The 72,089-nt window shown below is 36.5% G+C and overlaps 1 protein-coding gene across 1 annotated transcript; it reads right to left on the bottom strand.

Moving 5' to 3' along the window:
• Positions 1 to 33,628: 33,628 nt before the first annotated feature.
• Positions 33,629 to 66,996, bottom strand: zbbx (zinc finger, B-box domain containing). Its single transcript, XM_087795537.1, has 11 exons — positions 66,682 to 66,996; positions 64,927 to 65,073; positions 64,307 to 64,420; positions 58,360 to 58,450; positions 57,842 to 57,893; positions 57,485 to 57,570; positions 47,288 to 47,513; positions 44,551 to 44,710; positions 40,923 to 41,008; positions 34,123 to 34,233; positions 33,629 to 33,959 (listed from the first exon to the last, which is right to left on the bottom strand). Exons 2-10 carry the CDS (start codon positions 64,989 to 64,991, stop codon positions 34,124 to 34,126), a joined length of 990 nt encoding a protein of 329 aa, XP_087651663.1. The 5' UTR covers positions 64,992 to 65,073; positions 66,682 to 66,996; the 3' UTR covers positions 33,629 to 33,959; position 34,123.
• Positions 66,997 to 72,089: the final 5,093 nt, after the last annotated feature.

The raw sequence follows: 72,089 nt of genomic DNA, 5'->3' as shown, positions 1-72,089 counted from the left end.
ATCACCATTATATATTTTTTTTATAAAACTTACTAAAAACTATATATTGTGTTATTCATTTGCATAACCGTTTTTTTTTTTTACAGATTTAATTATGAAAAAACATAATTTAAATCAATTAAAATGCATCTGCAATTACGTACAAACACATACTAGCTTTAAGATACTGCATAAGAGCAGTAAATAGCTTTTACAGTTTTTATTTAATTGTTTAAGTTTAACTTTCTTCCGTAGTCAAAGGATCAGAAACAGGGAATACTTAAAAAAATACAAAAGTATTTAGTTGGAAAAAAATCAACATATATATATATATTTTTTTTTTTTAAATAAAAGTAACTAAAATATATATTGTGTTGGTGCATATCAATATATATATACATACATACTTTTTGTTTAATTATTTGCATAACTGTTCTTTCTTTAAAGTTTTTTTTAAATTAAGAAAAATGTTTATATGTACAACAATTAAAATGCATCTGCGATTACAGTACAAACATATACAGTAAGCTTTAAGATACTGCATAAGAGCAGTAAATAGCTTTTACAGTTTTTATTTAAATGTTTAAGTTTAATTTTCTTCCGTAGTCAAAGGATCAGAAACAGGGAATACTTGAAAAAAATACAAAAGTATTTAGTTGGAAAAAAATCAACATATATATATATATATATATATATATATATATATATTTTTTTTTTTTTTAAATACAAGTAACTAAAATATATATTGTGTTGGTGCATATCAATATATATATACATACATACTTTTTGTTTAATTATTTGCATAACTGTTCTTTCTTTAAAGTTTTTTTTAAATTAAGAAAAATGTTTATATGTACAACAATTAAAATGCATCTGCGATTACAGTACAAACATATACAGTAAGCTTTAAGATACTGCATAAGAGCAGTAAATAGCTTTAACAGTTTTTATTTTAATTTGTTTAGGTTGAACTTTCTTCCGTAGTCAAAGGTTTGGAAACAGGGAATACTTAAATAATACAACATTGTTTAGTTGGAAAAAAATCAACATATATTCTTTTTTTAAATAAAAGTAACTAAAAAATATATTGTGTTGCTGCATATCAATATGTAAAAAGATACTTTTTGTTTACTTATTTGCATACATTTTCTTTTTTTTAAAGTTTTTTGAAGTTAAGAAAAACGTTTATATGTACATCAATTAAAATGTATTTGCGATTACAGTAGTCGAAGGATCGGAAAGTACTTGTCATGCTACTCCACAAACGTCATTTTAAAAGCCGGTGTACGTCGGACGCAAATACTGCAGGACGTCCTTGATGGTAATTGGAGTAAATGAGAAATCAGACGTTACGAAAAGGCGAACTAGTGTGTTTGAAAAAATCTGGTGATGAGGCGATAGTGAAGATACAAACTCGTGAACTCGTGAACTCATGTCACTCAAACAGAGACTCACTTCGACCGACTTGAGCAACAACTGTAATCATCGTCTTCTGAGAAACATCTTCAGTAAGGATGAGACATTGATGACGAAGTAAGAACTAAGTACTAAGAGAGTAAGAACTGCTGTGTTTTTAAAAGTCAGATGTACAAGTTAAACTTGCATCCTTCGTTCCGTTACCATGGCGGCTATTCTTGTTCCACATTGCTTGCACTCTCTTCTGCGCCCCCTCACTTGTTGTCTCCACCTCTGCTCCCAGTCTTCTATAAGTTAAAACCAGTAGGTAATCTTGTGATAATGATCCTGTTAAAGGAACTATCTGCAGGATTTTAAACAGTGTTTCTGGCTCCCCCTAGTGTAACTGCAATGTCATCAATTTAAATGTTCATTGTTGACAGTTTTCTGCCTTAAATCTGTTTAGAAAACAACATAATTTGTCGTCTCTTACTCTTTTCTTGCTCTCTGTTTTTCTTCCGTTCTTTTAGCGACTTCCACATTTATTTTCTCCAGCTCATTCGCTTCTTCTTCTGTTATCTTAGGGTCAACGTGACCCAAAGGCCTGAAAACAAATGAGTTTGTTTCTTCTAGGTCAATGACTTTCCTGGCGGTCCATAAATACAAGCGCAGTGCTGGAAGTCGTCCACCTTGGCCCAGAAGCAACACAAGGGATACCACAAACACGTTTGTTTTCGGGCCTTTGGGTCACCTTGACCCTGAGATAAGACAAGCTTTAACCTCTCTTTAAATCTGGTGAAGGATGCGATAGTTAGCTTGATGCCAATTTATAAATGCTGAAGCGGTTTTGCAAGATTTCTATGAGTTAAAACCAGTAAGTAATCTTAGTTAAATGCCTTAAATCTGGGTTTTAAATAGTGTATGTGGCTCCCCCTAGTGTAACTGTAATGTCCTTAATCTTTGAAAATCGCCAATTTTCTTCGTGGATCAGTTTAGAAATCGAAATAGAGGCTCTATCTTAGTTCGGGGTCATGTGACTTCACGTCCAGAAAAAGGTAAGTAGAAAAAGAGCATTGTTTTAGTCGTTGCTGGTTAAAATTTAACCAATAAGTACAGAATATATGAAAAAAACAATCATGTCAAAATGTTACATATTGTGGCTTTAACGCGTTTTACATTGTAATGTTAAAATGTAGGAATTTGAAGTAGAAAGTATCTTGTTTTCATCACATTTAAAGATGAATATCTCGATAAAAACTTGAATAATAGATACCAAAATACAAAAAAAAAGATAATAATAAACTCATTAAAGAGATTTCCCAATGACTTTCCTCTTCGAAGCATCTCTAGCTCGACGATAACGGAAGACAAAACATCGCACTAATAGTTATTCTCTCCCGTTTGTACGAACGAGCAAAATAACTCTACAATCTCCTTGAATCGATAAATAATTGTCTGCTTCTCTAATTTAATTACCGTCATCCTTGAATAACCAGCGAGCTGGAGCCGAGCCCAACTCCTGGAACACCTCCAAGATCTCAACGAAGACGCCCGGGAAAAAAAAATGATCGTGAGCACAATAATCGGATGATGACGGAACGGCTTCAGTCCGATTTGTTGTTTTTTGTTTCGACCGCATTTCAAGGCGAGCCTCGAGAAAAAAAAAAAAGAGTCTGAATATTAACTTTAGAGTTGTTTTTTTTGTGTTTTTTTACCCTGACTGGTGGAGACGCAGACTGTAGGTGGTGGAGAGACCAGGAAGTCTGATGGGGCCGGAACAAGAGACGCTAACAAGGAGCTCTAACAGGTGTTTCTCATTAAAATTGGAAGAAGGGCATCTGATGCAGAGCGAGATGATGAGCAGATATTTCCCTCTGTTATTCATTAGTGTCGTACAGGCTGCTGATATTAATGAATTTCTGTCCACGAGATTTCCCATCGCCGTGAACTGATGCACAATGAGCAGCGCGGTCAGACACACACACACGCGCGCACACACACGCACACACACACACACACACTCGCCGCTCCTCCCAGTCTTTTCATTTTAATGAAGCACGAGCACCTTTTCAACGTCTATTCGACTTTTTTTTCCTCTTTTCCCTGAGAGTCGTCTGAGCTGCCAAACAAAAAATAATAACAATAATGAAGGTAATAATCTGCTTTGTGGCTTAGAAGTTCTTTTTCCATCACATGGAGTTTTACGAAGTATACACATTAAAGGTTGATTTTTTTTTTAATTTGAATAAATACTTTTTCATTTTATACTTACTAGAGCAGCAAAAAATCCGGGAAAAAAAAGCAGGTTAAAAATGTATTCATGGGCCATTAATTTTGTGTCGAGATATCGGACCCTTGATTTTGTGTCGAGATGTCGGACCCTTGTTTTTGTGTCGAGATGTCGGACCCTGGTGTTTGTCTCGAGATATCGGACCCTGGTTTTTGTGTCGAGATATCGGACCCTGGTTTTTGTGTCGAGATATCGGACCCTGGTTTTTGTGTCGAGATATCGGTTTCTGTTTTTTGTATTGAGATATCGGATTTTGGTTTTTGTGTCGAAATATCGGACTCTGGTTTTTGTGTCGAGATATCGGACCCTGGTTTTTGTCTCGAGATATCGGGCCCTGGTTTTTGTGTCGAGATATCGGACCCTGGTTTTTGTGTCGAGATATCGGACCCTGATTTTTTGTCGAGATATTTGACCCTGTTTTTTTTGTCGAGATATCGGACCCTTGATTTTGTGTCGAGATATCGGACCCTTGATTTTGTGTCGAGATATCGGACCCTTGATTTTGTGTCGAGATATCGGACCCTTGATTTTGTGTCGAGATATCGGACCCTTGATTTTGTGTCGAGATATCGGACCCTTGATTTTGTGTCTAGATATCGGACCCTGGTTTTTGTGTCGAGATATCGGACCCTGGTTTTTGTGTCGAGATATCGGACCCTGGTTTTTGTGTCGAGATATCGGACCCTGATTTTGTGTCGAGATATCGGACTTCTTGTTTTTGTATTGAGATATTGGACTTCTTGTTTTTGTATTGGGATATTGGACTCCTTGTTTTTGTATTGGGATATTGGACTCTTTGTTTTTGTATTGAGATCTTGGACTTCATGTTTTTCTATTGAGATCATGGACTTCATGTTTTTCTATTGAGATCATGGACTTCATGTTTTTCTATTGAGATATTGGACTCTGAATGCATCTGTACTTTGTTTTATTAAATTGTATATTAACGTCAAAATCTTATAATGATGAGGAATTAGAATGTTTTATTCCTAAATGTATTTATTTAAATAAAGGTTTTTTTTAAATTATGTTTATTCACAAACCAACAGTATGAAATAAAATGGTATAATTCAATTCAATACAAATTTATTTCACATCGTTGAAAATTGCTGGTGCAAATATCTATGAACGATGTCGCAGTGGTTCGCAAAAGGCCGGAATGAAAATTGTTTCTGCTGACCAAGCAGAAAAAAAACTTGCGATAATCAAAGATTGGAAACAAAATGAGATTTAATTATTTTTGATCATTGAGGCTGAAAAGTAAAAGTAATTTCTTAAATGTCTGACTGTGCAGATTTTAGAAGGAAAGGAGAGCGACTTGCTGTGGCGGCCTCTGATGGAAAATTATAAAGCCCATTAGAATTTCACCTCAGGGAGTTTAAAATGGTTAAATTTAGATTAACTATGTTTTTGTTTGTAAATTCAAAGTTTTTAAATGCATTATCTAAAAGTTTGACTGGGACCCATTCTTTGGAACAACAAATTATACCACAATAATTGTTGTTTTTTAATTTAGGTTTTTTTTTGGTTGGTCACTTCCTGGTTCTTCCTAATTTTTCTCCCCTTACTCTTGATTGATGCCACACGACTGGATCTGAACAAGTATTCGTACGACCCGCATCAAGACCCGTGTGCTGGACCAAGAGTTTTCATGTAGGAACCTTGGTTGAGATTCTTCCTCTTGCGGTCTACGCTATGAATTTTGCCTTTTTCCACCCCATTCAAGTTGTTTTTACAACTGTTTTGAACTCAACATTTTCTGCTCCATTTTCTGATTCTTGGTCCAATTTATTTTATTTTTTAGACACTTAATGTGAGATTTTGGACTCTATTTCTGTTATGGGATAGTGGACTCTTGTTTTGTATTAAGATCTTGTTTTGTATTGAGATCTTGGACCCTTGTTTTGTATTGAGATCTTGTTTTTTATCGAGATATTGGACCCTTGTTTTGTATTGAGATCTTGTTTTGTATTGAAATCTTGGACCCTTGTTTTGTATTAAGATATTGGACCCTTGTTTTGTATTGAGATCTTGTTTTGTATTGAAATATTGGACCCTTGTTTTGTATTAAGATATTGGACCCTTGTTTTGTATCGAGATCTTGTTTTGTATTGAGATCTTGGACCCTTGTTTTGTATTGAGATCTTGGACCCTTGTTTTGTATTGAGATCTTGGACCCTTGTTTTGAAGTGAGATCTTGTTTTGTATTGAGATCTTGGACTCTTGTTTTTGTATTGAGATCTTGTTTTGTATTGGACTCTTGTTTTGTATTGTGATATTGGACCCTTGTTTTGTATTGAGATATTGGACCCTTGTTTTGTATTGAGATCTTGTTTTGTATTGGACTTTTGTTTTGTATTGAGATATTGGACTCTTGTTTTGTATTGAGATCTTGTTTTGTATTGAGATCTTGTTTTTTATTGAGATATTGGACTCTTGTTGCTAATGTACTTTGCATTAAAACCCCTATGCTCTGCCTGAGAATCTTACTTGCACTCAAGTTTCGTTCCGTTCAGATGGTAACAGTCATGACTTTGAAAAAAATATTTTAAAAACTGCTTAACCTTGAAAAAGAAAATAAATAAACCAAAAATTGAGAGAAATATTTTTTTTAGGTGATTCAGACTTTATTTGCCTTCTCGGAAATGTGTAATTGGAAAAGAAAGAAGAATTCATAATTCTTAGGGAGGATGAATTTCTTGAAGATACATTTTTAAGTAAAGTTTTTTCTTTTAATATTTGAGGAAACTTCCCCAGGATATTTTCTTTAAGTAAAGTTGTTTCAACATTTTTGATAAAGAGTTTAACTTTAATTTAAAAAAAGGAAACGTATAAATCATCATATGATGATATATGATACAAATATATGTATATATATATGTATATATATGTATATAAATATATATTTGATTCTTCATGTCGAGGGAGGGATATAAGAGACACCTTTTAAATTAAATATTGTTGAGAAAATATTTAAAAGACGTACGTAAAACACACAAATCATTGATGACAATGAAAGTGCTTCAAAGTAAAATTTGCTTTGAGAAGATATATATACCTACTCTTTTTAATAATTAAACCTAAAACATTTCATTAAGGTGATTGTCGGGGTGTAGAGTCTGGATTTAAAACGTCAATATTATGACCACAAATGCATCAGAATAGTAACCAGTTGAAAAACACTCATTATTTGTAGTTAAAGACAATAAATGACACTTGAGTCGGAGGTTCTCGCAGCACGAACTGGTCTAGAGTCGAACACAGACGACAGCAGTTATTGTCGTCTGGTTCAAGGTCAGACATACTTTTAAATTTTACATCTGGTTTGCAGCGACGCTAATGAACCCGCCGGGACGACTCCTCACCTCCAGGGCGGCGCCGATTAACCCCCGTGACTCCGACACCGCCTTTCCTTCCCCCCCCTCGCCTCCTCACTTCCTTCACCTGCCTCTCTCCTCCCTCCCTCTCTCTCTCCCCCACTTTGTCACACACCGATGACTTTGCTACATTAACCATTAAAGTGGTGGAGGAGGTGGGGGAGGAGGGGGGAGGAGCTGAGGGAGGAGAACTCTCATTAAACACTTTGAGCCTCGACAGAATCAATTACAGTGATGTATCGATTTCTCAGCAGGTCCCTGTTGCTCGGCCGAGGGCCGCGAGATCCCGTCGCCCCGGATGAAGGAGCGAAAGGTTGAGAGCGAAAAGGAGGAAGTTTGACTTGAAAATATGTAAACGGAAGATAAACAAGCGGCAGAAACATTGCAGGAGAAACTTTAAAATGTGAGGTTCTTCAGATGTCGGTGTAAATAATAAACTTTTTTCTTTTTCTTCTTTTTTGATCCTGTGTGTCCTCTGATGTGAGGAAGCATTAGATAGTTTTCTTCATCTCAACCTGACCAAGGTGATCCATAGAACTGCTGGAAAAAGCAGACAAAAAGAAGAAAATATATGTTTTTTTGCTATTTTAAAATCATCTATTTTTTTTAAATAAAGGAGAAAACAATTATATTATAATCTATTAATATACCCATGGATCAGTTTATACATACTATAAAACATTTGCAATATTAATCAAAATATATATTCTATTGGCTTAAGACAAGATTATTTTATTACTTTCTGAGTAAACAAAATAATGTAATTTATAACTAAAATTAAAAAAGGAAAATGCACTGTTTACTCACCATAAGTACCATGATTTTTTCATAAATAACTAATTGAAAACAAATAAAATGGGCTGTTAACTCCCCTCAACTTACAGGATTTTTATAAAAGCATTTATATGAATTTAATATGTAAAAATTTGAATGAAATTATAAATAAAATAAATGCATAAATAATAAGTATATAATAAGTAATAAATAACTCAAATTGAAAAAAGACAATGGACTGTTTACTCATCGTAACTTACATAACGTGATTTTTGTTTGGTATAGAAGCAAATATATGAATGAAATGTGAGTAATATATGAATAAAAATATGGATAAATAATAAATAAAACATAACTTAAACACAACATACAAAAATAAATAAAATTCACTATTTACTCACTGTAACCTAAATAATATTTTTTATAAAAGCAAAAATATGATTACAAAAAAAAAATGATAATGGATAATAAAATAGATAATTAAATAACTCAAATTGAAAAAAAGATAATGCACCGTTTACTCACCGTGACAAACATAATTTGTTTATACAAGCAAATATGAAATAAATATGAATAAAAAAAATGTGAATTAAATAATGAATAAATAAAACATATCATAAACAAAACATGGATAAATAAATAAAATGCACCATAACTTACATTAAAAAAAGATATGTAATACATGCAAAAAGGTGAATTAAATAATACTAATAATGTAAAAAATTAGGAAGTATGTAATTTCTTTTAATCAAATATACATACTTTTGTGAACACTATTTTTTACAAAAAAATATGTTCAAAAGCTACATTTATAATATAACAAAATAGTAAACAAGATATAAAAGAAAATTAAATGTGGAAAAAAATAGTGCAGTGTTTGTGTTAACGGTTTGATTCAGACTCACACCACAGGTTGTTTGACAAGAGAAAAATAAATATATACGGTGGCATCATCACAGCTTCTGAAGATCCACTCGCAGCTACTTCACCTGAACATGTTAGCGGTTACCATGACAACCACTCACACACATCCTCAGTTCCGTGCTCCTAAAGAAACCCATGGCAACATCGGATACTAGGAGCTTGTTTGCTTGATATATTTTTACTTTATCTTCAACTAGTTTCATGTTCAGCCTTCAACTCTTGAACAACTTCCTCAACAGAAGATACTCACATTGGTATTGATAGTACTTTGATTAATACATATTAATATTCATTTTAAAACCATCAATGACCAATACATGTATAAAATATTCGTGTCTCTCTTGGTCTTGCAGTTCCTCACGTCACAGCATGACGTGATTAAATGTAATGAATCTATGCTTGTTTTTTTTTTTCCATTCAACTGGACCTTCAGAGGTGAAAAGTATGTTTTAATATTCCTCACTGAAATGTCAACTCCTCACATTCAATTTCCAATAAAACTGTATTCCCTCTTGGACGCACCATCAACAGACTTAAAAAACAAGACAATGAAAAGTAATAATAGTTAAGTGTAGGAGGTTAATGTAGCGAGAGTGGAAATAAGCCGACGTATCACTACTATATCGAGCTATATTACGATACTGTAGTAACAAGGATATATTTGTAGTATTATAGTATTAGAGTACTTGACTCTGGTGTTGCAGAATTTACAGACCACATGACTCTTGACGAAGTCGTAACTGCTTTCATTTGTTTTAAAACCAAAATATGTCCAAACATCAGCTTTAAAAAATGCTTGAGTCGACTGTATCCTCTCGTCCTCAGTCACCGCAGAGATTTTGTTGTTTATTTAGCTGTGGAAGATGTGAATACTTCTGCCATCTAGCGACTGATTTAATTGAAATAGAGTCAAGGCTTGCAAAAGCTTCAAACAGGATTTGTTTGAATATATTTAAATAGTGAGTATTCAAACAAGACTACCTTAAATATCCATATCATGGCTCAGGAAAACACTTTTCAAGAACTGCTTTTTTCTCAGGCAGTTTTCTAGCAGGTGGAGATCATTAATCTGGGCCGATGAAGATGTAGTTTGAGTAGTTGACTGTGACAATAACCAAGAAGATGCTTTATTTTTTTTTAGAGTCAATCAACACTTTACTCCGAGTCTGACACGTTTGGTTTGAAGATACAGAAGATGATTTTTTTTAATTAAACACTGCTTTTGAAAAGGTTACTTGATCATTTTGTGACATAAATATCTAAAATCTTATGTTTTCACATTTTTTACCCGCCTTCGGGTAACCTTGACCTTGAAAGAACACAAGGGATACCACAAACACATTTGTTTGAGTATTATGGTCACCTTGACCCTGACATAACAAAAGGTATACCAAAAACTTGTGTTTTCGAGCCTTCGGGTCACCTTGACCCAGAGACAACAAGTTATACCACAAATAAATTCGTTTTTGGTCACTTTGACCCTGAGATTACGCAAAGTAGTGTTATTATTCAAAATTATGCTTATCAGCATAAGTATGTAATACATTTATAAATGGCACATATTAAATTTGAAAACATTTTTTGACGGACAAAGATATTTTAAATATTATTTGTCAAAAATTGTAGTTTTAGGCAAAGGACGATAGAGTTTTATTTTAATTGTGGTTCTTGTCATTTTATCTTCCATGTCATGTCTTCATGGTTGAAACTCTTCATCGCTAGGCAGAGCAGGATCTTTGAGGTATTCACAATAATTACATTTTCAATAAAGACAAAACAAAGCGAATCTCAATCGTGTCCTCCTGATGATCCTGACATTGAAAGTTATATCTTTCACTCCTTTCTTTCTCGCCCGACAACTTTACGTAACAAATGTTTAAAGTCAGCTAAAGATCTTGAGCTTCATCATTTGTACTGAATAAATGTATCAACACGACTTCACCTTCAAACAAGCTCACGTTCATCTTCATTTTCTCTCCAAACTCGTTGATAAAAACATCATCGAGGAACTCAACTACCCATAACCCTCCTCTGATGTTTTTCGAGATACCCTCACTCTTGAAGCGTAAAAATGACAAATCAAATCCCTCCCGGAATCACCGCCGAGCTGGAGGCGACATGCACGCATGCAGACAATCATCTGCTCTTAAAGCCACTGCAAGGCTTTTTTAAAAACAAAAAAACAAAAAACATTCATCTCTGGATCGGGGGTGTGAAAATTGAGTCGGGCATTGAGACCGGGCCTGATTTCCCAAGTCTGCTTCACCTGATGCTGATAAAGGATGTTTATCGTGAACCCAGGCCGAGGACGACAGCGTCCTGACGGATGAGGAGCAGCTGTGGGGAGTCATGTGGGGAGTCCTGTGGGGAGTCCTGTGGGGAGTCATGCAGGAGCAGGAGACTCGCTCGGACCCCACTGTGGGAACAAACGCACTGCGGAGATGACAAACTGGTTCCAGTGCCTGGTGTTTATCTTCCACAAACTCTTGCGCTGCTATTGGCACGCTTTCCTTATTCACTCGCTTACAAACCCAATTCATCATCTCCAGGTGTGTCTGTGTGTCGGTGTGAGTGTGTGTGTGTGTGTGTGTCGGTGTGTGTGTGTGTGTGTGTGTAGTCTCCGCACACTTGACCTGATCCAGTGCCACCTTAACCTTATTAAGCAACAAACTGATGACAACGGGAAATAAAAGTGTGTCCAACCCCCTGTCGGCAACCTTGGCGTTTCTGCCAAAACGTCTGTCAACGTCCCTGATCTCACTTTACCCCTCCACACACACACACACACATATATATATATATTAATCAACGCACAACCGGAGGACGAGTGCAGCAACAATCCAAGCGAACTCACGCAGAGTTTGAGCGTCTTTGCCATTTGTCTTCCCGTCACCTTCCCCTTCTGTCGCGATCCCTTCGCGTCGCGTCCTCCTGTAAACACTGATCCAACCCATTAATGTTGCCTCACAGCAGCTGAGAGTGCAGGGAACTGAAGAGTGTGTCACACTGGGGTAATGAAAACACACCTGACTTGGTGACACTGCAGCTAAAAGATTATTACAATTCCATCATCAGTCTTTTAGAAGATTTCCTTTTCTACACAGTTTTCCAACGTTTTTTTTATGTTGGAGTTAAAAAGATTTGACCAAATTATAAAAATAAAGAGGTACCTACAAAATCGAGTAAAACAACATCCTGTTAGTAATATTAAAACCCATGGCGTAGAGTCCAAATCTAAACATAAATCAAATTATCGATGTCAAAATAAATCTTATAGAGAATTGCAACAAGAGAAAAAGCAAATTGAGTCGTGTTATCTTTAATGGTATACAGGTCCTTTTTATTAAACCAACGTTTCATGGGAGTAAGCAAGTAAGTAATGGTTATTTGTAAAGCACCTTTCTAGACCAGGGTCACAAAGCGCTTTAACAATAAAAAATACAGTTAAAATATATACTTTAAAAGTTCAAGACACATAAGACAAACACAGGAGTCCAAGAAAATCAGGGAAAGTCCTCCAGAAAAAAAATGTCTTGAGATGTTTCTTAAATGAGTCAGTAGATCATCAAACAAAGAGGGAGACGATCATTCCAAAGCTTAGGAGCAACAGCCTGGAAGGATTTCTCTCTGGTCCTGAACCGTGTTCAGGAAGCATCAGTAGATTCTGATCCACAGACCTCAGAGCCCGAGCTGGGGTGTAATGCTGGATCAGATCTATTATGTAAGGAGGAGCCTGACCATGATTAGATCTGAAAGTAAGAAACAGATTTTTTTAAATCTGATCCTGAAAGCGGGTCAGGAATTCTTGTGGCAGAGTTTTGTATTAACTGCAGGCGAGACAGATCCTTCTTGTTTAGACATGAAAATAAACTGTTACAATATTCTAAACCACAAAGTTTGGACATAATTTTCCTAAGTTTAGAGGGGGTTTTTTTAATGTAAGCCATTTTTAAGATATCAACATTATTCAATACAAAACTTTTTTTTTTTTTATCTTCGACACACTACAATTGAACTTTAAATATGTGAACTTTGAACTATAGTAGTTAGCACAGAAAGTTAACTTTCTTGACACTGCTAACTGGGTGGTTGGTTTTAACCTGAAATAACTGTTATTGACTCGCTAAACTACAAGATCACCTACTTATTATTATACTACAGGGTGTTTGGCTTAATGGGTTACGAACTGTTTGCGATGTCTCTTAAAGAAACAGTGTCTCCGTAATAGCCAGCACATGATTTTTACATGGTGGTAGGCACTTTGGGAAAGTTATGATTCATTATTTAGAAAATAAACAAGGAAAAGAAGATTTTGATCATGAATCAAATGAATCCTTCCTTTATCATACATTGTGTGCGTTTATGTGTGTGTGTGTGTGTGTGTGTGTGTGTGTGTGTGTGTGTGTGTGTGTGTGTGTGTGTGTGTGTGTGTGTGTGTGTGTGTGTGTGTGTGTGTGTGTGTGTGTGTGTGTGTGTGTGTGTGTGTGTGTGTGTGTGTGTGTTACTTCATGATATTATGGTGCAAAGCTCGTAAAACCTGTTGACTCCAGGGATCGAGTTCCAAAGGCAGAAGTGCAGGCAGAGAAAGTGCATCATTCCCAGAGCACCACACCTTTCACCTGGTTACATCCCTGGAAGTAAAACTCTTGTGCAGCCTCGTGCATCGCTGCAGAAGCAAACCCTCCCTCGAAGCACACGCTTGTATGATGCAAGAAAATGTGCTGAAGGGCTGAAGGGGTCGAGATCCTGCACTCAAACTTAACCGAAGGTGACCGACAACTTTCAAATGGTTACTTTTCTAGCCTGACTTTCTTTATCAGAGCGTGGCAAACACTCTTGTGACAGTTTGTATTGCGATATCGAAGGCTGTCAATCAATCAAATCATCAAAAACGGTTTAAGGAATTGAGGTCGGTTCAACATCGACTATATTTGCAACATTAAATATTACATAAGTAGCTATAAGATATTTAACAGAATTTTCAAATCCATTATCATGGAAAACTGAACCAAGTCTTTCTTTTTTAATAATAATAATAATAATGTTGATAACAATGAAGATCTGAAACAGAGAAATATTCTACTGAATAATTGAACTTTTCTTTTCAACCACAAAGACATTAGACATTCATTTATTTTTTTGGGTGGTAGAGTTAGGCATTGTTCACTGGAGTTAGTGGCGGACCTTTGTTGGCTTTAATCTTCAATTGAATTGTTTGAATCTTTAAAAAAAAAAAAAAAATAGATGAAACATAAACAGAATAGTTTGAGGAATTTATGCTACAAAATTATCAAGCAACTTCTTCAAAAACAGTGCTTAAGAGTCTATTTGTGTTGACAAAATGTAAAAGAATTACATTAATATAATATATATATATATATATATATATATAAACAGAACCACAGATACACATTTGATCCAAAAAAACAGTTAAAAAAAGGAATAAACTGAATGTTTTCACTTAGTGCCAAAATAAAAATGCTAAGTGAGAAAAAATTGATTTGTTTTTTTTAACTCAAATAAATTAAATATGGCATCTTTTTTGTTTGTTTTATGGAAGAGTTTGACACATTTCCATAGATTTAGTTCACTTTATTTTAAGCTTCAGTTTGAATCTTAAATAGAAGAAGCGAGTCACGTAAGCAAGTTATAGGATGCTAGCTGTGGCGAATAGCTATTAAGTGACAAAGTAAATGCTAATAACGTAATAACGCATGAGCATGCTAGCCATGTGAGCCACCAGGCAGACTAACCATAGTATCAAGTCCAATAAAAGTGTGTAACTATCAACATTTTTTTTGACTTACAAGAAATTTCCACAGCAATAGCAAACAATTCTGCTCCAACCAACACGAGCTCAACGAAAATATACAAGATCATAGCCGACAATAAATCCACAATTCAATTTGTTGGCAACTCACTTTGTAATTTATTCCTGGTGACAGCGTTGAAACCCTATTTGAGGAAATTAATTTCAGTTTTGGGGCTTGTGTGACAAGTGACTCCGGTAATTGAGATTTATTTTAGCCATTAAAAACAAGCTTCTAAATTTAGTCAACCACTCCGTCGCGCTCTCCGGAGGGGAAAACAACTCGTTTTCATTTGATCCTCAGAAAAAGGTCAACTCGACGACGCGCGTGTCTAAATGTAAAGAATAGTTAAGGAAGCCCTTAAGTGAGTGTTTAATCCAGTTATTACACGTCTAAACCTGGTATTCACAGCCCTCTGCTCAGCACATGGCCTCCAGCACAGATTATGTGAGCACACAAATCATCCACAACTTGTCGACACACACACACACGGTTTTTTTTGTTTTTTTGGGGGGGAATTACACACAAACACACACGCATTAAGAAGCACATTAAGACCCAACACCCGACATGCTGTCAAAGCTAAAGTCGTTCTGCTGGCTAACGATCCGTTACACACTTCCACAGACCCGGGAAGGATTGACGGAGCACGGGAAAGAAAAAAGAGGGATTACCCCCCATTGTGACCACTGGATCGAGAGCGGAGGGAAGTGGGTGACAAAGTAATGGATTACATGCCGATCAGTCAGAAAAAGAAAAACCCCCTAAAAAGCTGATTTAGAATAAATGATGTGCAGGAAATTAGAATTTGTATTTATTTCCCCACTAAATAGCAGCAGCAAGTACAAGTCGTCTCTCTCGGTGACAACTTATTAATGCTAAGAAGTCGATGTAATCCGAGCCAGTCTTGCTTCAGTTAATTAGGAAAGAACGAGAGTCCAAAGAACGTTTTGGCTCGGTCCAGGCTCTCGTTTCCAAGTGGCGCTCCGTCTGTTAACACCGCTCTTCTCCCGCGAGAACCACCTCATCCGTGTCAACATCCACACTTTGTTTGGATTCTCAGATTCATCTCCTTTGTTTGCCATCGTGCTGGCCACGGACCAGGGGATTGAACAGCACTCCTGGATTAAGAAGAGTCTGATTCGTCAAAATACAGTCTGAAGTCGAGCCAGTCGATGAAGGAATGAAGGCACACACAGTACTTTGTTTGAGATGTTTTTTGAATCGTAATTCAGCAAGAGATCGACTTAATTACTATAATGCAAAAAAAAAAAAACTACTATAATTTGCCTTGAGATTATTTTAAAGTAACAGTTAAACTAAAACATTGATTTATGCACGAATAATCCCTGAAAACAGGTAAGAATAAAGTACTTTATTCAACAAGTAATTGTTCCTTCTTTCACTAGTGAACACGACCCAGAGATAACTTGAATCCCAATATTTCCAAATTCTACGGTTTGAAAACCACAAGTTGTGTTATAAACAGTTAAAAATGTAAAGAAGTAAAACAAGCCTGATTATATTCGTAAAGACATCAAGAAACCTTTACTTATTTATTAACATGTTAGCCCATGTTAACTAATCACCACACACACACACACACACGAACGCAAGAACACACGCGCACAATAATCCGAGTAACAAATTATATTTAAAAAAAATAATAATAAAATGTGTCGAGATGTATTTCAAAAATAACCCCCTTTAATTAGAGTGAAAATAAATGATATACATTGTTTTAATGTCACTATAGTTATGAATACTTTTAAAATCAGTTTTAACAAGAAAAATATGGTAGTACCAAGAGTAGAAATAGCACATCATGTAAAATTATGTATTTTCGGGTTAAAAATGACAAAACTGAAACTAAACTATACATTGCCATTTGTTTGTTTGTTTGTTTAAAAAAAAAAAAAAGTATAATCATAATTAATATATTTAACATACAATAAAAAAAAATCTTGCCTCTAAAATAGTTTTACACAACACTAAAAAATCTAAAAAGTACTGACTTTTAATAAGACACTTGTTTCTTTTTTAAGATTAATCACAGACAGGAGCCAAGGTCTCAAGCAGGCAAGCACCTTCACACTAACTGTAGTACATTTTAAACTGGATACTCTACGTGCTATCTATGGTTTTGCTAGCTTAGAACGTGCAGTCATCAGTTTCATTATACAGTGTTGCCAGTGTTGTTGAAGCTTCATGACTCGTTGTGCTTACTTTCAGAGTACACTAGATGGCACTCTTTTTTTCTACAATACTTTTATATTATTTAAATGAAACTTGATTTCATTTTTAAACTGTGGGCGCCACCTACTGAGCTCTAATAATTATGACACTGCTTCACGAAGCTTCACCAGCACACTCAGGTTTCAAAACTATGGACGGAGAGTGTCTACATTTTCAGAGGCCACTAGATGGCAGTGTATCATGAAACCTCACTTAAACACAAACTTTTTTTTGCTAGCATTTCAGTGTGTATCGTGAAACATTAGCATCACATATCCAACGTGAATGAGTTCCGGCGACGTGTTCACAGGAGTTATTTTAAAACAATGTGATATTCATTAGGGATCCAGGAAAAAAAAGAAATCGAGACTGAGATCCCGACGACTGACTGGCGTCTCATTGTTCTGCGGGCGCGAGCCACATCAAATTGAATCAGATGGAACATCCATCCCCGCCTGTTCATTGTAAATTACATCGAGGCACCCATTGTGAAGCCGGAGTGTGTGTTTGTGCGTCCGTACTGTATGTGAGCGGGCGCGACCCAAACGTGTGCGTCGGCTGCTGTCGAACCAGTTTCATCTCCAGAGTTAAGTCTTTCACTCTTTTCAATCTTCCATTGTCTCTTCACCCCATCTTCTTTTTTTCTCTCACCCGTCTTCTCTCGCCCCCCTTCCTCATCCGGCGCCGGGCTCAACACCTGAACTGTCAAAGTAAGCAAACGCCGCGGCAGGAATTATAGATGCACTAAAGTCAGGATAACGCATGCACTCGCACGTACACAGAGTTTACTTCAATTTCACAGCAGATTGGACAGCCTGTCTCATATTGGTGACTGACAAATGGCAGGTTTACAGGGTAGAAACATGAGAAATCTGATCACTTCCCTGAGGTTATGTTCGGAGACGGAAAAAGGTACCGGCTCTGCATTTTCTCACTCAAAGGGACGAGACGTTAAAAGTTTGAAGGCTTTTAAATTATACGCCGTAAAGCATGTCGACCACCTTTAATTCTTCTTTAGTGCGAGGAAATTCTGCCGTTTCACACAAGATATTTCCACACCGGGGGTTCGACTTGTGAGAAACGGCGTCAGAAATAAATCACAGAAAAAATACTTTATTACTGTGTGGTTCTCTGCTGCAACATTTACGGACCTGAGCAAACTATTGGGTCGATAATTTACACAATAATGTCAAAATATTAACATGGGAAAATATTTAAAGCTGGTCTTGTTTGTCTTATATGATGTAAATATATGTTGAAACTTGCTTGTTCGACAATTGTGTAACACATTTTCACTCAAAGCAGAAACCTCAAGAGAACGAAACTATTTGTGTTTAGTTTATTTCGGCAGAAACCTCAAGAGAACGAACCAACTGTTTTTTGAAAGTTTATTTTGAATTATTTTGAAGCGTCAATAGGATAGATAACAAATAGAGGATTGTGTTTGTTGATTATTATTAATTCATGTGACTGTTGCACAATAACTCAAAAACATACAAATATTGTGAGATATATTGAAACTTTCACATGATAAAATAATTTTAAAACACTATTTGAATTAGAATTATATTTCTCTCCAGAATAATTTTTTTTTAAATAAAAATATTAACAATTAACATACAATAAGTGATTTTAACCAATAAGATTTTATTTAAAAAAGGGCAGCTTGGCAGGGGTCTGCGTGCAATCAAGTGTAATTATAAAATATATTATTAAATAAAGCAAATTACTATTATATTGTCTATACATTGTCAAAAAAATATGATTTGAAAGTCTGAAAATATATTCTTTCAAATGAACTTAAGGGACAAGAATATTATCGTTTTTCTTTTTCTTTCCAAGAATCTTTGAATATTGTTATGTTTATTTGTGTAATTATTATGATTATTTACCTCAACTTCTAAGACTAGCACAAAAAAACAAGGTCAATATTTCTTTTGTATCTTAAAAACAGTGAAAAACATACACGAATATTTTAGTTTTGTTTAGTTTGGCAATCATAACATTTCTGATTGTTGGAAGAAGTAAGTCCATCAAAACAGAATATTGTGTATTATATCGTTAATACGGTTGCGAAGGATGAGCCAAGAATGTTTCATCAAAGGACGTGCAGAGGTTTTATAGGGCATAGATCGTGGAACATTGAGTTCTGATTATGCAACGAACACGAAAGCCCTTCAGTCCGATGGTTGCAGCAACAAAATCAGATCACACGAATGTACCTGCTGTGCTGCAGTTTAATTGAGGCGCGATAATCCCTGAGTCTTTCTATGTGCGAGAGACTGAAGCCTGCATGGGAAGATTAGTGCAACATTTCTTGGTGAAAGGATGAGATGACACAATCCCGGTACCAGGACCAAACCCTGGCTGTGAAGAGAACATCGGTCCAAACTGTGTCGCTTTGTGTGTGTCGACTGCAATATAATCTCTTCTCACGAAGGTGAGGACGCGTGGCTTTGGGACGACACAGCGAGTTGTTTTGTGTGAGGATAAACATGAGTGGTCGGCCTGACTGCTGCTGCTGCTGCTGCTGCTGTCCGAGTGTCGGGTTCACCTTTATTTTCTTGACTTCTGTACAATTGTAAAGGTGCATTCATGGCTCGGTTGTCAAGGAAACCCTGTAACTGCGATTATGTTTTACTGTAAATCTACATAAAGATTTGGAGCTTTTAATATATTCTAGCTCTGGTTTTCATGCTGAGCTATTGTTGCTGTGCATTGTGGGAAAACGCAACTCTCCTGACTCAATCACATGTTTCAAATATTGAAGTCTTTCTCTCCAAGATGCAGTAAGTCTCTCATCATGACCATGTTTTGAACTTATTGCTTTATAAAGTTTTCCCCCGTATGAAATCTGGGCAAACAAAAGGTTACGAGAGTCCATTATAATGCAATACTGGCTTGACTCCTCCTCCAGCCGGTTGTTATCCTGCCCCACTTTGTTTATACAATGATTCCTTTGAGGTGGAGACTTCCTAGATTTAAGAGAAGCCCTAATGTTTGTCTAATCACGGCAGAGTGGGCGAGGTTATGGTAAACAAGATCAAATCTCCAGAAAAAAGTGATTTTCCAACATTTTCTAACGTAAATATTTCAATAAAAAGAGAGTTGTGTATAAACAGACACATACTGATGCGTACAACACAGATCCAAGATCAATTTAAGACAAACTTAAATCAACACATAAGTCACCCTTGAAGGATCGCCAGTAAAAAGTATTTTTCACCAAACACCGATTTAGGGCGACTGTGACGTCACTCATCCGTTACTGAAGCGCAGTCGCGACCATCTTGTAAATGCAGTTTGCTGGTTTAGCCAGACTACGGGTCCATAGAAAAAGTTTACATGGGCTGAATTATGGCTAGGCTAATACACGCTAAATTGTCAATCAGGTCAAACTCATAATAAGGGCGGTTGTTATGCAAATCCAGGAAAAATGATGAACGAGATATAATCAAAAGGAAAATAATTCATCCTTTTCAGATTTTGGAATTAGTGTAAGACCCAAGACATTATTTGAACAAGCTTTTAATATGTTTTTAATCTTGTAAATGTTTAGGTGTTTTTGGTCTACGTCTGTATGGACTTCTTATTTTTCTGCAGCCACCCTCAAGTGGACACTCAATGAACTGCGGCCTTTTGCACTTTGCATTGGTTCGCAAAGAATCACTAGATTAGTGATAAGTAAGTAAGTAAGTAAGTAATATTTATTTATATAGCGCTTTTCGAGACCAAGGTCACAAAGCAAAGATAACTTTTTTAGTTTTCTGGATGACTTTATGAACACTGGTCTACATCATTGAGTAATTGATGGTATTACATAGAAAATGTTTATTCTATTTTAGTTTGTCAAGACAGAATATGTGTTGCCTTGCTCTGGAACTCTTCTGATAACCATTAATAGAATGAATTATTATATTATATATTATATATATTAATATTATATTATTATATTATTATAATTACTGAAGCTCTCAGTTGCAACACATATTATTCTGAGCAGGAATAGTAAAGTTATTTTATGCATTTTACCCCCAAAAAAAGCAACAAGCTTGTGTGTAATTTGCGACTGTAGCAGATTCACAGCGGGATGAGCTCCCTGGTACCTTTGAAGCGAGTCCCATATTTCATAATTATTAGTGGCAACTTGAGTTTGCTTCTCTGTGTGATATCTAGTGTTTTTTGGGGTTTTTTTAGTCTATTTTAAGTGGGATTTCGACTAAATTGGATCACAATGAATGTTTCACACCAGACTGATATTGTTCTGGTCTCACTTTAATGTGGAAAATTAGAGATGATAGTGAGGTTATCTGAATAGGATTCTACTAAAGATCAAAGTTTGTTTGGACTACCTTCACTTCTCTACCATCTTTATAGTGTATTTTAAAAAACGCTGACAGTGAAAAAAAAATGAAATATCGACTTCTGTAGTCGTGAACGCAGACAAAGGCTAAATATAATTCGGATGACTTCCATCCAGGACCGAGTCGGGGAGAGGCGAGGAGTCCCATAACGATCCCGGGGTTTTAGTACTTCTCCTAAAAAATCTATCCCAATAAAATTTGTATAAAGGCTGAGAACTTTGGGCAGGAATTATTTACACGGCAGGCACTGAGAAGTGAGAATGCAGAGCGACAATTGATGTGAATATGAAATGTGACGCTACATAATTCAAAGTTGGATCCACGTGGGTAGTGTTTTATGAGGCGGGGTGTGTGGGGGGGGGTGCGGTGTATAGTCTACAAAAGGTTTAGGGCAGGAAGGTGGAAGAAATGGTTAATGGGGTTTGAAACTCCAGTCTCAGTCCATTGAGAAGAGGGCTGCCCCCCCGCCCCCCCAGAAAATATGGGCGATGGTGGAAGAGACAACCGTTTTGTCACGCGTCCACTGTGGGATATAAACATCTGTGAACACATGAGATTGTAAAATAACACGGCGCTTCGGGGCGCAGGATGTTTATTTGTCGGAAAGAAGGAACGTCGCTTAAGGAGAACGACACAAAAGGCTGGATAAATAAAGACGGCATAAAGCAGTCCCTCCAGGATTTAGTCCTTTTTGATGGTTTCACTCTGACTTGTAATTCAGCAGCAGCTCAGTTTTCTGTCTAAAAATACAATTAGTTTTTAGATAACAAATTAAACTGTGTATTACTATAAGTAAAGAGCATTGATACTGTTGACGGGCTTTGGTTTGTTGCATTATAACCCATTAAAATGTCATTTAACTTTCGTACATAAAAAGTCTGGTTAGATATTCTAAAATATCCCCCAAAAAAATTCGACATCGCTATCATCACCAACAGGTCTTTGATCCACTTCAACACTTCCCTACATCGCTCATCCCTCCAATACCGAAATATACCACGAAAAAATGTAATAAAATGTCTAACTTCTCGAGTCATGTCTGGCTTTTGACGTCAGTTGAGCATTTCTTTAGTATATTTTGACTTCCGTTGTGTGACTTAAAGCATATTCTCTGTTTCCCATATTTAATTTTAATTTCCTACAAAAGTGAATAAACTGTATAAACACAGTTTGATATGTACCTCACAAGTTCCCAGAAAAAGTAGAGTGCAAAATGACATTAAATTCAACATCATGGAGAAATCCGATCTCACCCCTCGTTACATGATAACAAGTCACACCCGCCACTGTTCACAGACTCGCGGTGTGAATCCTCAATCATCACCTGGTGAGCGCTAGAATACCATGTGCTCGCATTTCTTTAACGAATCCTGACACCCTGTCCTCAAACGACCAGGACCGACTCCCAGTCCACCTTCACTTTTTTTTTTTTTCTTTTTTTTTTTTGGTTCACCTTCAAAGCCCGCTCATAAACTTGCTCTCTCAAATCTCCCGTAGCCTTTTCAAAACTCACACAACCCTCCGAAATACTGCTCCGCCTCCGCTTCCCTCCCTTCCACTTCGCTCTCTCGGCGACCCAGATTTAATTAATCTCAAAACTGACTTCCCCGTGTTGCCTCTAACAGAGAGTTACCAAATAACTTGTGACTTCAGAACCCGTTTTAGTTACAAGAAATGGTCGTGATGATACTAGGAACGGATATTTTTGGTTTTGCGGATTTCAATCTGGATCCAGGAAGGTTTAAAAGGATTTGTCACTGACTGATCGACAAGACCACCTCGGTGGACACCAAAAACACTAGCAATACTGGAAAGTGTTGACAAGACCGAAAAAAAAGAATAAAAAATGAATTCTAACTTGTGTAACTTAATACTTGATTCCTCTTTACAGTAGAATATCACAAACAAGCAGAGATGTTCACCATTAGAGCTGAATCGGGAATAAAATGTGGATTGATGTTTATCATTGAGCATCGAAAATAATTGGTTAAATAACAGTTTTAAATGATAGTTTACCCAGAATTAAAACGTCATTCATTTTCTACTCACCCTCATGTCGAGTAAGGGTTGAGATTATTTTCAGAGTAGTCGTAAGTACATTTTAATGCAGGGATTGGAGCTCAAAATCCCAATCCAAAAAGCACTTAAAAACATCCAAATACCACCATACTGCTCGTCTGTAATGTTCCTCTTGATGTTACACCTCGACTTAAGGAATTGTTCAGGAAAGTCTACATTTTAAGCTTGTTTTTAGCAGAAGTTTGAACAATAACATGCTACACAAACGGGTAAACATTGAGAGCGCTTACATTAGACAGGAAGCACTTATTATAGGAAGCAATATTTACCAGGAGTACTTCTTGTTGTCCTGTATTCTGTCCGTGAAAGTCATCCAAGTGGTTCAAAAGCGAGTCAACTGGACTGTGTAGTGCGTCCGAGAAGTTTCTTCAGTACCCAGGAACTGGATTCCTGTTTGTAGCATGTTAGCCTTTAAGCTACAAAACATCTTAAAATATAGACTTGTTTAAGTTTTTCTGGAACAATTATTAAATGTCGAGGCTTCAATACAAGATGGACGTTACAAACGAGCAGTATGGAGGTATTTGGATGTTTTTAAGTTTTTCTTTTTGGATGGCGATTTTGAGCATTAGTCGCTGCATTAAAATGAACATACATTTTGGTCCACAACTCCAAAAAGGAACAGATTACTCTGAAAATAATCCTAACCCTTAGTCAACATGATGGCGAGAAGAAAATAAGTTACATTTGAATTTTGGGTGAACTAGCCCTTTAAGATAAGTTTGGTTAGTGCTTTCTTCGGGACCAGGCGAGACCAAGACAAGCATCAACTAGGAAAGTCTTTTGTCTTGAGTTTTGCTCAAATCAGGAAGAGACAGAACAGAAACCATGACAATGACTACGTATTATATATTCAAATCACTAAAATTTAACAAAATTCAAGATCATTAAGCTTTTCCTGTTTGCCCTTTAAGTTCCTTAGTCTTTCATCCATTTAGAATTTTGGTTATTTTCATCTAGTTTTTCAATGTGAGGTCACCTTGAGGATCCTAATGATGCCTTAACGTAGAATCCTTCATCAAACATCAACTCCCACACTTCCCCCGTCTGCCCGTTGTTTATCAAACTGATAAAATACTTCGTCCTTTTTCCGACACCTGTACACCCGACCCTAAAATACACCTCCAACAACACCTTTAGCCGACCGGACCCGGAGAAAAGCTGCAAAAGGTTAATGTAAAAAGCCGCGTCGCCTCTCACTCCCGCCCAGTCTGGAGGGTTGTCAGTGTGATAGCGCTCCTCGCCAACCTTTGTCTCTCATTAGCAATGGGCTTTTAATGATGGAGGCTGAGAGGGCCAAGGGTTTGATGAGCAGTTGGCTGCCGAGCGAGCGGAGGGTCATGATGCCCTTGGAGGGGAGTCTCATTGTCGTGGTCCGGGGGCGTCCAAGCTCGTCCCGACGAAAGCGCCAAAAATGCTTGACAAAAATGGGCTACGACGTTTTAACGAGAAATATGAAGAGCGAGTCACGACAGGTATTTCTTTTTCTCGCCCTTCTTACACAAATATGTGTTCACTTCTCTTTCATTAAACACTTGCATAACTATTCCTTTCATTTCCATCTTTCTTGAATATTTCTTCAGTCTTTCTATCAGGAGAGTCCTCGACTGCACTTCAGAGCTTTGTGGTATTTGGCGTTTGCGTGAATAGAATTTCGCTTTTAAAAAGTAGAAACTTATGAAGTTATCGCTTCAAATGATTATGTCATCAAGACTTTTCTTATTTCTATGAACCACCACACCTTTTTGAACATGGATGTGTCCCAAAGAGAAGAACGAAACTTGAGATAAGAGAACGGAACATACCTGTCGCTCTGCAAAGCTGCGTTTACTCTTCAGCGGTTACTTGTTGGACTTTTACCTAAAAGAGTTAAAAGAGGATTAATTTAAGATACATTTTTACACGTGTACTTGTTTATAGTGATGGTCTGGTGAAGCTTTGTGTCATAACTTAGGTCAGTAGGTGGCGCACACAGTTTAAAAATGAGGTGAATTTGCAATAGAATAGGCATTCAAAAGCAATGGGTTATAGAGCAGAGTGCCATCTAGTGGACTCTGAAACACACTGTTGGATGAGCCTTCATGAGTCCATCAATACTTCTATACAAGTGTACACACCAACACACCAAACAAATATTTGCAATGTTGGTCTACTTTGTACAGTTTTAAACGGGGCACAGGTGTCCCAAATTGCGCAATTCTGCACTTACACTTAATTTTGAGTGCACAAGTGCATCCCGATGAGCAGTGTGCACTCAATTGGCCAGAAAATTGAGTGTGGATTGATGGAAATTTTCCACCCTCAACGACCGCCATCATATTGACATAGCCGACGCTAAACAGAAGCTACGTCACTGACGACGCGTCTTCCGAGGAAATACCGGCGTAAATGTCTCGAGAAAACACAACTTTTACCTCAAAACAACAGGAATAACACAATGAAACACAACTTAATAACTTGTTTCAATTGGCGAAAAGCGCTGTCAAGTGTTGACTATAGTGTTCCAACGACCGGTTGCAATCAGCGTTAAAAAGTAGTAGAAGAAGAAGCTGTTGAGTCGTTTCCTGCAAGTGTGAAGCGGCGGTGTTTGATTTGAGACAGTACTACCCTGTCGAAATTTGAGCCCTGTGAGTGCACTGTCTTAGAATGTAACGGAAAGCAGTGCGCGATTTGAAACACAGCACAGGACTACAAAAACAGATAACGCTGAATGAAACCATTAAGAAAAACATTTGTCGGATAATTGGAGTCACTTATATATTTATTGAAGCATATTATTATCATTTATTGAAGCATCTCTTGAAGCTTTTAAATCAATTATCTGGAGAGAAAAAAAAAAAGTACATGCTTTTAAAGAACTATTATTTTGAAAATGAATTTATCAATTTGTTTATGCAACTTTAGAAAGTATTTTTGCAGCAGAAAAACAATGTTATATGACGGGTTTCGCAAAAAAAAAGAAAACATCTTTACAATGGCCAGGAAGTGCAAAACAAATTTACAAACTGTTGAAACTAATTATGCGTTTCTTAAACACATTTTAAAACTCATTTAACAAATATACAAAGTCTGTGCAATTTTTAAATACTTTTTTCACTAAATACTTTGAAAATGTATTTTTAACATTAACTCCCAAGGAAATTACAAAAACAATAAGGAAGACTTTCATTTATAAAGTAAAACAAGTACTTTTACCAGCAAAAACAAAAATATAAAAAACAACGAATAAGTAATTCTGTAAAGACCATAGCCATGGAGCTCCCACTTTTTTTTAACACTTTAAAACAAGGACAATCAAAAGGAACATGTAGTCGATAATTGTTTAGTAAAATCACTTGCTCTTTACCTTACATTCAATGTATCGTCTTGCCTTCTATTGACCTGCCATTATTTCAACCCGTAGAGTTCAAAAGGACAAACCGAAAAAAAAATTCAATAATAATTTATCTCGGCACGAACGCTTCCGGCCCCTCCACCTTCTTCCCTGTCAAAGTTCACACCAACACAATTATGGTTTTCAATAGAGACGCTTTCGCCATCGCCTTTGTTTCCACTTGATGAATCGATTTTTAATTAACCCCCGCAGCCGGAGATGTGTCGAGCTTCTTTCTTAATGTCCTCGGAGTGAGACAAGGACACCGTAAGAATGTTCTCTTTGTGTTAGATTTCTGCCTGAAAAAAAAAAAAATGGCATTGTGTAGCTAATTAAGCTAATAGTTCTCTCTGGTCACTTTTGCTCCGACCGAAGATCATTGTTTAAAAAAAAAAAAAAAGATGAAAACCAGTACAACATGCCGGTGAATGAAGACAAAGAGGGCGAGAAAATGACTTATGGTACTGTACGAGGAACCATTTGATTCAGGTGTTCACGGCGAGTCACTCTCGTCCCAATCATTGTCCTCATTTCGCTGCAGGTTTTTTAATAAAGCACCGGCACTATTATGGTTTTTCATTCGGCTGACAGATAATAAAGGATTCATACCATTAGAAAGATGATGGGTCATTCAGGACTACCTAAGCACAAATTATAAATTTCAACCTATTAGTTGGGAGGAAGTGGGGGGAGGTTTTGACGTCGCCTCAGGTGTCGCCAAGTCATGGGCTGTGTCTCATATTACGTTAATAGTACGTTAAGACAGTACACGTAATTGCAGAGTGCGCTAATGTCAGCAGGGTAGTACTGTCTCAAATCAAACACTGTCGCTACACACTTACTGGAAATGACTCAACAGTTTCTTCTTCTACTACTTTTTAACGCTGATCGCAACCAGTCGTTGGAACACCATCGCCGAAAATTGACCGGGATTTTCGAAGTTATTAATTCGTGTTTTATTTTGTTATTACTGTTGTCGTTTTGTGGTAAACTTTGTGTTTTCTCGAGACATGTACGCCGGTATCTGACACGTCGTCAGTGACGTAAATTCAGATTTTCGTCATCTACGTCACTTAGATGGCGGCCGTTACGGGTGGAAAGTGTCCATCGATCAACACTCAATTTTCTGGCCATTTGAGTGCTCATCGTGCGCTACATTTCCGCACACTTATAATTGAGACGCGCTTGTGCACTCAAAATACTTAGTGTAAGTGCAGAAGTGCACGATTTGGGATGGGTTAAAGTGATCGTTCACCTGTAAATCGAACTTTACTTTAATTTTCTATTCATCTTGTAGTCGACTCAAGGTTGGGATTTTTTCAAAGTAATCTGTTCCTCTTTAGGCTTAAACTTCATGCTAATATAGCAACCGTCGCTCACTTGTTTTTGTCTCCTTCCAAAAAGACACTTTAAAACATTCTAATACCTCCATACTGCTCGTCTGTAACGTCCATCTTCTATTGAAGCCTCAACATTAGAAATTAGCCCAGAAAAATACTTTATCAATTCTATATTTTCAGCTTGTTTTTAGCTGAAGCTCCAATGCTACAAGTGTATCCTGGCCTGAAACAAGTGGGCAAGTGTAGCCTTGAATCTTCTGCTAAAATACCATCTTAGAATAAAGATTTGTTTAATTTTTTAGGAAAGATTTCTAATGTCGAGGCTTCACTACAAGATGGACGTTATAGACGAGCAGTATTTTATGTTTTTTAAGTGTCTTTTTGGACGAAAATGTAGATGAAGACAAATAAACTCCAATCGCTACATTGAAATGACCAATTTTTTTTTCTCAGGAGTAAACGAGAATTCTGACCCGCTCTAGTAGAAGAACTCACATTTCTCCGATCCTTAAAACTCTTCACTGGCTTCCAGTTTCTTTCAGGATCAACTTTAAAATTCTGGTTCTTACTTTCAGATCTATTCATGGTCAGGCTCCTCCTTACATCACTGATCTGATCCAGCCTTACACCCCAGCTCGGGCTCTGAGGTCTGTGGATCAGAATCTACTTATGGTTCCTCGCACACGGTTCAGGACCAGAGGAGAGAAATCTTTTCAGGCTGTTGCTCCTAAGCTTTGGAACGATCTTCCTCTCTCTTTGCGCTTGATGGATCTACTGACTCCTTTAAGAAACATCTTAAGACGTTTCTATTTGTTCAGGCTTTTCCTTGAATTTCTGGAACTCCTGTGTTGTTCTCAGTATTATCTTGATCTTTAAAGTATGTACTTTTTTGAGTATTGTTTTGATTGTTTAAGCGCTTTGTGACCCTGGTCTCTATAAATAAATATTACTTACTTAAAGTTATTTTCACACAAAATACCTTTTGTTTATCATGACTAGCACTTTGCAAGAAAAGCGAAAATCTCCGAAGGTCATTATATCAGAGGCTTCTTTCTATATCGTAGCGGTTGTTCTTCTAAAAACAGTTTAGCTGCTCGCATGGCGGCCTTTACCACGACTCGCGCGAGCCTAAATGCGAGGCGGAAATGAGGGGAGATTTTGCAACGAGAGACAAGCAAGCGCATAAATGAAGCAACATAAACACACTCCATTTCCTCTTGTTTAGCGCAGGGATATTAAGTTTCAATTCTATCGAGGCAATGAGCGCCGCGAACCGTGCTGGAGCCGAAACAAGACGTGGTCGTGGAAGTCACAGCTGTAGACCGGAGTTTAAAACTCACGAGTAATCAAAAGTAAATGACCTTGAAAAATGATTACTCGTTGGTTTATACGGGAAGGGAAAAAACTGCAAGATTGAATTAAGAAAGTAACAAATAATATTGTTTTAATGAATCATTTTAGACCCTTTATTTAAAAGGTGTTTATAATGAGAAGAATAACTTTATCTAAAGTGAGAAACACAAACAAAACCAGATAAGAGTGAAACTGTTGCGACGTTACCTTTGATATTGAGGCGAAGGTCTGAAACCAGCAGGGCCGAAAAGAAATAAAAAGAACGTATGGAATCTTTGTCACCGGGGATGTTTTAAGGCTGATTCAAAATCCAAAAGAAAGCCGAGCGAAGATCACAGTCCGGGAGTTCACAAGATCTTCCTTCCATTTGTGTTCTTTCAAGTCAAGTTCTATCATTTTTCTTCAATATGCCCACTTTTTAAAAAAAAACAAACATTTCAGGTTGATTCTGTTTGATTTTTTTCCGCCCACACTTCTGTCGTTGCCTCGCTCTGCAATCAACCTCACATGTGCAGGATCCCGCCCTCTTCATGTCACTTCCTCAATCATCTTTTTGCCTTTTATTCTTAGTAAAAAATGAAAATACATTTGAAGAAATCTCCTCATTTATTGTTCTACATTTAGGTAATGATGCATTCTGGGATTTCATGAGGCAAAATTCATTATATGCAATATTAAAAAAAAGTTTTTATTATATTGCACTATTTATAACTTATTCATATTTATATTTATAAAATCACCCTATGCTGTGTTTTTTTAAACGGTTGCCAAGCAACGTAATTTCGTTGCCAGTTTTCCCTGCTGTGTTCTTCTGTGCAATGACAATAAAGAAAGTCTAACCTCTAAAAACAATGTCTCAGCTGAACCCTTTTTTTTTTTTAATGTATTTATTTATTTGGATTTAAATCATAAAATGGTCATCCTGCACTGATAATGTGAAAATAAATAGGAATAATAATTATGTGGAAATGTTGCCACAGGAATACAAGAAGGTCTAATATATTGAAAGTTAAAAATAAATAAATAAAACAAAAATTATGTCATAATATTGACAGTTTTCTCAGGATTTTTAATTTTTTATTCATGTATTTTATCTATTTATTTATTTGGATTTAAATAATAAAATGGTCATTCTGCACTGATTATATGAAAATAAATAAGAATAATAATTATGTGGAAATGTTGCCACAGGAATACAAGAAGGTCTAATATATTGAAAGTTAAAAATAAATAAATAAAACAAAAATTATGTCATAATATTGACAGTTTTCTCAGGATTTTTCCTTTTTTTTATTCATGTATTTTATCTTTTTATTTATTTGGATTTAAATAATAAAATGGTCATTCTGCACTGATTATATGAGAATAAATAAGAAGAATGATTATGTGGAAATGTTGCCACGGAAATACAAGAAGGTCTAATATATTGAAAGTTAAAAATTAATAAATAAAAAATAAATTATGTCATAATATTGACAGTTTTCTCAGGATTTTTCCTTTTTTTTATTCATGTATTTTATATATTTATTTATTTGGATTTAAATAATAAAATGGTCATTCTGCACTGATTATATGAAAATAAATAAGAATAATAATTATATGAAAATGTTGCCACAGGAATACAAGAAGATATAATATATTTAAAGTTAAAAATAAATAAATAAAACATAAATTATGTCATAATATTGACAGTTTTCTCAGGATTTTTCATTTTTTTTATTAATGTATTTTATCTATTTATTTATTTGGATTTAAATAATAAAATGGTCATTCTGCACTGATTATATAATAATAAATAAGAATAATAATTATGTGGAAATGTTGCCACAGGAATACAAGAAGATCTAATATATTGAAAGTTAAAAATAAATAAATAAAACATAAATTATGTCATAATATTGACAGTTTTCTCAGGATTTTTCTTCTTTTTTTTATTTGTTGTATTTAATAACACCGTGTTTTTAGACCAAATCATTTATTTCTTCTTTTTTTTTAGACTCTGTCTTTGGCGTTCTGGAGCTCCAGGGTTAGGGGTCCTGTGGTCCAGGTCCTGGCGGGGTTAGGGGACCAGGAGGTCGGGTTAGAGAGCAGGGCTCCCGGGGGTCTGGAGCTCCAGGGATAGGGGTACAGCTTCTGGCGGGGCCAGGGGAGCAGGAGGGCGGGTACGAGAGCAGGGCTCCCGGAGGTCTTTAGGCTCTGGTTTTAAGTGTTTTCTGGAATTAAAAACTTTTAAAAAACTATGTTAATTCATCTTTTTTTAAATAGTTAGCATGAAAACAACTATACATGCATCTGTGTTCGTTTGTTTGTTTACGTTTGTGAGCTCCGTGGTTTGAACAGAAGAGAGTTCAAGGTGGATGCTTGAGATATACTTTGAAGTCATCTTGGCTTCATCCAGAGACAACAAGCAGTGAAGCGCATCATCCAGCGAGGACCCACTGTTTTCTTCCAGAACTCCTGCTATTTTTCTCTAGTTTTTCTGCCTTTAATCCTTCTTTATTTAGATTTAAATGTAAGAAATTGAGCAATTACAAACTTAAATTAATTTACAAAAAGATGTCTAAATATATATATATATATACTGTATATATATATATATATATATATATATATATTTCAGTTCAGTTCTAAGAAGAAAAACAAGTGAAGGTAAAGGACAAAAGAACAATCCCTCACACGCAACGTTTCACAACAAACACCGGAGCAAAAAAAAAAAAAAAGAAAGTTAAACATGATATAAGTGACCTTGATATTGCAGAAGACACATCAATCTCCAGCAAGACGATACATCAAGCGTTCAGAGTGGGACTGGTCAGAGAGCTGCAGGACGTGGAGGGTAAGAGGGATGCAAAAGATGAATGGAAGTGCTGGGATGATAGATGTGTTTTGGGCTGTGAGGTAAAGCAGTGGGACTGAGAGTGAACGTGGAAAGCAAAGTTGGGAAGTGATGAGACTGTTTTTCCATTTCATTTTCAGAAAAATAAAAGAAGGGGGGGAAGAAATGGCTGGTGTAGTCGGGGTTTATCTCTCGGATACAAGGTTCCCCCCATAAATACACAATAAGGAGTTCTTCCTGGAGTGGTTTTGTTGAGCTGTCATGAACTTAAATTGCCTTTGTGAGAGGAGATGTTAACAAACCTTCTTTTTGAAGGATGAGAGTCTGTTGGGTGGAAATTGTTTTATGCTTCTAACGGGCGGATGCTCTTCTAAAACACGACACTTTTTAAACTTTAATCATGCATGAATAAAAGAAATTCAGATTCTACTAAATAACTGAAAGACAATTCAATTTCTTGTCACTATTTCAAGATACTTTTTGTTACATAAACCCATGATAAATAAGTTGCTTTTTGGGGGATTTATTTAACTTGTGTAAGTACAGAATGAAAAATGTTGGGTGCTGAGAGTAGTTCATAGTTAGTTAGATCCGTTTAGGTTTTTATATTAAAGTTTAAAAGTAATTATATTCACAGACCGACAATACAATTACTTACAAAAATCAACAATTAAAAGCATGAAAAAACGCTGACTCGGCAAGAGCTGTGGGCTGGTTTCAACAAGATGTTTGAGTAGAGATGTCACGATACTAAGACTTTCAACTCGATACCAATATTTAGAAAAATATACTAAATACCATTTTCTATATCACAAGGATCAAAATACAACCCTCAAATTAGGAATTTGTATTAACAAGAAGTAAAATTAAAAACATATCTTACAACTTGTTACAATTAACAGAAACACACCTTAAATATTCAAAAATCTATAATATGCAAATGCGAAGGTTTCAGGTCCGAGGTAGTGATAAAAAAAAAACAAATAAACAATATTTTGAGGCACATCTTGTTTTAAAATAATGCTTTGTGTCGGTTGTAATGGACAGAAATATTGTTTATTTAAATAGGCAAACAGGAAGTCTCTGCACTTTTTACTTTGTTCTTACTTACATACTTACTTTCTCGGATAATCAATAACTTACACTGGAGTATAAGTTTTGATAGGAATAGTTCTTGAATATGAGACACTCGATGAGAATGTTCTGTATTCATCTCTCTTTGCAAGTAAAATTGTTTTGCCTTTAAACCAATTCTGATTCCGGATGTCTCTTCTCATTCCACAGCCTTAAGTTATTTAATTCCTAACCTGACCAGTATCCACCACAGCATCTGAGCGTAACACACTTGCAACGCTGACGCTGACGAATAACAAAACAAATCCAAAAGAGTGTAAAATCCAGGACTTTGTTGTGATTTGTTTACTTTCACATTCCATGTTAACACAAACACAGTTTTCAAGGGGATGAACACGATGTTCTGAGGAGTCTTTGGTTCTTAAATCCTCTTTATTTGTTTCACAAACATGTGTTAGAAGACGGTGTTCTCATCAATAAATACAACATTCAGCCTGGAATAACATAATCCGTCTCTTCGCTTCTCTGTCTCCACTGGTTCATTCACTTTGTCACGGTGGGCTTCAGGAGATAATAAGACTTTTATCTACTCGGGTCCTCTCGTGATGCTCTGCTTGGGTCCAAAAAAAATGTTCTCCTTAACCTTGTTCTTGATCTCATCACGCTGATGAAGTCCGAGGCGGCTCGCTGTGCTGGAGCAACAGAGCTGATGTTTGGGCCGTCGAACCTGGTCAAACTTGTTCAACCGTGTGGATCCTGTTTGGAAAGATATTGAGGGAAAAAGTTATCAAAAAATATGTAAATGTAATCCCTTCATTTTTCAATATCGGTTCAGTTCTCCTCTATTTTCATGAGCGGGAGAATGACCTCGAGTGAAGCCGACTGCAGGTTTAAATGTTAGGAGAAACATTCCACACACCTCACTGCTTCATGACGATGTTGGATTCAGGTGAGGAGACGGTGCTTCTGCCAGGAGAGACGTCAGAAAGTGACGCAAGGCGTCGCTGGACGTCATCATCCTCTGGAGCAGCTTCATGAATGAAAACAAGTCTCTTTCGTCAATTTATCGGATTTATTCTTTTTCACAGACAAAAACATTGGGTGAGGAATGAATAAATAAGTGAAAGAAAATCTGACAAAGATTTGTTAAAATGAAGCGACGATTTGTTTACTCTAAGGATTGCAGTTTGAGAATATTGATTGCTGGAAGTGCAAATATTATAGATTGTTGTGTTAATACTTCAGATTTTAATAGTTAAAGATCAACTCATGTTAAAACCGGACTCTCCTGACTCACTCACGTGTTTCAAATGTTGAATCTTCCTCTCCAAGATCCAGTAAGTCTCTCATCATGACCATGTTTTGAACGTATTACTTTATAAAGTTCTCCCCCGTCTGACATCTTGGCGAAGGAGAGGTTACGAGAGCGGAGTTCATTATGACATAATAATGGTCTTCCCTTCTCCAGCCAGCTGTAATCACGCCCCGCTTTGTTTATAAAACGAGTCCCTTGAATGTGGAGACTTATGGGATCGATGACACGCAGTGACGAACCTCCATGTTTGACCAATCACAGCAGAGTGTGGTTATGGTAAACAAAATTGAATCTACAAAAAAAGTGTTTTCAGTGGGCGGGGCTTAAGATCATTTTCTAATGTTAATTTTTCAATGAAAATAAAGTTTTGTACAAACAGACACATACTGATGATACAATAGAGTGCAGTAGGTGGCGCTCACAGTTAAACAAAAAAACAGAAGTGAGATTTTGTCTAATCATTGGCTTGGAGCCTATGCTAGGAGAGGGCAGAGAGTGCCATCTAGTGGCCTTTGTATATGAGGACATTGTTTCACGACGCCTCATCAACCCATCAATAGTAAAACGACAACAAAAGTGTTGTAGCTACTACAGCCGTACAACAGACAATTAACACAAATGAAAGTCTCACTACACAGCATGAGCGAACAAAAACATAAACAAGTTGTGTTGAGATCTGTTAATGTTTTGTCCGGCCGCAAGTTTAAAGAGTTTTGATTGGTTTTTGGGTGATGTGATGTGAAATAAACGGCATGTGTCAAAATGATATATAACCTGTATATAACTGTTTACTTTTCGCAGCAATTATATTTTTTAACGCAACAAAAAGTTTGTCGTATTCTTTCCATCAAAAACGAATAACTGTAACATAAATGACTTTACTTAAGGACAGAAGTGCTCTTTAATTCACAAAAATCATTGTGTTTTTCACAAGCTCCGAAAAACATTAAAAAACATATTATGTCTTTTGACCAAAAAAAATCTAGGAATTAGCATTGACACTTATCATTGCTTTACTTAGTGTTCTTTTCACATTTGGCATTTTTTTTTCCAATTTTTAAAAATGTCTCAGTTTGTAATGACCCTCTAGGCTAGGGCCACGTACCATCACCTCAAGGGCCACACATGACCAGCTCTAGTAGAAGAACTCACATTTCTCTGATACTTAAAACTCTTCAGTGGCTTCCAGTTTATTTCAGGATCAACTTTAAAATTCTGGTTCTTACTTTCAGATCTATTCATGGTCAGACCTTCCATCAGTGATCTGATCCAGCCTTACACCCCAGCTCGGGCTCTGAGGTCTGTGGATCAGAATCTACTGATGGTTCCTCGCACACGGTTCAGGACCAGAGGAGAGAAATCCTTCAAGACTGTTGCTCCTAAGCTTTGGAACGATCTTCCTCTCTCTTTGCGCTTGATGGATCTACTGACTCCTTTAAGAAACATATTAAGACGTTTCTATTTGTTCAGGCTTTTCCTTGATTTTCTGGAACTCCTGTTGTGTCATCAGTTTTATATTGACCTTTAAAGTATATACTTTATTGAATATTGTTTTGATTGTTTAAGCGCTTTGTGACCCTGGTCTGGAAAAGCACTATATGAATAAAAATTACTTACTTACTTACATGGCTTGACCTTGGACATGTGTGGTATAAAATGCCATAGTAACGATCATTCTTTATCAGTATTTGATAGCGATTTGATAGCGATTTGGTATTGTTTGTATCGAGTCCATCATTTGAAGAAGGCTGACGTAAACCAGGTTGGTCGGGATCTCAAACGACAGATGAGGCAACACTGTATCTGAATGACAGCAGAGCGGCTGCTTTCCAAAATCTGAACTGAAATAATGCATCAATCATTTTATTTATGAGGCTCCAGGGACCCAAACTACCAACCTAAATACTCGTGGAAAAAAAAAGTGACTACTGTGTAGGAGCCTTCGAAGAATTCCATGTCTATGGAGGACGACAAAGGGTAACACACAATGACGGCCCGGAAATTCCATCCTGTTTTTCACTCTTCTTCTCCTCCGTCATCCACCAACCAGTCTCACTAACAACCCGACTGTCAGATCGCTGCACGACTTCTTCAGCTCGGTAAAGTGGAGAGAGAGAAAAAAGTCGTGCTCCCGACATGGTGCCGGGAAAACAACTTTTATTATTAATGGAGACAAGAACCCCTTTCGTCATAAAAGACAGCAGAGAAGGAGGGACTCGTCAACCTGTTGTCAAGGGGCGAGCGTCAGGAATCTTTGGGGCGGATGTGAAGAATAGTTTACGAGCTAGCACTGATTTTATAAATACAGAAAAGCTAATAATTGCTAATATTACTTCCATAATTCAGGAAAATGTGGTTTTTGGTTTGTTCGATATCCATCAAACTCTTTCTTTTAAATCTATGTTAAAAAAGCACTTTTTATAGACAGGTTTTTTTGTGATGTCGCCGTTTAACTCATAACTAGATTCATTAATACATACTCTGTAAATTAAATGTATTTTGTTTTACATTATTTTATCTTTAACATTGTGCTGTTTGTAATGTAGTAAGCCATTTTTAAATGACTTGTTATTAGTTTGTTAGGCACCTTCTGACACTGTTTATTCGGAAACCTGCTCTATAAATACAATTGTAAGTAAGTAAGTAATATTTATAGAGCGCCTTTCTAGACCAGGGTCACAAACGGTTAAAAAATCAAAACAATACTCAATAAAATATATACTTAAAAGGTCAAGATAACACCGAGAACAACACAGGAGCTCCAGAAAAATCAAGGAAAAGCCTGCACAAGTAAAATTTGTTATATTATTATTTTAACTATATATTATTATTATTATTATTATTATCATTATTTTAAACAATTGTTATTATTAGCTTTAATAATTGCTATTCTAGCTATTAGGCTATCTAGTTCTCTAAAGCACAGTACTGTAATCTTACGATTCTATACGAAATATTCAGCTCACGATATGATCCGATACGACATATTTTTATATATATATATATATATATACATATATAAACTTGCGTAATTTTCTGAAAAGATTTTAGGGGACACTGAAGTATTAGTTAGATCTTGTGGTAGTTCCACTTACTTTTAGTTAAATTTATAGAACTAAATATGTTAAAACGTCATCTTTAAAGGCGGTTATGGCCAGTTGTATCCTCTCATCCTCAGTCATCCCCTGGATCGGACATAATGACTGCTGCCATCTAGCGGCTGGAAGTTTAGTGGCAACACTGTGAATATTTCCAAGTGAATTGCAAAGAGAAAATCGAATTATTTGATTGTGTACTGAAATATAAACCATAAAATAAAATAAGATAAAGTATTGTTCTTTCTTTCTTGAAATAAAAAAAATCAATAGTCAAAAAAAAATGGATATACTGTATATCGGTTGTCGATTTTTCTCTCAAACACCTCTTTCATCCTTCTGTTACGTCGTAAACCTGCAAGATCTATTCCAGGCAGTCAGTGAGAGACATTAAAGAAACCCATGAGGGCGAATGAAACGTTGGGTCTGTAACCCGAGCGCTAATGCTCAACAACACGCCGATTCTTTTTTGAAGCGGCGCTACAGGAACGTCAGGACACGCTTACAAAGTTCACCCTGATCGTGATCGATGTAAAAAGAGACAATCGACGACCTTGTGGTTCAGAAGTCGGGGAAAAATGGGGGGAAATACATCCCGAGTTTACCCGTCTCGTGATGGTCTCGGCTCGGGGGCCAGACGACCACGGCGTCCCCCCCCCCCTCTGACTGATGAGCTCCGGGGCTATAAGCTCCGGACTGCATGCCGACCCACAAGCCCTCTCTCCCGGCGCCATTCCTCAACCAGGCGGAGAGAGCGAACCCGTCAGGCATGAGCTGCCTCTAACAGCTCTGGGCCCACACAATCACAGTCAGTGATTACCCATCACATCATCACGGATGGATAGACAGATACTGATACGTCTGAGCCTCGGAGAGAGAAAGAGCCCTTTTTTTTTTGTGATTTAAGTTTGTATGGGCGCATGATTGTTCCTCCTAATGCATTTGAGTTGGAAATGCAGTGTGAATATTGGTGCCGCCGATGTGAGGGTCTCATGTTTGATTCATGGGTCAACTTTAAATCCTCTTCCATTCTTCCCTGCATCAGAATATAAAGTGTAATTGAATTAGTCATTCAGAGCCAACGGCCTATAAAAAAAATGATGACACTGTATCATCCGCTGTGTCTATTGTATCATCAGTGTCTGTTTGTAAAAAACTCTCTTTTCATCGAAATATTTACATTAGAAAATCATCTTAAGCCCCGCCCACTTAAAACGGTTTTGTTGTTTTTGGAGATTAAATGTTTGTAATAACCACACGCACTCTGCTGTGATTGGTCGGTCATGGAGGTTTGTTTGTCAGAGGGACTCGTTGTATAAACAAAGCGGGGCGTGATTACAGCTGGCTGGAGGAGGAGTGAAGCCATTATTACGTCATAATGGATGCCGCTCTCGTAACCTCTCGTTCGCCGAGATTTTAGAGAGGAAAAACTTTATAAAGTGATAAGTTCGAACCAAATTTTTGGGCCAAAAACTCTAAAAAGTAACAAATTACTTTGAAAATAATCCCAACCCTTTGGTCAACATTAGTGAGAGTAGAAAATGAAAGGATTTGGATGAATTATCACTTTAATACTGTAAACTACAATTAAAATTAACACTTGTTTAAAATAAATCTACCCTTAAAGTGTTTTTCTATGGTGTTAATTAAAGTGAACTCTCCTTTAGCAAATCTTGATGGGTGTTAATTCTATTAAACTCTGTCTTCAGTGTTCAATATTGTGGCGAGCACAAGAAACCACGATGACAAGTGTGAGACTACTTGTCATCGTGGTTTCTTATGTCCATTGTCGACAAACATTACATTAATTTAGTCCAGCCAAGTAGACAAAGTCAATCATTTGTTTAAATTGACAATCCAACATTGCAAGGGCCTCTGTCCCTCTCAACAACACTCTCAATAATGTAAGTAAGTAAGTAATTTGGATTTATAGAGCGCTTTTCCAGACCAGGGTCACAAAGCGCTTAAGCAATCACAACAATATTCAATAAAATATATACTTTAAAGGTCAAGATAATACTGAGAACAACACAGGAGTTCCAGAAAATCAAGGAAAAGCCTGAACAAATAAAAACGTCTTAAGATGTTTCTTGAAAGAGTCAGTAGATCCATCAAACGGTGACCTGATATCAACCTGAACAGCTCCCATGATGCTTTGCGGCTCATCTAACCAATCAAAACTGTCCATCACAACAGTAGACAGTTTATTATACAGTATAAAAAAAAAACGGAGATATTCATCAACGCAATATCTCAGCCAACCAAAGAGTCACCATTTTCATATTGTCTAGTCAGCACTATGCAAAACCCACAGTTAAATTGCAAGCATGTTGGCAAGGGGATGGACTGGGTTTTCGTCCGACTAATCCACATTTAAAGCCCAAATTATCTACTTGCGGTTAGATAAGTGGTCATTTATAATTTGGATAAAACTGTTTAATGGACTTGAATCAAATATGAGAAAATATTTTTTTTCTGGATCATATAAATTAAGATATTTACAGTATTTAAGTTTTATTGACACTTAATGTTATTAAATCATTTAAAAAAACAACTTTTCATTCCTAAAATCCTCCCTGTCCAAAACAAAAGTTAACTTTCTGTTTTTATAACTCGCTGCACTTTTTAAGTATCTCACAAAGATGGGTTTCTCATCTCAAACTGGTTCAGCAGTTCAGCAGCTTAGCTTTCAACTGGTTCTGCAACATCACCGCCTCCTGTTCACCTCAGAGTGGGTTGGAAATGCTTTTAAATCTCGTCTAATAAATGAGATCCTGACCGCCACATGACAGCTCGCGGTCCTAAATCTTTTGAGTCCTTCCTAATTGATCCAAAGCTGAGGCTCTGGTAAAAAACCAAGGTCAAGATTTTACTTTAATTATGGTGGCCAGACTGGTCTATGAAGGTGAGGCTAGTAAAGCATCTGCCTTATTCTTTAAAAACAGATTTTATCAACCAACTTTTAGTAGATAATATAATATTTTTATGTTTTTTTAATTGCCTTTTTAAAATGAAATCCAATTATTTTTATGTCGCTTGTCGTACGATTTTATGATTTTGAGGAAATAAAACAAATATTGATCCATGATGGTAGAAACACAGTTTATCTGTTGTTGACAAAATTAAATATAAACGTAGATTTAGTGATTATTAACAACCATTTCTTTGAATTAAGATGACCAGATTCACACATGAAAGTCATCGATCAATTCCATCGTGATTAATAACAACTTTCGATTGGGATTCACCTGATGTATCAACATAATCATGCAAAGTTTCATCTTGGTTCTGAATATGAATCTTTCTTACCGATGAATGTTGTCTGTTGATCCTCCGTGCCTGAGTCAAGGAAAGATTCAGACGCCAACATCGTGCGGTGGAATTCAATAGGTGTTCTGTAAATAGAAAAATACAAGTTTTATTGTGTCTTGTTGATAAGAATCTCTTGTAAATTCAAATTCACTACACAAGAGCCCATTTTTATGAACCTTTTAAGAAGTAGACTCATAAAATAAACCAGTCCATTGACTCAGGATCTTTGTTTCTGCCAGGAAATAAAGTGTTTTTCTGAATTATAACAAACGTACTTGTTGCTTTAAAACAGATAAAGACAAAACTATGAGAAAAGTTACACAACTATTTAACCTTTTGTTTGTTTTGATGGCTTTTGTAATCGAGATTTATCTATTTTATCTGTTAACATCCAGCTTCTGGCGCATTACTGCCACCCCTTGTTCCAGAAACTATCATCTTAATGTGTATTGTCTCTTTTAATATTATTATTATTATTATTTTTATTAAATGTTGGGGATCACCATTACTTATTTTCCGGGTATTTTTAAAGTTAGTTTTACAGTGTATCAAGTGAAACCTTGGCAAATATAAGTAAAAGTCACCAGCCATAAAAAATAAACATAACAAACCAAAAAAAAATCGATATTGAAGAACGAAAAAACACATATATATTAGCGGAACTGGACTATAAAACACATTTTTGTGGGAAATTACATTTTTGGACACTGTTGTCCGTGCTTTCATAGAGAGACGGTTACGATTCGGTGAACTGCGAGCTACTGCAATGGCACCTTGTGACCCTACCATGGGTTTGGTGCACACTTTTGAAATAACTGTATATGATTATAGCTGAAAAATTAAACTCCTCTAATACACTTAGCAAATTATTAATCCTCCAAGACCAATGGGGAAAGACAAAATCAAACACAATAATAATATTTTTGAACGACCCCAAGGGGAACTCCTTTGGTGCACGCTGAAACCACGTTTCTTTAGAAAAAAAGGACTTCAAGCAAAGTCTATATTTTAAATTTATAGCAAAGTTTATGTTTATAGCAATAGCAAGTCTCTCTCGAAAAAGTGGTTCCTCTAGTTGTCGGCATCTAGCTCTTAGCTTCCTCCACTTGCTAACCTGCTTATTGTTAGGTACCTCCTTGAGTCCATACTGGTCCATACTTCACCGTTTTCGTACGTATATTTTCCCTACCTGCCGCTTGTAATCTGAATTTGTTTTCAGTCTTTCTTAGTTGTGTCAGTTCATGTTTTAATTTTCAGTGCTACAGGCATAAGAAGATACAGGCAGAGAAGCCTAAAGCGCCACCTTGTGGCTATCAGTTTAAAAAGTAACAAACATGTCTAATCACTGTAAAATTTAAATAAAAAAACGAACATGTGAAATCACTAAAGTTTAAATTAAAACGTTGTTTCCGAGTATCAGTTGCAGGACCAGCCAGACCATGAAATATTTTGACTTGAAGACTGGAAAATACATCGATTTTAAACTATAATGTACAAACGCAAACACTGGTTAAGATACACGTCTAATGTGCAACATGTAAACAAAGTTTTACCTTACCTTACCTTACCTTACCTTAAATGAACGGTATACATGCAAATATCTGAGCTCGAGCCATTTTGTTTCACTGCAAACCTCATTAAGAATTACAGTCACATGGTCTGTCGTCACTTAAACAGATGTTGGACTTTCATGATGCCGATGAATTTCTTATCACACTTCTGTGTAGCAACACAAATGTTCATGAATACATATCAGACACTCGTGTCAGTCACATACTTCTAGCACCTGAAGGCTGGCCACTGGCAAAGCATGCGAGCAGGTCATCAAACTAACCCTCCATAGAGTCCATAATTCATCAAACTCAACTCTCTCTCTCTCCATACCATTATTACAGAGGCTTATTAAAATTCAACATCTCTAGCCTTTCTTTTCGGCCACCTAGCTGCTCTCCCTGCCTCTCTATTAAGCTCCGCCGCCACCACCGCTGCAGGCTTATTGCACTCAAGATTGGCTCGGTACTCTATTCTGCAGTTAAAGGCTGATACAGCTGGGGACTCGCTGCATTCCGGCTCCGGCAGTCAGCGGGCCTAAAACTGCACTCTGCTCTCCACCAGCCCCGGCTCTCTCCAGTGGGCAACTCTGCCCGAAAGGAGTCACTTAAATAAAGGAGTGTAATAATAGGACCTGCTGAAGCCAAGCCCTGAGGCGGTCTTCTACACAATAAGTGCTGAGAAACTGCTTTGTACACTGATTGACTCGCCTTTACCAGCGGAGATGCAATGCAGTACACGATATATAAGAGGTGAGGAACAATGTTTTCTGTGCAAATGACATTGAGAAAGTACCTGCAGGTATAACCTTGGTACTATCTATCGATCGGTCTGTGTCTGTCCCTCACTTGTCGTCATCTTATAGTGGCTAAGTTCCAAAGTTTGCTGCAGTGAATGTCAGGGATGTTGTGATACGATTTGATCAGTTTAATTTAGCTCACAATAAGTTTCGTTCATTCTTTCAATCATTCATTTTTAGTGTCGATTGACCCCTTATAATGGTTGCAGGTTCCCTAAGTTCCCAATCAACCTCTGTATGTTTTTTCGGACTGTGGGAGGAAACCGGAACGATGCGGTTCCATACGATAAATGTCACTTGCATAATTTTTTTTATTGACATTTTGTGATTCTTCCACTCTCTTAGGGTTTAATTAATTAAACAGAAATCCAAAATATGTCCAGACATCAGCTTTAAAAGCTGCTGGAGTCGACTGTATCCTCTTGTCCCCAGTCACCTTAGGGATCTCACGGGAGTTGCAACACTAAAATGATCCTTTGGATGATTGTAGATTTTTTGAAAACTTGTCTTATTTTTTACACACTATATATACATTATAATATAACTATGATTAAAGCTAAAAATAATAATGGTTTTATTTTGTTTTTGTTTTTTTAATTAAAATTCTATTCATTTCTTTAATTATCTCTACAATTTATTATTGTAATTATTTCTATTATTGTACTTACTTTTCATTATTATTGTAATTATTTTGTATTATTGTTAGTATTATTATTATTTGTATAATTTTATTATATGTTGTTTTTATTATTATTATAATTACTTTTGGCTATGGATTTATAGGATTTTTTTATATTTTTTGGGAACTGCTGTAACAACAAACATTTCCCCAATGTTGGAAGAAAAAAGGTGCAACAATCAATTAATATACTGTAATTTAAAGTAGTGAATATCAAAATAAATATATGATTAAACCTGAAAAGACCTTGGAATGAAGAGAAACTGGATAAACCACCAACATGCATATTGAACAAGAGGGAAGAAACTTTTTTGTAATGGAAAGTCCAATTAAACTAAGTGCTAATGAATCTGCAGTCATGGCCAAAATTTGTCTTAAATAAGTCCTAAAAGTCAATTATTTCTTTAATTATTAATTTAAGTGAATATTATATTTTACAATGTGTGTTTTTACACTTCTTTCTATATATTAAGATGGATTTTATTATTAGTCTACGCTTTTCTTTATAATAACGTATTAAACTGTAGTTGTGTAGCTTATGATTCAATATGTTAAAATATATTTTGCATTAATATTAGGTTAAAAAAGGAGTATACCTGCGATGCTTTTTGAGACATAACTTGTCCATGTAGCTCAAGCTACTCTGCTTGAACTCCACGCGAAAAGGCGTTTTCCATTTCCCGCCATCGTTTCCTCTTCCTCCGCTCGTTTTGTCCGAGAGACGCTCCGACTGCGTCGCCATCGCCGACACCGTCGCTACAGAAACAAACACAAAAAGAAAAATATTTCAACATATTTTTTCCTTCTCGCCCCTTGTTATACCTCAAAACCCAATCTCCGACCGGCTCATCAGCACGAACACTTCCTGCGCCACCAAACAACGTTGAGGACGCTCGCTTAACTGGCCGCAGAAAAGAAGAAAATGATTGCACACCAACAACTTGGTCAGTCCGCGGTGACACTTTTAAATTGGACCCGGGGTATCATTGACTTGACAGAAACAATTAGAGGTAGTGGGTGTCGCGGCGGCAAATTGCAAGGTAAGAGAGAAAAAGCCAAAAGCGGCTGAGTCGGGGCCAAGCAATGAATCAGAGGATAGAGAGAAGAAAAAAAAATGACCGGAAAATGAGACAAGAAATAGTCGGTGCGATGATGAATCCTCGTTTTTTTGGGGGGGACACGCATGTGGAAAAAAAGTGAGACGGTGTGGCATCAGGAGTGTATAGATGGCTGGATGCAGAGCACGGATGTGCTTACACACTCGGCTCAGACGATTAGTGCAGTGGTGTGGAGTGTGGCCACCCTGCTCACTCCTCTCATTATCTCAATATGCAACAGCCATGGATTACCCTCCTACTGCCGCAGTAAGCACTTTCTACACGGCCTTAACAGATCAGAGCATGGGGAGGCGGGGCAGGGTTGATGTGGACTTGGCTGAAATGGCACAGCAGAATGTTTGCATGAAGGAGGGATCAGCGTTATCAACAGACGTATAGTTTTGCACGGTGTTCTCTGGAGCGGGACGTGGAAGTAACCGACGCGGTAACTTGTCGAAATCACTTCGTCGACAAATGCATCTTAAAGTGACGGTTCACCCGAGATTCACTTCGCACTAAAGGTTTCATTATCTTCATGGGAATCCGTCAGTTTTGGCGTTATAGACAAAAATGTATGTCCATGCTAATGTAGCAACTAGCACTCGCTCGTTTTTCGCCTTCATCTTCCTCCAAAATGACAAACTTAAAAATATCTAAATACCTCAATACTGCTCGTCTGTTACGTCCCTCTTGTATTGAAGCCTCGACAATAGTAATAGTTCAGAATAAAATTAAAAGAAGTATATTTTAGCGTGGTTTTTTTAGCCCCGGTTTCTCAGCTCAAGGCTCCAACCGGCACCTAGAGTTCCCCCATTCAAACACATTATAAGTGTCAGTGCGCAAGATGTACACTGATGGCCTGGGATCTTCCACAAAAATTATCTTAAAATATAGACTTATTTAAGTTTTTTCTGAACGTTCCTCTTGTCGAGGCTTCAATACAAGATGGACGTTACAGACGAGCAGTATGGAGAGATTTTGGATGTTGTTCTATCTATTTGGAAAAAGATAAAGACGGAGACAGGTGAGCTCCGTTGGCTACATTAAAATGAACAAACATTGTTGTCTATAACTCGAAAAGGCACAGATTAGCCTGAAAATATTCCCAAACCTAAATCGACATGAGGTCGAGTAGAAAATGAGTAAATTTTCTTTAAACGAAAATAAATATCTTGTAAGTTTTAAAAAAAAGGTTGTTTCCAACAAGTATGACAGTGTCTCCATTTGAGTCAAAGCTGTACATTGTGTACAAAAAAAAAATGATTTCCTGTTTTCTTACCTGCTTAAATTGTCATTTTTTCTGTTCTCTTGTCAAAAACTAGGAGCACAAAGACTCATTTCAGTGATTTGCAGCTACACATATTATAATTTAAACTGCAACATCAAGCAGACGCCAGAACGTTACTCTCATGTGTTCTCGGTACAGCTCTTTCGCTTTTTTCTCTGCAACAGTATTGTATATATTTATAAGTAATTTGTTTCTTCATCATGCTATTTTGTGTATTGTTAAAGTACTTTTTAGTTTTTTATCATGTTTTAATATTCTATGTGGTGGTTTTAGTTTTTAGATAATGATGATTCGACTTTGTTTTTGGAAGTAGTTTCTCAATTGTGTTCAACTATGTCGCATTTTTAACAAATTGTACTTTTGTACTAGATTTTTGGATCGATTTTTCTGTATCTCTTTAAATCTCACTCCTCGTTCTTCTCCTGCTTCTTACCTGCTTGGAGCAGCTGGACGTTAAACGTTGTTGGAGCAAGCACGAGCGACATAAACAACTTTAACAAGCTGTAAATTTTAAAATTTTCATTACAATTCAGTTGTTTTTTTTGTTGTTTTATTCCAGCATTGACTGTGTATACTTATCAGGTGCCTCGACGTATCTTAGTTTCACCACACACTTAAATGTATTTCCTTTTATACAGTTTTAACTTTTTTGGGGAAGTCCATGTGTTAATGTGGATAAAATGTATATACCTCCACTTATACTAAATACTTTGTATGCAAACTATTTATTTGAGGTTCAATTGATCTGAATTATCTTTATATTTTATCCATAATTATCTTAAACTCTCCATTTTTAACATAAACATTTGTGTACTTGAGTTTTGGCCCCTGAGACACAAGTTTAATGAGATAGGAGAAGAACAGAAGCTCAATCAAAACATCAACAAAAATTCAGAATTAAATATAAAAGCCATGAACAACTTATTCCAGGGTCGAGGCTGATATCACCTGATTGATCGACTGTTCTTTCGTGGTCCGGCGTCTGATGTTCCGCCGCCTCATCCCTCCTCTCTCCTCTCCACTCTCTCAGCGCCGCCTGAAAAGACCTGGCCGACTCCTCTTCACAATACTCTCCACTCAGAAGGGAACCAGAAGGGCCAGTCATTTCAACTTTGTTTCTCCCGCCTTGATTAATCCCCCCCTTGTTCTTTTCTATCAGGTTCAACGTGGACACCTGATGGAAGAAAATAAAAGAGAAGGAAGAAATGAAAAACAATATCCTTTGATTCATCACTCGTGTAAGATCATTAGACCTTTGATAACACGACTCAAACAGAAAAATCAATTCAACTGTTTGTTTTTTTGTTTTCTAGTACATATCCAAGTCAATTAAGATTAAAATTCAAAACATTTACTCTTGAAAATAAATCCAGTTGCATACCCCACTTTAAAAGAATATTTGCATCTGTTACAAGAGTAATATGCAGTTAATATTGTGTGCAGTTAAATAAAAGCTAGTATGTAAAATTATTTACTTAAAATAAATCTATTAGATCAGAACATTGCATGATGTATAAAAATGTATTTCAACTCTATTAATGCATTTCTCTATTCAGAGTTTGAGTTAACACAACACACTGAACAAATAAAAGTCAATTCAAGAATAATACTTTAAGCCTCATTATGCAAGATTGAAAATATTGTTTCTAGCTCCCCCTAGTGTCGGAACTTCTCCTTTCGCTATAGTTCTACTGATGCAGTCATGACTGTTAATAATTAATTGAAATACTGGAGAAATTTGGTTATAAGGTCATAAAGTTCATTCATTCATTTTCTACCGCTTTATCCCTTAAGGGGGTCTTGGGAAGACTGGAGTCTATCCCAGTTTCATTGGGTGAGAGGCAGGGGACACCCTGAACAGGACGCTATTTTGTCACAGGGCACACAAAGACAGACAACCATTCACACACACACTCATAACTATGGACAATTTCCCCAAGTTGTCAATCAACTTGTGTATGTTTTTGGACTGTGGGAGGAAACCGGAGTGTCCGGAGTAAACCCACACAACACGAGAACAAGCTGGCTTGACCTGGAAGCGAACCAGCAACCTTCTTGCTGTGAGGCTAAGAAAGTTGAATCCAAATCTACTTTTATATATAAATCCAAATTCTTTAAACGAACCAACTCCTCAAATATTAAATGACAGCAACGTTCAAAGCAAAAATCGATCTTTTACCATAAACTACATACATTTGCAGTGAAACATAAACCCTAAATATCTTTACGTTTAAAATCCGAAAACTATTAAATCATTATCTAAAAAAAATGCTTTTTTCCATTTCACTTGTATGTTTAAAGACTAGTATGCTAACATGCTATCATGCTAAAGCTTTATGTTTTTCACTGAGACAGAGATATCCATTGACACATTTTAAAAAATAGTTTTTCTTTTTTTTTTAAATCCTTAGAATTACATAAACTTCCTGTTAGAAACTCAGTCTGGATATTTCCACCCCCTCTGCGTCTATATTTCAATTCATATGTATGTATATAGTCAGTATAGTTGATACTTTTGTGAGTGAAAAAACCATAATGTAATGCAAGGTTTCTAATGAACAACGGAAAGAGGAGAAAAGTAAAGGCAGACAATAAGTAAAGAAGTCAATAATTGTATTCCTTCCTCCCTGTCGCCGCTCACACAGAACATAATTATGATGTAGCTGGCATTCCAGACCTCCATTAGTAAGTCAGCTATTTTCAGTTGGCAGGTATAGGCAAATCTCATTATGAGCTGTTAGGGATGGTGCCTTGCTCGAGGGAACTTCACGATGGCCTCCAGAGAAACTTTACATTTCCCCGACAACCTAGAATACCAGCTGAATTATTAAAGTAATTTTACAAACTCTTGTTTGTCTTCGATTTTCTGCTTTTTTGTTCCCCGTTTCTAATCCAGTGATTTAATAGAAAGACACGGTTTGATCAATATTTACCGTTAACATTCTTATAGACGGCTATAATGGTGTCTCAACACAAAGTATTTCAAACATCTCCGGTCCGCATTCCAACAAAGACGTGTCTGGAGGAAAAAATGTGATTCAAAATCTCAGACATAAGTGTAAGAAATAAGTATCCGAACTGAAAAAAAAAAAAACTTTTGCTCTATCATCTCCGGAAAAACTTGGAAAAGTCAAAGCTGGGGGTTGGACAAGGAAACCCAGCGGTGCTTTTTTGAGTGACAGAAATCATTATCCCGTGACATTTAATTTTGCCGAGAAACCACGAAATTGTAATGGTGGGGAATGTCTCATAATGTGCCCCTACAAGGCTGAATGTGATCATTCATAGCAGACTATCGGTTTCAAATGGACGTTAAGTCGTTCAGTTTTGGATTTCGGAACATAGTTTGCTGAAACACTTTTGAGTGAAAGGAACATATTTCACATTTATTTAGTTGATTTTCCACTCTGGGGTCTTTTTATCTGCTCTACCTATTAAATAACCATAGCAACTATTTTGGCTTTTGTTAGATTTCCATCCAGAATTTCTTCTTGTGGAGTCACCCAGGGGTCACTGTTTGGACCTTAATTATTTATAACTTGTATTTATGATGCAAAGTTTTACAAATATAAAAAACGGCTTTCATTTGAAGATTATTATTTTTCGTTTCTTTTTTTTTTGTATATTTTGTTCTTGTTGTTTTTCACTCCGCTAGCAGCAGCTGGGTTTGCACAGCTGAGCTTATTCGTGGCGTTCTCTCCCCCTTTTAAATATGTAGCAAGAGATCACCAGTCGATTTGGCTCCAATCTGTTCGCTTTGAAAACTTTAACTTTTGGATTTTTTTAACACGCATTTTTGGAAGTAGTTAGGTGAAGATAAAAGTTGCCATATACGCATGGTCATTGAAATAGTTATTATAATTGTCAGGTTTTTAAAGGACGCTAAAAATGTAAGGAAATTCAACATTAAATGAGGTACAACAACTTTATTTCAACATTATAAATACATTTCTGTATTTAAAATATGAAAAAACTATCTCACTAATATTTGCTCTTAATGGATCTACTGACTATTTCAAGAAACATCTTAAGACATTTTTATTTGTTCAGGCTTTTCCTTGATTTGCTGGAACTCCTGTTGTGTTATCAGTTTTATCTTGACCTTTAAAATACATACTTTATTGAATATTGTTTTGATTGTTAAATATAAATACAAATTACTTACTGACTCACTTACTAAATACAAGTAAATGTAGGCCTCGTTATGCAACATTGAACATTTTTGTTTCTTGCTCCCCCTAGTGTCGGAACACTGAAAGTGAGATTTTGTGACTTCTTTTTGTTAAAGCTTAATATTGAGACAGCGCAATTTCTACTTTAATATAAATAAAGGTTTTTAAAATTAACCAATTCGATAAATAGTAAATGACACTAACGTTCAAAGCAAAAAGCGATATTTTTACAATACAATAAACTAAAAAAATAAACCCAACATTCTGAGATATTTTGCTGTATCTGAGTCTGAATTTGAAATAGAATGAATACAGAAAACATTTATATATAGAGGTTAAAGTTTATGACAGGAATAGAAAGTGACTCACTTTTTATTCCATGTAATTGTACTTTTATTTTGTTTTATTTGAGTTTAAAATAAACTCAACTGAACTGTGTTGAAGCTTAGGTTGTGTCGAAGACAGGATTAGTGAGATTTAACACATGGATACATCAAAACCAGCGTGATGTATTTTGGCTCAACATTATGCAAAGATGTTCACACATTTTTGTTTTCCTAACAGATTAAAACATATCTTAATTGCTTTAAGTGTCAGCCTGAGAAGATGAAAAGGCTAAACACGGACCCTTTGATGTTTGTGTATATTTGTGTATGCTTTGTAAATAAACATCACGAAAATATCCGTCCTCGGTCAATAAACTGCCCGACTCTCATCCAAACTGAATTTTCTCCTTCCTTGACTTTGTGTGGTGACGAAAACTGCTAAAGCTCGAAGTTGCATTTTCAATCGATGCAGGTGTTAATTCAGTTTGATACCGTCGCACACCTGCAGTCAACCCTTCAGTGCATCAGGAGCCATGTTTACAAATAGGTGGTGTATCGATAACCGTCACACACACACACACACACACACACACTGAGCAGCACTTGGATATAACCAATCTCGACTACCACACGTCCGAGTCTATCAATTTCCCCTTGTTAACCGAGGGAACACCACTACGCAGAATGCCATTTAAGCGCAATCATATAATGGATCGGTGCTGCCGTCCCTCGTTTCTAGCGCTGCAGTGATCGTGGCGACAAGTCAGCACGCCTCCTGCTATCAACACACTATGGTGCACAATGTGACGCGTCAACGCCACGGCAACACATATATTTTTTAAATAATACATTTAAGGAAATATTTGAGGGGATTTGAATTGAGAAGGAAAGATTCTCAAACCTTTGCCAATATTGTGTTGATTCTGTGTTTGTCTTTTACCAAAATAACTTAAAAATAGATACAGGTTTTGTAGTCAAAGCACCGGGAAGATTGAATTTGGTCGTTGTTCGGGAAATCCATCTGGATCCAAGAATCTTTTGAAGAAGTCCTCACCCCCCGTGGTGAGGTTGACGGCATCGTCCTTGCTATTACTATGCGCTTTGTTCAAGCAAGACCAAGAACGCTACTGTCAGATTGAGCTCATTGCCAACATTTTTTCAAATCCTTAAAAATATATTTGACTTTTAAGAAAAATACAATGGAAATGATGATTAACATCACAATTTAGGTGTATTAAAGCTGCCCGGGGGAGGTCTGAGCGGTCAAAATTAATGCATTTACATTTTATTTATATTATTCATTCAATTAAATAACACATTTTTGGAAAATATAATAATTTAATTCAATAGAATTGAACATTGAAAGGTTGAATTTATTTTATTGAATAATTTAATTCAAAATTCAAAATATGTTTGTTTACACAGAGTTTGATATTATAATTCCAAAAATTCAAAAGTAAATGTTCTCGATACAATGTTAATTTTATTTTATTGCTGTTTAAATTCAATTAAAAAAAATGTGAAGCCTTTCAAATTCAATATAAATGTTGGTGGAATAAGAGTATCAACGTCTCAGATCGATAATGGCGATGGCATATATCATTTTTTAACTTCTGAAGTCAAAACTAAGTTGACACATAGTCAGGACAATATCTCAGTTGACGCACCAGTGCTTCGATGTCGTCACCTGATCGTCTACGTGTCGCATCATTGGCTGAAAGTTCAAGTAGCTTTGGTGCTCCATGGGTTTTGTCTGGTGGCACTGGTATACCAACTTTTTTTTTTTAAACACTTAAATAATTTCATCAATTTAAAAAGAAATTCAATTTTTAAATTCAATTATTCACAAGCAAGAAACAAGGATAAGTATTCAATAAAAATACATTCAACCTTTCAATATACAAATGTTTAAATTTAATAATTCAAAAAAAATAATGCAACGTTAGAACATTTGGAATGTTAAATTCAAGAGTACAATTTTCTGATGACACTAATATACTTCCATATGAATTGATATGATATGATTCCATAAGGTGGAAATGGGTCCAGGGATAATTAATCTTTAGCAAACACATAAAAGAAATGACAGATATACACATTATAAAGTCCAAAATAAGTTTTTGTGTTTGTTTATGAAATTACATGACGTTGTGATTGTTGGCTGAAGTCAAGTTTGGATCACATTCACTTCAAGTACCTAAACGTCCCTGGGTGTAAAAATGAACACATTAATTAACTTAATGATTTTATATACTAGCTACTTAGAGTGAGGCAGGGGACACCCTGGAAAGGTCACCAATCCATTTTGCACAAAAAGTCAGACAACATTTCAGATCTATTCATGGTCAGGCTCCTCCTTACATCACTGATCTGATCCAGCCTTACACCCCAGCTCGGGCTCTGAGGTCTGTGGATCAGAATCTACTGATGGTTCCTCGCACAAGGTTCAGGACCAGACCCTTAGCCTGTATTAATGTGGCCTCTTGGGAGATCATGTCCAAAGTAACGGTTTTATTTTGTATTTATTTATATAATCCTTAATTCTCTTTTCATATGACTATAGGGTTTTAGTTCCAGGACTTTTGTGGTATTTTGAGTATTTATTCAGCCTCATGAAAACCACAGATTAGTGCTTCTCTATCAGGTTTTTAAAATAAGTTACATTAAATTACAGTAATGCATATTTATATTTTGTTTTATTTTGCTTAGTGGCCCCTCACTAAAGCCACTGCATAAAATGTGGCCCCTAAAGAAAATGTATTTGCCCAGAGTTAGACAGACCTTTAATGAACTAATAAAAATGTCTCTTCTAACCATGAAACAACCATACGTTATGTCAGGAAATTGGTGGTGCAGAAAAATGGAATGACTCATGAAGTCTATAAATATGTTATTCTGGGAAGGTGAGAAAAGGAATGGGGGAAAATAACTTGAAGGGATCTTCATCAACCCACAGGCTGTTTTGAACAGATACAAGTTTAAATGAGTTTGAAGAGAAGATAAAGCCTCAATTTATTCCTACATGAGATAATAGTTGTCATGGGAAATTTAACTTGCAGGTGTTTAAAAAAAAAAGAAAAAAAATCCAAAAACCTAGCCTTAGGTGCTCAGACAGTCACGGGGAGTATTAAGAAAGTAAAGACGTTCAGAGTTACATAGATATAATGAGTGAATCACAGAACGAGGCTCTCGTGCAATTCTTAAAATACATTTCAAATAGAATTCGAAAAAAAAAGAGATACAAGACTACAAATGTTGTGGGGGTATTTTTTTTTAACTTCAATAGGAAACAAGACAGGTATCATTCTGTGGAGATTCATTGCCCCCTGTTGGTTACACATGGTAAAGCATCCATTGAGAACCTTCATGGCCATCGATGCAAGGACATATATTCGCTAATAAGGCCACATAACAAGGATATGCTTCTCTTTACGGGCAGAAAAAAAAGGGTGAGACAGGTTTAGGAGAAAACAAGAAGGTATGTCTCACTAGTTAGGTAAGTGTTATCTGACTTGTGTGTGTGCGTGTGTGTGTTTGTATGTGTGAGAATACATCTTGAGGGAGGTCATTATAATTCCTATCTGGAATCCAGTCTTATTAAACGAGAGAAAATCATTGCATCAGCAGTTCGGGGAGATAGGCCAGGACTACATGGATGGTGCACTGTGGCGAGTCCACGAAGAATGAAGATGATGATGATGATGATGACGATGGTGGGAAAAAAATAAATAGATGATAGAATAAAGAATAAAGAGATGAAATAAACTAGTAACAGGGTTCGGTTTTCAATGCCAGTGGATAAAAAAAGGTTGAGGGTAGATCTTGCATCAGCTTCTACGTCACCTTGAGATATTCGTCTCTAGATCAGACCTGGGGTACTGGTCAACATGCGAGCCTTTGTAGTTTTGTGGCTAACGTGAGATATTTGGAAAAGTTTTCGACAGATAATCGCTTATTAAGTTGTTTATTTTCTATCCATTGCTGGATCAACTGAATGTTGTTTTAAATAGGACACCATTTGCACATGTTTCTGTCTTTATATTTGAATTTATTGTGAATATTTATTGTCCATTGACAAACAAATCAAACTCTCTCTAAAGTAGGGGTTTCAAACTCAACCGAGGGGAGGTTTGTGTTTTTTTATTTAAATATTTTTGTGTAGTTCAAAAATCATACTAACTTTAAGCAACAATATTTATATTATATTTATATGCATTTATTAAAAACTCAAATTCAAAGGATTTATCATACAAAATATAAATAAACCATGAAGTTGAACCATGAAGAAAAATTAAATAAAGGATTTAACATTCATTACAATTTAAAATTAAAGAATTCAAAAGGGCTTATCATAAAATTCAATAAACCGTGAAGTTAAAAAACTAAATAAGAAATGTAAAATAAAAAAGATAACACAAGGGATACCACAGAAACATTTGTTTTCAGGATTTCAGGTCACCTTCACCCTTGGTGTTAAAGGGGTTAAAATTCATGTCTTTGAATCACAAATTTAATGAATAGTAACTTTTTTTTGTGCAACAAATGAACATTAATGTCGTGAAATAATTTCCGACTTGTCTTGTCTTCGGGTCGCGGGGGCAGCGGCAGCTTCAGGAGGGAGGCCAAGACTTTCTCGCAGGGGAACCCAGTGGTATCCCCGAGCCAGCTGATAGACATTGTCCCCAAAACACCTACTGAAACTAGTGACGGTCTGATGTACCTTTGTGAAGCAGAGTCATAATTATTAGACACCAGAAGGTGGCGCCCACAGTTTAAAAATGATTACCCTATTTTCGGCACTATTATGCGCACCAGATTATAAGGCGCACCTTCAATGAATGGCCTATTTTAGAACTGTTTTCATTAATAGGACGCACCGGATTATAAGGTGCATAGAAAGCTAGAAAGCGGGTGTACGACATGTTGAATACACGTGTATGACTGGTTGAGCGCGCAAAAAAAATGTTATGAGTGTACAACAACCAAGACACACTCGCTCAAACCGGTGGCAGTAATCATACTCCATAGACGTCCACCATGATGTGACGTACGTCGTTAATCCCACCCTGTGATGATGCAATTACGTAATCCCGCCTATGGCGTCTCAGTTTAGTCGGCGAAGGGTCATGAAAGTGTTTGTAAACAAGTGACCAACCAGGTAATGTTCATATATAAGGCTCCGGATTAAAAGGCGCACTTGATTTTCTGGAACTCCTGTTGTGTTATCAGCTTTATCTTGATCTTTAAAATATATACTTTATTGAATATTGTTTTGATTGTTTAAGCGCTTTGTGACCCTGGTCTGGAAAAGCGCTATACAAATAAAAATTACTTACTTACTTACTTACTGTCGTGTTTTGAGAAAATTAAAGGCTTTTAAGTACGCCTTATAGTGCGGAAAATACGGTTCATGAAGCAATGTGCCATCTAGTGGGCACATTGCTTCATGAAGCTCTACTCTTAGCCTCTCCTGGATGATCAAGCTTCTCATCCTATCTTAAAGGGAGACCATGGATCTTTTCTATCTTGGGTGGAAGAGCATGCAGGCCGATAGCATTGCCGAAACGTTGTTAGATGACTCTACAAAGCAGGGCCTCATTTCCCCTCGCAGGCCTGAGGATAAATTACAGCCTCTCCCCTGGGACCAGAATCCCTATCAGGCTGCAAGTGGCATATCGCTTGCACTCTCTGGTGAGGGAAATTAAGTTTTTTTTTTTTTTTTTTTTAGCCTGGGTGACTCAGGAATGCACTAAGCACCGACACTGTGTGTGTGAGATAGAATTATGGTCACGAGTGATCCATACGTGAACATTATAATGCAGCGTCTCACACATGCATCGCAGAGTCGTTATCGTCACAATAGACATTGTCATAATGCCGTCGTTACATGACATAATAGCCGTCCAATCAGTGCGCCGGCGTGTAAGACGTCTCCACCGCCAATGTTTCGAAAGCAATATCACGACACGCCGAATGAAGATCGCGGGGTGAAAAAAAAAGGGACGTCGGGCTTGTTTTAAAACGACTCACTATCACCATCATCGGGTCAATTGCCATCTTAAATTTGAGCAGATAGTGTGTGCTTTTGTGTTACACCGAATAACTTATTCTGGGACAAGAAATGTTAAGAAAATGGAGGCAATTTACTCGGAAAGTTCAATCTCGCCTTTACTTTTCGTGTCTCATTTGCTCCTGTTCCAATTTCTGCTTTCCCAAAAGATTCCGCTGTTTGAATTGTATTGGTCTCAGGGCAGATAAAAAAAAAAGACTTAAATTGGAGGGTAATGAGGTTCTTACAGTCATTTGGAAAATACATACAAATTGGATATTTATTCTTATAGATCCCCATGTATTAAGCTGCATGATTATATCATAGGAGCAGTGGATATGAAATTAGGGAGAATAAACATCAGGAGCTCTCGGAGGTGTTGAAAGAAAATTGGTATAAATGAAATTGCAAACTCACGGATGGATCAACGGAGCGAAACTTAACATTTACGAACAACAAACTGCAGATATGGAAGAAATAAGGAGATGACTAAACACCTAGGTCAATGTAGTAGGATAAAGGAAAGAAAAGAAAGAGTGTCATTCAACTTATAAATCAATTTTAAAACATGTATTTGATGATTTTCATAAATCTGTACCTTAGTAGTCTTGACTGTCACACGTCCTTTCTCGGTCGGGCTGTTTGAGGACGGAGGTCTAGATGGGGGTGGTGCCTCAGGTGGGTCTAGAAGTACAAAATATAGAGCAATCAATCCATTGCTTATAAACATAGACACTTTCGATGGGTTTGTTTAGGTTTGATTAAAATTAATTTGAACACATGCATCTTCCTCAAGTCAAGTGGGAAATCCAGGTCTTGACATGGAACTATTACTACTACTATGGTCTTAATCCATTTTTCTTTAATGTCCTTTGTGTACTTTTCTCTTCTGTACTTTCCCGGCCGCTGCACTTGATCAACAGATTAAACTCCATTGTGTCTCTTAATCGATTACCTTTGTGTTTTTCATCCTTCAGTACTCGGATCTTCACCTTTCCGGCTGAAAGCTAATGAAGAGAAGGAAACTCAATTTAGTAATGATTCGTAGTTGATGAGAATTTTAAGGAAATGTGTATTTCTTATAATACTATTTGGTCTTAAATTAGTTCTGACAAAAAATAATAAATATAATTTATTTTTTGCCACTTATTCTCTTATTTAAGTTGTGGAGGGTAGAGCCTATCCCAGCTAGTCAGGGTGAGTGGCAGGGGACAGACTGAATAAGTTGCAAGGGCAAAGGACAAAGACACACAACAGACAGTTTAAATAAGACAAAATCTGTATGTTTTTGGAATGTGTAAAAAGTGGAGTACCTGGAGTAAACCAACGCAAGTACATGGGTAAAACCTAGAAACTTCCCTGGAAAATTAACTCCATATAATTTGCTTGCAAATAAATTCTTTTAACCTTTAAATTAATTTAATTTGTCAAATTATAACAATAATCGTTAAATTATATAAATAAAAACTTTACCTTTTGTAGTTTGTTTTCTTTGTTTGTTTCCTTCACCAGAGTTTTTGGAACAGTACTTTGTAGAGATTTCCATCCAAACACTCCCACAGACCTCCAGGAGAAAAAAAAATAGTATTAAAAAAATTGAACAAGGTCAGTCAATTTCACTCTTGCAACTTTTATTTAATCCAAAATAAAAGTACATCAATTTAAAAATACATAACCACTGGTACACAAAAATGCAGCACAAGAGTTAAGCACACAAAAAAGACACGCACAAACACTCAGGATGTTCCCGTTAAGTTGAGAACGAGGCGAGCGTGATGAGGGATCTTCATTTGATGCGAGTTATGCATGCTCTTGTTGAATTATTTATGCTATTTATGCTATTGAAAAGTCTGGCTGCGTGAGAGAAGTTTATTTTGGATCGAGCCGACAGCCTGTCTAAACAACAACAGTCGCACAGTTTGGGTGAGAGCAAGGGTGCTCCCTTTCTAGAGCCCCCTGTTTGTGTGCGTGATGCCAAGTGTTTCCAGCACCTACTGACACCCAGGCTATGCTCTGTTGACACTGAAGCTGGGCGTCTGGATCTCACCCCGACACCATCACCTTGGCAACTGCACGGTCACCGGGGTGGAGACGGTTGAGAGGCAGCGCACTTAACGCAATGACAGGGTGTCCGCTTCCGGACGTTCCACCTGGAAGGATGGAATCAATAATTCTGTGTGGATGTCAAATGTATTGTTAGATAAGAAAAATGAGTCTCTGTGACACCAACTGTGCGTAGACTTTATGACCCATGATATAAAGCAGGGACGTCAAACTCAATCACACAAATCAGAAAAATATTTTTGGGTCATGAGGACCTTTTTATTAATGCCATCGTATGTAAAATGAAAAAAAAAAAAAGTTCTGAAACAACACAGAGATGGTTAAACAAAATGTTTAGGAATAGATGGCCAAACTAAAATGATGTCCAAATATCATCTTTAAAAGCTGCCAGAGTCCACTGTATCCTCTTGTCCTCAGTCATCGCAATGGTTTGGCAGTTCCTTTAGTGGCGGAGGACGTAATTACTAGCTTTCATTGTTTTGAAACAAAAATATGTCCAGACATGAGCTTTAAATGGAGCGGACTGTATCCTCTCGTCCTCAGTAATCACAAAATTAAATTGTTCCTCTAGTGGCGGGGGACATAATTACTAGCTTTCATTGTTTTGAAACCAAAATATGTCCAGACATGGGCTTTAAACGGAGTCGACTGTATCCTCTCGTCCTCAGTAATCAAAGGATTTATTTGTTCCTCTAGTGGCGTAGGGCGAAATTACTAGCTTTCATTGTTTTGAAACCAAAATATGTCCAGACATGAGCTTTAAAAGGAGTCGACTCTATCCTCTATTCCTCAGTAATCACAGGATTTAATTGTTCCTCTAGTGGCGAAGGACGCAATTAGCTTTCATTGTTTTGAAAACAAAATATATACAGACATGAGCTTTAAAAGGAGCCTACTGTATCCTCTCGTCCTCAGTAATCACAAAATTAAATTGTTCTTCTAGTGGCGGGGGACGTAATTACTAGCTTTCATTGTTTTAATACCAAAATATGTCCAGACATGAGCTTTAAAAGGAGGTGACTGTATCCTCTTGTCCTTAGTAATCACAGGATTTAATTGTTCCTCTAGTGGCGGAGGACATAATTACTAGCTTTCATTGTTTTGAAACAAAAATATGTCCAGACATGAGCTTTAAATGGAGCCGACTGTAGCCTCTCGTCCTCAGTAATCACAGGATTTATTTGTTCCTCTAGTGGCGGAGGATGTAATTACTAGCTTTCATTGTTTGGAAACCAAAATATGTCCAGACATGAGTTTTAAAAGGAACCGACTGTATCCTCTCGCCCTCAGTAATCACAGCATTTAATTGTACCTCTAGTGGCGGAGGACGTAATTACTAGCTTTCATTGTTTCGAAACCAAAATATGTCCAGACATGAGCTTTAAAAGGAACCGACTGTATCCTCTCGCCCTCAGTAATCACAGCATTTAATTGTTCCTTTAGATTCAGAGGACATAATGACTGCTGCCATCTAGGGGACCGATGCAGCAACATGAAAATAAACAAAGGCTGTGAATATGTATATGTTAATTCTAAAAAAAAATTAAATCCATTTTTTTATATTATACACAGTTCAATGAAATATAGAAACCATAAAATAGCGGCCATCGTATGTTAACATCCAGAAAAAAAGGTCTGAAACAAACACACAGGTGGTTACACAAAACTTTTGAGTGTAGTATCACAATCGATTAACGTATATTTTCTTCAGCCCAAGTGAAAAAATTGATTAAAATATTGGTCCGATGCATTTTGGAGTGGACAGTATCCTCTTGTCCTCAGTCATTGCATGGATATCATTGTTCCCTTAGCTGTGGATAAGGTAATGACTGCTGCCATCTAGCGGCCGGGAGGTTTATTTGCGACAACCAAAAAAAATGCATGGGACTTATCTATAATTACATTTATTCTACTTAAACTTTATAGATATATAAAGCATAACATAACTATCAAAGAAAGGTTTTAAATCCAACAAAATGTAAAAGATATTAACGGGAATAAAAAATTGATACAATTCTGTTCAATATTTGGACAGATAATAAATACAGTATCATGAAAAAATAACGCATTGCAATATATCCGTCTATCGATTTTTTTTTTTAAACTGTGTCTATTTATATGACAATATCTCTTCATATCATCATCTCGCATCAACTCGACTATAACCATACATACTGAAGCACACAAATCCCCTTCTTAGAAATAACAATCTAATAATTACGTAACGTTCTTAAACTCATGTGTATGAAGCAAAAAAGAGGTAAGATGGACAGAAGAAGAAGCTTCAACTATTCTTCTGAATTTACAACATGGCTGACAAAAATGAAGAACGAGGTACCGGACTGGCCACGGGGCCAACATTGTGCTTTTATTATCTGTACTTGAAAACCGATTATACTCTAGCTAACCCTTCAGTGGTGGAGTTCTGTTCAAGGCAGTCATTCCTACCATCTTTTACCGCCCGGTGTGTGTCCGTGGCTGCATGTGTGTTGAGATGTGCGGGTCACACGGGATCAGAAATGACAAGCTAAAAAAACACACAGCGCTCCTCTCTTGACCTCAGCATAAATCAAAACGTAAATGGATTCGCCGTTTCAGGTTTGTCCTGAAGTAAGCCATCTTGTGATTCTCCAAATTACGCTGGAACAGTCCCGGGAAAAAAAAGAAGAAGGGATTTAAGTTGCGACAATAGCCGTCCAAGGTTAGGAGGCCTCCCTTAAACAAAGATGGACGTCTAAAGCCTGGACTCACGGGTTTGTGTGTGTGTGTGTGTGTGTGTACACAAGAAGACACAGTTCGGGGAAGGTTGAAGTCATTCCACTCGGGCGGACCTCATCTAGGACTCTAGCAATCCGTGGACGGTTCTTTGGAGTGGCGAGTGGAGGAGGAAATAAGCGGACCTAACAAGCTGGCGAGAAACAGTTGAAGGACGAAACAGGGTTGTGTGGAGAGTTGGATCAGGAGCTAAACTGAAACCAATCGGAAGAAAAATCCCATTAAGCGCCAAAGTCAAAGAAATCTAGAGGACCTGGGATATAGACGAGGAGAAATATTAGTATGTACTACATGGTAGTGTTAGGTTGCTGGTTGGCTTGAGGTAACCAGTGTCAGTTTTGTGTGGAGTTTGTTTTGTTTTCCCCGGTGTATGTGTGGGTTTGTGTTGGGAAAAGCTCCAAGAGTTTTTCAGTGTCTCACTCATTAAGTGGTTCTTGCTGACAATGAAAAAGTGTCAGAAACTGTGCACATCGGGGGAAATAACCAAAAGATAATTTCAAGCTAACTGTTCGCTCTTCATCGCTCTCCAACCCTCTCTCTGTTTTCTCTGTTCCAGCTACACAGCAGGAGTCTGGTTCTGCTCAAGGTTTCTGCCAATTAAAGCATAGTTTTTCCTTCACATTCTCGCTCATTATTACCTGTTTTTCTTTTCTTTTATATAGTGTTATTTCAACTTAAATGTTTTTGAGATACCTTTGTTATGATTTGGCCCCTTTATTAAAATTTAATTTTAATTTAAATTAAGGTTTTTTGGTTGACAAACAAGCAAGTTTTAACCACAGTTGATATTTCCTTATCTACAAAATACGATTAGTCTGTAAAGTCTCTTATTTTCATTGTACCGGTGTAAAGCTTTATTGATTTCAGTTTTTTCCAAGACAAAAGTAGCTGAAATACTTGCACATTTCAGTATTCAATTATCATTGATCAATAATCAATTAAAAAAATGGGTTTATTGTAAATAAGTTTAAAAAAAGAAAAGAGCTTAATGTTTTACGTGTTATAGAGATGAATTTGATTTGTATTACACAGTCAAAAACTACTTCGGGATATCTCAATTAAAATGAATCCTGTAAGAGGAAACACTCACAGCAATTCTATGATTATAAAAATAAACCTAAACATCTCTACGTAACTACAGGTTTAATAATAAATGTTTTTTAAAATACTATAATCAGCACAGATACATCAAAAATACATCAGAATCCAGCAACAGAAACACAAAAGTAAAATCCTTGGGCTCCATAAAGCTCTCAAGTGCAAACATTATTACAATAATTTATGGTGTGTCGGAATTCAAATCACACACAATGGACCGTACATATACCTGGGTGTATCTGGGGGCCAGTGAAACAGTAAATGCTGCAGTATTTCAGAATGACAGGAAACACTGTGTATATGTGTTTATCGCTAGAGCAACCTGAAAGATGAAGATTAAGAAGGCCCTGCCCTTGAAAGATAGTGTTGTGATTAATGCTCCTTATCTAAGGAGATGCAGAGACAAACATATGTATGAAAAATTGCAATATATTGCAATACTGTATTGTCCGAGTACTGGACTCTGGTGTTTCAGAATTAACAGACCACATGACTCTTGATGAGGTCGTAGCTGCTTTAATTTGTTTTAAAACCAATTATCGCCCACCTTTAAAAGCTGCTGTACTCGACTGTATCCTCTCGTCCTCAGTCATCGCATGGTTTTGCAGGACTAAATTGTTCCTTTAGTGGCGTAGGACGTAATTACTAGCTTTAATTGTTCTAAAACCAAAATATGTCCAGACATGAGCTTTAAAAGCTGCTGGAGTCGACTGCATCCTCTCGTCCTCAGTCATCCCATGGTTATGCAGGACTTAATTGTTTCTTTAGTGGCAGAGGACGTAATTACTAGCGCTCATTGTTTTCCGACCCCAAATATATGTCCAGACATGAGCTTTAAAAGCTGCTAGAGTTGGCTGTATCCTCTAGTTCTCAGTCATCGCATGGTTATGCAGGACTTAATTGTTCCTTTACTGGCGGAGGACGTAATTACTAACTCTGATTGTTTCGAGACAAAATATATGTCCAGACATGAGCTTTAAAAGGAGCCGACTGTATCCTCTCGTCCTCAGTAATCACAGGATTCGATAGTTCCTTTAGCTTCATAGGACGTAATGACTGCTTCCATCTAGAGTTTAACTCAACACCAACGCTGTGGAAATTTGTATGTATATTGAAAACATTTTTTAAATATTATTTTTATATTTGACAGTTTATTGAAATATATAAACCATTAAATAACTATATTTTCTTAAACACCCAGTGTTTAAATAAGCCATTTTCTTTTTGTATGGTTTTGTGTGGTTCGTTTGGTTGCGACCATTACTATAAAGACGGGGGTTGTGGGTTTGAACTCCAGCAGGGCTTCACATGCTTTTCACACAAATTATAAAGAAAAATTCAGAGTCACTTCACTACTTAATCAGGAGTTTGATTCCAGTTATCTCCTCTATCGGCCTCTAATATCTGTTCTTCTGTATCTAATATATCATCCCATGTCTGTCTTTCCTCAGCCTTCTCTTCGTCCACACGTAATGAAACTCACCTTCTCTCCGTTTTCTCTTTACTCATGCTCTCTTTCAGCTGCTGCAGCCTCTTCTCCATCACCATGCCTTCGTGGGCCAGAGTCGCAGCCTCCGTCCTCAGATCTTTGGGGTTCCTATAGCAACGCGCACAAGCGCATCAGCGAAGATCAATCATACAAATGACCTACTCCATCAGATTGAGCAGCGAAGCTTTATCGATACGGTCAATTCGTCTGTCGCCGGAGCCTTTTTCCCTGTCGCCGTGATCGATCAATACTTTTAATCAATTAGTCCCTGGATCAGTGTTACACTGACCCAGACAGCAGTTCGGTCTCTTACGTGGTTCGGTAATAATAATCTACAGTATGAGACCTTCCTTCTTTGTGATCACATTTTTAAAGATTTTCCTTTTGAATAATGAAGGTTTAAACTCTCGCCCCAACATTGAGATGTATTTTTTAGTACTTTACTGTACGATATATTATTTTTCTATTTACCATACAAATTGTAATCATTAAATTATGTCCAATGCAAGGACAATAACTTACTTTTATTGTGTTTATTGATTATTTTGACAACCAAATTCAGGTGTAATCGCAAGCATTCACAGAGACATACAGTGTTTCTCTTTCGGTCGTACCTGGCATTGAGCTTGAATGATCGCGCCGTCTTGTTAGGAAGCACAACAAAGTTGTTTAAATTCATGTCGACTCTCTCTCTCTCTCTCTCTGGAGGGCCGGAGAGCTTCCCAGTGCCTCGTCGTTCTCAGCTTCGCACAAAGAGGCTCCTGTGCGATAAAATCCAAACGGCAAGCGTCATAAAAACAGGCCATCACAACAACATCGCGGCTGAATCACTCAACGGTGGAGAATATTGCAGTCATCAAATGTAAATGAAGACAGTTGTCTCAACACATTTGGGAAGATGAGCAGAAAAATGCTTAGTGTTAAAATATGAATAGACTCTTTTTCTTGAATGAATGCAGGTTTGTGTTATTGTGTGACAAGTTTATTCAAATGTACTATGAGTGTACTTATTCATATCTAGTAAACAATTCTAGACTTAAAAATAGTACATTGACATATACTTATACTCAATTATGCGTTATGCAATGTACTTCAAGTACAGTATATCACTTTTTTCCCTGTATTATTGTGGGGATCCAGAGGTAAACTTTGCAAAGGATTATGGGAGTGGGCGATGGATTATGCTTGATGCATCTATTGAGAGGAAAATATGTAACGTACATCTAGAATGTATGCTTTAATAAAACAGATATATAGTAGGAGGACATACCTAGTACATTAGTAGTATAGAGATTAGTTTACTTTAAGTATATTTCTGTAAAGTGAACCATAGACTCAGATTTTATGATATATATTATACCTAGTACATTGGTAGTATATAGATGAGTATACTTGAAAGTATAGCTTAAAATGTTACAATTTAGTCCAAAGAAGTATCAAATTTGTATACTTTAAGTACAATACAAATATATATAGGTTAGTATACTTGTACTTGTAAACATGATAATAATGAGCTTCAAGTGTACTACTACAAGTAAGTAAGTAATAGTTATTTGTAAAGCTCCTTTCTCTACCAAACCTTACACTACAAGTACATATACCTTACACTACAAGTAAATACACTTCAGTATACTTAATATGCATTTACCAATACTAAAGTATACATGATCAAATCAACTCCAAAGTATACTACTTTTTGCTAAAGGTAGTGCACACTAAACGTACATATGCCTAACATGATAGACACATATACCTCAGTTTAATATGCTTATATGTATACTTAGGTATACTTGATCAAATTGACTTTCAGAGTATTACTTTTTGCTAAAGGCAGTGCTCACTACAAGTACATATACCTTAAACTACAGGTACTTAAAAATTACACTACAGGTACATATGCCTTAGTTTATTTAATAAGATTATACTTACAAATACTAATTACTTACTTACTTACTTATAGTTACTGTAAGTATACATGAAAAAATGAACTTCCAAGTATACTACTATTTGCTAAAGATAGTGCTCATTACAAGTACATATACATAACATTACAGGTAAATAAACATTACACTACAAATACATATACTTTAGTATATTTAAGATGGTTATAGTTGTACTTAAGTATACCTGATTAAATTAACTACAATTATACTAGTGTTTGCTAAGATATGTGCTCACTACAAGTATATATACCCTTCACTAGAGGTTCCTTGGTATACTTATTATACTAATACTCAACTATACTTCATTAAATTAACTTCAAAGTATAGTATTTTTGAGATACAAGATCATACAAATTGACATCTCACCTCTTACAACATAAGTTAAAAATCCCAGATACTGGTAAAACGTCAATATTGCGTCCTCACCTTAAAAATCCGGTGTGACTTTGACGATGTTGAAGGACAGTCAGCGGTTTTTATTTTCTATTTTCTGACATGATGAAGGAGAATTTGACGAGAACAAAGCTCTTAAAAAACACACCTTTACCTACACGGTGTAAACAACAACAGCAGGTTAGCCGGTGAAGCTAACACAAGTAGCTAAAGCTAACGGAAGTACGACTTCAATACATAAAACCTCGTTTCATTCAGTATATTAAACTTATAATAAGATGCTTTCCGTTGTCAGTCTTACGTTGGTTAAATTAAATACTTAATCGGAATTATTTATTCAAAGATAATGACGACGGCGTCTCCGAGTGACGTCGTACTAAACAGACGCGTTACCATGGCAACGTGTAAACATAGGCTCTCCATCTCTCTTTCCATCCCGCGCTCAAAGCACACAAATATGTTGTTTCGTTTGTTTGATCGAGAGTAAACAGATTCAAAGCGATCGTGTCCTTCTGTTGCCTCAGTAATCTGGGGCGTCGGGAATTCCCGTCCAATTTAACAGCTCTCGGCATCGAGATAAACTTTTATAGGCCACGATTAGAGCTTTAAAAAAGAAAAAAAACATGTTTTAAAGCGACAACTCGACCGTCTTTGGAGTATTCTTTACTAAACCATGTCGATGCTATTTAGATCTTTTATGTTGACAAGCATTAGAGATCAGAGGGATGTAATTTTTGCCCCTTAAGACAAACATGCTGGAGTTTATTTGATCAGGAAATATAGTGAGAGACGGTTTATTTCTTATCTGTGCAACAATTCAAACATTAATAAACTCATATTAAACTCTTTGTTTAATAGAGAGTTCAAAGAGAAATAAAGATGTGATCATTATTATCATTTTTTATTATCATTATTATATCTTAGTGATTGTTGTTTGAATAATAATAATTAATTTTATTTATAAGGCACCTTTCAAAAAAGACAACCATGAATATAGATTAAAAAAGACAAAATTAAGTTGTAAATAGAAAAGTAATTTAAAGGAAACTGCACAACATTGAAACTTAGCCAGTTTAAAACGTTGTTTTTGTGTTAATGTGTCGATTTTTTATTATTTTTTAAATTATTGTTGTGTTTTCCTCATGATGATGTCGCACATATATATTTTGCTTAAACTTTCTGGGTCATTGGCGGGGAAAAAAAAAACCCAACGCAGCATCTAGAGGGTGGAAAAAAAAACAATTGAATGTTGAAACCATACTATAAAGTGGTGTCTTTAAAAATTAATGGACTGCAGAACTGCATCAAAAGAAAAAGATCAAAAGGCAAAAGCAACTGTGTTCTGGCAAGAGACCCACTTTTGCGGTAAAGAACACAAGAAATGTATTCGACTTTAAGAAGTTATTAGCCGTTGAAAGAGAAATGCACGTATACAGCGAGATAGAAATCTTGAATTAAGTAAATATAAAATTAATTTGGTGAAGGTTAGTAACAAGGAAAAACAAGTGACACTTTTTAAAGTTAAAGTTTTCAAAATATCCAATTAAAACAAACCTCTCCATTTTGTAATAATATTAAAACTCCACATAACATTTTGTCTAGACAGATTTATCTATTTTGTGTGTAACTTGCTTAGGCATAAACTAAATATTAAATAGAGATATAATACATAAGTGGCCCCATACCAACACCATGACACAAAAATAAAAAACATGGAGAATGAATATTGTTATCAATGGAGGAAAAAGCAAGAAATAATACTTTTAATCAATCAATAAAAAACAACTTCCATTATTTAAGGCAGTAAAATCAATTTACAAACAACATTTTTAAGACCGACCGCCTGAAGAGCAAAGAAATGATTTACCCAGAAATCCACAAATATCAAGCCATGAAATTGAAAAAATTGCATCAAAAATTTAAGAAGGAAAAGAAATTGAATAACTATTATTAAAACAAACCCAAACTAGGCTGAACCATCAACTATATTGGACCTGCCTTAAATTGGAAGAAAGTATAATAAAATTCTAACAAGCAAAAATACTTTTTTTTCTGTTGTTTAAACAAGCTTTTGTAAACAGTGAGAAGCAGGATATCCATGGAAATATTAAATCAACAAGGCTAGTAGATCCAGCTGCACAAATTGGATCCGAAAATAATTTATCGAATAAAAAAAAGTTTGTTTTTAAACTCTCTACGATGATAACAACCAGGGAAAACAAACAAGGCTGAGACAGCACAATGGGGAATCACATGTGAAGTAAACAAACTGAATCATCCGAGCGTTGACGGAGCAAACATGACCATTTGAAAATGAGGATTTTATTACCGGAAAAACAAAAATGAGTCATGCCGTCAGCTTTCACTAGCCTTGTTCATGCATTTTTTTTGTTTCAGATGGAGTTCATTTTTTACCACAAATTGTATATTTCTCACAGATTTTCTTTCTTTGTGGTCATGGCAGCAAAACCATAAAACAAATTACAAAAATCATTTTAAAATATGAGCGGTATCGATCCGTTGGCAACCTGTCCAGGAGTGTCCTTCATCTTTTGGATTACATCAGCAGCAACCAATGACCCTGACTTGTCCAGAGTACGCTGTCGAAGATGAATGCATGGAACAAAATATTTATTGATTATTCCAGTTATAGCCTTGTTTAGATTGAAAGTTCAACCCCTTATGAACTTTGTGATGAAACGCAACCTTGTTTTTTGTTTAGTAGTGGTCCTTAATCACAAGTCTGTTGCTCAGTTCTGGTCTGTAAAGCTCTTTTTAAAAATAATAAATGTGTATAAATCCTTGTGCTATTAGACTTTATAATTCTGAGTTTGAGGGCAGGAGCGGAGTGAAGGGATGAGGTTATTTTATGTTAATCTTTGTGTTATTTCCTTTAATGCTATTTGCACTTTGTCATCCCTTGAGCTTTGTTCTTTATATTTGTACTTTGTTCTTGTTTTTATGAAACTATCTTCTGCTATGAACTGGAAACCCAATTTCCCGATGGACATAACATCACTTTAAACAAAATATCTACATAATGTGGGGAGTCGTGATCTCTTATCACCCAAAAATATTGACAATATGCCCACTATTATTGTTCCAGAGAGTCGGGGCGTCATGTCACTCCTCCCTTCTGTTTCTCCAAAAACAGGTTAATGGCACCATCGTGAACCAAACTGTGATTAGATTGTCATTATCTTTAGCTTCCTAGTTCCCGTCCTTGGTGTCCGATTGCCCCACTTTATATGCTGGTGAAGTTGACCTCCATATTGTTCATATTGTTGTCAATTGTTCCTGTATTTTCTCTGTGTAACTTTTATTTCTGAAGGTGCAAGTGTTCTCATAAGTTTTCCTCGATAACTTTACCTACGATCTACCTTATTTCCTGATATGTGTCAAAAGCCCTATTCGCATGGGATAAGTATTACCTGAGGTCCTCTGGTAATTTGTAATAATTGCGGAGAATGTCTGAGTTTAAACCCTGGGCGAATGCGCCAAGTCTGTGATTTGTAATGTAATAATTCCGCCGCAAATGATCAACTGTATTTTGGCAAACACAGACGTCAGGTGATAATACTAATAACATGCGAGTTCGAATGTCTGTGTTTGTAATTCTGAATGCCGCATATATGCCACCGTAACGGACTTCTAGGCAATTTTGTTAATATTTACTTCCGCTTTTTTTATTTTGAAGAGGTTGAAAAGGAAGTAAATCGAGTTCGTTGTTTTCGGGGATGTGTTCCACATGACGAAAGTAAAGAAGACATGCGCGCTGCACAGCTACAAACTAAGTTCCAGCCTCGTTGTTTCCCACACGAATACACTCGGTTACACTACTGTAACAGACTGCGTCTCTTCTGTAAGAATAATGTTGGGGCAAATTTATTTGCAGGGCAGCGCTCTCGCTGTTGAGAGTCTGCACAAGTTGAGAAACGAAAGAAAATAAACGGTTATCTTCTCTAAACGAAGAACGCTTGGTTACATTAACTTTCTTTTTCAGTAATTGCTTTTTGGATCTGTATCTCTAGGTAATGTAAGTAAAAATGACTATTTTACAGACATCGGTTATCCAGTGTGAATGCACTTAACACAGAAGAGGGGGGGGTAATTTGCAAAACACAGAGGTCCCTAGGTAATACTTATCCTGTGCGAATAGGGCCTGAGAAACCTGGGTGTTGTATTTGATAAAGACATGTCTCTTGTTCAACACAGTAGAAAACTGACCAGAAACTGTTTCCTTCAACTGAGAAAAATCTCTAAATTTAGGAAAATGTTGTCGGAACATGATCTGGATCTTGTAATAAATGCGTTTGTTTCTTCTCGTCTGGACTATTGTAACAGTTTGTTTTCATGTCTTAACAAGAAGGATCTGTCTCGCCTGCAGTTGATTCAGAACTCTGCAGCGAGAATTCTAACCCGCTCTAGTAGAAGAACTCACATTTCTCCGATCCTTAAAACTCTTCACTGGCTTCCAGTTTCTTTCAGGATCAACTTTAAAATTCTGGTTCTTACTTTCAGATCTATTCATGGTCAGACCTTCCATCAGTGATCTGATCCAGCCTTACACCCCAGCTCGGGCTCTGAGGTCTGTGGATCAGAATCTACTTATGGTTCCTGAACACGGTTCAGGACCAGAGGAGAGAAATCTTTTCAGGCTGTTGCTCCTAAGCTTTGGAACGATCTTCCTCTCTCTTTATGCTTGATGGATCTACTGACTCCTTTAAGAAACATCTTAAGACCTTCTTATTTGTTCAGGCTTTTCCTTGATTTTCTGGAACTCTTGTTATGTTATCAGTTTTATCTTGATCTTTAAAGTATATACTTTATTGAATATTGTTTTGAATGTTTAAGCGCTTTGTGACCCTGGTCTGGAAAAGCGCTATATAAATAAAAATTACTTACTTACTTACTTACTATTCTTCTGATTTCTGATATTTCTTATGTTTTCCCCACTAGGTCAGCGACACCTTTCGTTTCTTATTTTTCATTGTTTTTGTGTTAATAGTTAGACATACTTTTGATTGTTTTCTCCAGAGTTTCTCCAGTTACTTGGTGCACTTGGGTCCAGTTAGCCACAGACCCCAGCACTACAGGTCAGCAACATTTGGGGTCACTTGCGTCTTCACACAAACTAAAAAAGCGTGCGACTGGAGTCGCTGGCCATCTGGGTTAGCCGATCATGCCAACAGTAGATGTTCATTTAAGCCTCATCTGCATTCCAGGTTAAACACACACGCCCACACACATGGCTGCACAAGTAACTCTCGATCACACTTTTATCCCGCCGACTCTTGCCAATAAAGTTCCCGAGCACATTTCTACCTTCACTTATTTGTGATTCCTTTTTGTCTCCATGTCACCGTTTCCTCATCGCCTGCCTCGTGACCTCCCGCTCGGGCTATCTTGGGAAGGTGTGGGCGGATGACTTATCGAGCGTG

This window comes from Callionymus lyra, chromosome 7 (genome assembly GCF_982586985.1).
Source record: "Callionymus lyra chromosome 7, fCalLyr1.hap1.1, whole genome shotgun sequence".
NCBI lineage: Eukaryota > Metazoa > Chordata > Actinopteri > Syngnathiformes > Callionymidae > Callionymus > Callionymus lyra.
The sequence above is the reverse complement of the archived record's forward strand: the minus strand, read 5'-3'. Positions and strand labels throughout refer to the sequence as shown.

Bases quoted from the DNA above. Each gene is read 5' to 3' on its own strand.
- zbbx (XM_087795537.1), bottom strand. From the start codon at position 64,991: ATGAATTTAAACAACTTTGTTGTGCTTCCTAACAAGACGGCGCGATCA. The intron at 58,451-64,306 runs GTGAGTTTCATT...TTTCTCCTGGAG, and splicing joins AAAGAGAAAACGGAGAGAAG to GTCTGTGGGAGTGTTTGGAT. The intron at 47,514-57,484 runs GTACAGATTTAT...TTCTTCCATCAG, and splicing joins TGACAGTCAAGACTACTAAG to GTGTCCACGTTGAACCTGAT.